Genomic DNA, 72,089 nt, shown 5'->3' with positions numbered 1-72,089 from the left:
TTCCTGCCTAACATACTCAGTACTTTATTCGTACTGACGTCCCTTTTATTTGTGGACGCTGCATGTCATGCTGCAGGTCCTGATAGACGGGTAGACGCAGCTCCCCCACCACAGTAGGCTGTCCAGTTTAGCGGTTATTGGCAAGATTCTTTCTCCGGACTTGCCGTGGTCTTGGTATGCATTTTTGTTATAGACATTATGGGTATGTCGGGGCCCTGTTCCGGCAATGTTGTAGAACTTATGTTCCTTTAGAGGCTCATAGACAGGTGTCGACTCGTGGTAGCTCGTACCTTATATATAGTTTCTTGACGATCTTGTCGTCCCATACTTGCCGAGCACCAACGTACATTTTATCTAACCTTCCTTATTATCTTTAAGGGCCGACAAGATCAATATAAATGGTAGACATGGATCAACTGCCCATTATAGGTGTTTAAGTATGCAGCAACACTATATTGTTTATCAACGTAGTTGGTTGTCCCTAAACCAACATGTTGAAAACACCTGATGGCATGTGAGCATGGCATGTGGTAGATGGACCATTTCCCACAAGAGCATAACCTTGTAGATTCATTTATGGTATGTACATTATACCCCCGATTTTGATGGATAGCGGTGCAAACTTTAAAAATATTTCTATCCTGATCATACTGTAAAAATGAATCCCAATGTGCTCGCCACCTGGTGGCATAAATTCAACACCCCTTTCCATTAATGGCGTTGCAGTTGTAGCCCTTTCAACAAACCTCCCCGCCATCTGCTTGAATGACATGCACACCATGGATGTGACAGGCAATCTTCTTGCCGACTTCAATAACCCGTTGAAAGACTCTGACACATTTGTAGTCATAATTCCCCATCTTTTTCCACCATCCGCATGCAAAGTCCACTTGTCGAGCTCATATCGCATCAACCAACGATAGGCTCTATCGTCTTCCTGCCTAATAGATTCCATGTGCCTCCGGAATTTATGCTCTTGGTGGTTTGTTGCTGACATCCACATCAAATCATGCAGATACTTGTTGGGATGTGCCTTCTGGAAATTGGCCTTTTGGTGCCTCACACAGTAACGGTGGTAGGCATAAGGTTCTTGCCATGCAGGCAAATTCTCTACAGAACCTAAGATACCACCATGCCGATCAGATATTAGACAAATACCGGAACATTGTTTGACAACGTGCTCTTTCAAATGGTTCAAAAACAGCGTCCACGTCTCTTGGCTTTTATTGTCACAAATAGCAAAAGCTAGAGGAAATATTTGTCTATTAGCATCTACTGCAACGTCGATCAATAGCTTGATATCATACTTTCCATAGACATGAGTGTCGTCTATGGATATTACCGGTCGGCAATGCGAAAACCATCAATTACTGGTTTAAATTCCTAGAACACGTAATTGAATATATATTCTGGTGTTCCTGGACTCCGCTCAAGCTTCCATTCAACAACCGTCCCGGGGTTAAAGTGTTCAGTGCGGCCATGTACCTAGGTAGAGCTGCAAATGACTTACCCCAGTTACCATAAAAAATTTCAAACGCACGTTTGCGCCCGAGAAATGCCTTTCTTTTGGTAATGGTATGGCCATATTCCTTGTGGACTGATGCATTGCACTCTTTGATTTTATACCTTATGGACGCTTCAAGGTGTGGAATAAGGACAAGAGAAGTCACGTCGATATCCAAGTTGTAGTGATTCCCATTGAATGTGTCCATTTCACATCTGTGGGTGGGAATATATTTACCCACTTTCCACAGACCTGTGTTCTTCTTGCTCACACACAGCATCCAATGACAACCCGTAAACCATCTGTGGAAAACAACCTTGTATACATCCAGACTTGACTCCCATACCATCATCTAACGACACTCTTTTACGCTGAACATTTTTGCCACCCTGCTTAGGTGCGCTTTATCAATAAAACACATGCCCTTTGTCAGCACCGTTGGTCTAGAATCATCCCACATTGCTGTACGAACTTCATCAAAATCCCTTGTGAGAGGATCCACATCCGGTATACTTGGAAAATGATCAAGGTAAGGAATCTTCCTTAAATGAAATGGCATTTTGGACTCGTACACTCTTGGTCTAACGGGGGTGGAGCATACTCCCTCATCAAATCAGGTCCTTCATTCTCTTCCTCCTCATCACTATCCTCACGAGGGAAGGGTGCGTCATCTCCGGAATCATCGGCATTGTTGCCATAATCATTGTTCTCTTCCTCACTCTGTGCATCTGCCATATCCCGATTTAATATGTCATCTTTGGGCAATTGAGTCAGGACAGGTGATTCAACTGGCTCGTTTTCACTGTACAAACAACAAAATAATAAGCTACTCAAATTAATAAATATTTTCCATATAGCTGTATCACTTCACTTACAAGTCATAATGTGTTGACATTCCTTAATGGACATTATCATATTAGTGATGACTCCCGGATGGACCACCGTGATCCAACACACCAAAACTACGCATATTCCAACTGGGCATGGGTTCATAACTTGTAAAAGTCATATCTGGTCGGTACCCCCTGTGGAATATATGAGTGCTAATACAAATTCAACACAATAAAAATATACATCATAACACTAAGTAAAATTGAAGTTTACCACTCGTCTTGTGGATTATGTAAAGCGGGAGAGAAATTATTTGCTCGCTCCTCATTCGCCCGTGGTGATAAGTTTAAATCAGTCCAAACTCTTTCAACCGGAACCTGTCCGGTAAAAACTGCTCCAGAATAACCACCCAACGATTGAGGGTTATCCCTACTATGCTCAACCTCATTATTGCGAACGTCTTCAACCTTGACGTACATTTCCAATATTTTTATCACTAGAAATTCCCGGTATTCATCCGGAGTCCTCAAAAAATCCCTCAAAGTTTCATCATCGTCGATGTTAAACTCAGCGTAACAAGCAACCCCTTGCGGAGTGACGGAATACAGATATCTTCCGGTTACTTTAAGGTTCACCGAACGTTTCCTCACACTCATTGTTTTCCATAACAACGATACCAATGTATCGTACTCCATTGTAAGTGGCAACTTAACATGACACTGTGGAGATAAACTATAGCTCACAGTGTTATTCGCCACCACAACCTCAACCCTCACCCCCCAATATAATGAAACCCTTACTTTTAGCTCTTCAGACATTATGAAAAAATGCTTGAGAATTTAACAAGAAAAAAAAATTTAACAGGAGTTACGAATATTTTTGAATGGATTTTTGTAAAATCCTAACGCCTTTAAATAAGGCAATTTCTAGCTCGGGGGGCTGAATTTGTTTAGGTATAGTACTCTTTTAAAAGGTGTTATACCCATTTGAATTATTGTTATGTCAGTTAAATGCAGGAGACTTATTGGTGGGCTCACAAAACAGGTATAGCGCTCTTTAAAAAAGCGCTATATATATAACGCCTTTAATAACAACGTTATAGATGTATAGTGCTTTTTTAAAGAGCGTTATACCTTAATGTCCAAAATGTCCATTAATGTACATCGCTCTTTAAAAGAGCGTTATACATAGATAAGTCACTATTTTATTTTTACACTTATTTCCGTCCTACATGGCAAAAAGAACCACATTTAGGTTCTAGACTCCTAATTATCGCCCAATAGGTAAAAAGGAAAAGACAGTAGTCGAACTTTTAGAAAAAAGCAAATATCATATAAAGAATGAGTCTAGAACCCATTTGTGGTTGTTTTTACCAAGTAGGACGGAAATACGTGTAAAAAAAAGAGTTACCTAACTATATATAATTCTCTTTTGAAGAGCGCTATACTTTAATGGACGTTTTGGATGTTAAGGTATAACACTCTTTAAAAGAGCATTATATATATATATATAACGCCCTTATAAACCGCGCTATATATGTATAGCGCAGTTATAAAGAGCGCTATACATGTTTTGTGGGCCCACCAATAAGTCTCATGCGTTTAACTAACATAACAATAATTCAAATGTGTATAGCGCCCTTTAAAAGAGCGCTATACCTAAAAACATTCAGCCCCCCGAGCTACGCATTGCCTTATTTAAAGGCGTTAGGATTTTACAAAAATCCATTCAAAAATATTCCTAACTCCCGCTGAAATTTTTCTTCTTGTTAAATTCTCAAGCATTTTTTCATAATGTCTGAAGAGCGAAAAGTAAGGGTTTCATTATATTGGGGTGGGGGGTGAGGTTGTGGTGGCAAATAACTCTGTGAGTTATAGTTTATCTCCACAATGTCATATTAAGTTGCCACTTACAATGGAGTATGATAGATTGGTATCGTTGTTATGTAATAAAATGAGTGTGAGGAAACGTTCGGTGAACCTTAAAGTAACCAGAAGATATCAGTATTATGTCACTCCGCAAGGGATTTCTTGTTACGCTGAGTTTAACATCAATGATGATGAAACTTTGAGGGATTTTTTGAGGACTCTGGATGAATACCGGAAATTTTTTGTGATAAAAATGTTGGAAATGTACGTCTAGGTCGAAGACGTTCGCAATAATGAGGTTGCGCATAGTAGGGATAACCCTCAGTCATCAGGTGGTTATTCTGGAGCAGTTTTTGCCGGACAGGTTCCGGATGAAAGAGTTTGCCCTGATTTAAACTTATCACCACTGGCGAATGAGGAGCAAAGAAATAATTTTTCTCCTGCTTTACATAATCCACAAGATGAGTGGTAAACTTCAATTTTCCTTTATGTTACGATGTATATTTTTGTTGTATTGAATTTGTATTAACGCTCACATATTCCACATGGGGTACCAACCAGATATACCTTTTACAAGTTATGAACCCACGGCCAGTTGGAATATGCGTAGTTCTGGTATGTTGGATCAGGGTGGTCCATCCGGGAGTCATCACCAACAGGATAATGTCCATCAAGGAATGTCAACACATTGCGACTTGTAAGTGAAGTGATACAGCTATATGGAAAGTATTTATTAATTTCAGTAATGATGTTTATTTTGTTGTTTGTGCAGTGAAAACGAGCAAGTTGAACCACCTATCTTGACTCAATTGCCCGAAGACGGCATATTTAATTGGGATCTGGTAGATACACAGAGTGAGGAAGAGAACAGTGGTTATGACAACAATGTCGATGATTCCGGAGACGACACACCCCTTCCCTCGTGAGAATGGTGATGAGGAGGAAGAGAATGAAGGACCTGATTTGACGAGGGAGTATGCTCCACCCTCCGTTAAACCAAGAGTGTACGAGTCCTAAGTGTCGTTTCATTCAAGGAAGATTCCCTACCTTGATCATTTGCCAAGTATGCCGGATGTGGATGCTCTGACAAGGGATTTTGATGAAATTCGGACAGCAATGTGGGATGATTCTAGACCAACGGTGCTGGCAAAGGGCATGTTTTTTCCTGATAAAGTGTGCCTAAGCAGGACGGAGAAAATGTACAGCGTAAAAGAGTGTCGTGAGATGACGGTATGGGAGTCATGTCCGGATGTATACAAGGTTGTTTGCCGCAGATGGCTTACGGTTTGTCATTGGATTTTACGTGCGAGCATGAAAAACATAGGTTTGTGGAAAGTGGGTAAATATATTCCCACCCACATATGTAAAATGGACACATTCAATGGGAATCACTACAACTTGGATATTGACTTGATTTCTCTTGTCCTTATTCCACACCTTGAAGCGTCCATAAGGTATAAAATCAAAGAGTGCATTACATCAGTCCACCAGGAATATGGCCATACCATTACCATAAGAAAGGCATTTCTCGGGCACAAACGTGCGTTTGAAATTGTTTATGGTAACTGGGATAAGTCATTTGCAGCTCTATCCAGGTACATGGCCGCGCTGCAGCACTTTAACCCCGGGACGGTTGTTGAATGGAAGCTTGAGCGGAGTCCGGGAAGACCAGAATATATATTTAAGATTAATTTTTACTAACATTAAGTTTTACTAACTTTTAAGCTTGAGCGGAGTCCGCTCCCAGGCCTAAACCTAACATACAAAGTTGATGTAAAATTTAAGATTAATTTTTACTAGATATGTTATAGTGAATAGAGTATTCGAATATATTGTCACATGTAGCAGCGGCAAAAATCCACATACGTTATGTTGGGTGCCCATGTTCGCCCGGCACATCTGCCTGTACAAATAAGCGAGAACAGCAGCACCCCAGTTGTACTGGGATAAATCATCCAGCCGCTCAAGATGATGAAGAAATATCAAGCTAACTAGATTCCCCGAAGTGTTCGAGAATAAGACCCCTCCAAACATAAGGAGCAGCAGCAACCTCGTATACCGGTGAATATGCAGATCATCTATCTCGCCACTGATGTCGGGGTGCAATATCTCCAAATGTTGTCGAATAGCTGTCAAACTCATGCGACCGGCCCCTGAGTGTGCTGTCTCATCCTGTGGCCTGAAACTAGTGAGTTGCAGCATGTCCAAATACTGCCCACGCGTTATCTCTCTCATGGCCTGAGGCAATGCAACGGGCAGTCCATCAACGGGTAGCCCATATAAAACCTTCACGTCCTGCAACGTGATGGTGGCATCGCCAATGGGCAGGTGGAATGTGTGCGTCTCTGGTCGCCACCGCTCTATCAGGGCAGTGACCAAAGACCAGTCGAGCTGCAGCCGCCCGATCTCCAAAATCCTGTAGAAGCCCGTAACCCGCAGGCGCTGGACTACACGGGATGGAGATCTCTGTCCTTCATAAAATCCCACATGTCGTCCACTTCCTGGCACAGAGAGTCTGAGCCAGTAACTCTCCCTCCCATACGTGGGCGGACCTATGATCTTCCTGTAACACTAATAGCTCATCGGAGAAAGGTCTGGGATGCATAGGCGGCATGTCCATGTCATCTACTCTAAATTAAACAACATTAATTGTATGTTTTATCTGTAAATTAAATAATTAATTTTTAAAGTTATACAATATTTAATTGGACAAAGTATATATCTATGGGTTTCAGGCTCGATATTTGAGACTTAGTAGCACCAAGCTATATTGAATTCTTGTATGTGTCAATTTTATTATTTTCATAATTTTGTATGTTTTGTTCTGTAAATTAAATAATTATTTTTTAAAGTTCTACAATATTTAATTGGACAGAGTATATATCTATGGGTTCTAGGCTCGATATTTGAGGCCTGGTAGCACCAAGCTATCCTGAATTCTTGTATGTGTCAATTTTATTATTTTCATAATTTTGTATGTTTGATCTGTAAATTAAATAATTAATTTTTAAAGTTATACAATATTTAATTGGACAGAGTATATATATATATGGGTTCCAAGCTCGATATTTGAGGCCCAGTAGCACCAAGCTATCCTGAATTCTTGTATGTGTCAATTTTATTATTTTCATAATTTTGTATGTTTGATCTGTAAATTAAATAATTAATATTTAAAGTTATATAATATTTAATTAGACAGAGTATATATTTATGGGTTCCAGGCTCGATATTTGAGTCCCAGTAGCACCAAGCTATCCTGAATTCTTGTATGTGTCAATTTTATTATTTTTATAATTTTGTATATTTTGTTCTGTAAACTAAATAATTATTTTTAAAGTTATTTAATATTTAATTGGACAGGGTATATATCTATGGGTTCCATGCTCGATATTCGAGGCCCAGTAGCACCAAGTTATCCTGAATTCTTGTATGTGTCAATTTTATTATTTTACATGTTAGTTTCATAATTTTATATGTTTGTGTTGTAAATTAAATAATTAAGTTTTATAAATTGGACAGAGTTTGTGTTTGATCTATCAATATAAGAGATACTTAAACTACAGGGATACTACGCTAAAAGGCTCTACATTTTACTACGCTTAAAAGGGCACTATATTACTAGTCTTTAAGGAAATAAATAATCTAAACTAGATAAAAACAACAATAAATTTAATCACTAAACATTCACGAAAATACATATAAAACAGTAAAAGAAATTTATTAACAAATAATAATAATTTCTCAATTTTACAAATTTTTTAGAACACTAATATCTTAGTCCAAATAAAAATAACATACTAGTTTAATCGCAAAAAAAATACAAAATAACATGGAAACACATTCAAAACAACTAATATGCATTATTTATACGAGTTTCGACATAAACTAAATCGGAACCACAACAATAGAAGGCTTGGCTACAATGTGGGACCTACAATCTTATCGTTTTGTGTGACGAGTGGGGTCCACTCGGATTTTTTTTGGAGAAATATTTTTTTTTGGAGGGGGGGGGGTGCTTCAGATTCTTTTAAAAAAGGGGGAAGGGGACTGGTGGGGAAGAAGGGAAGGGGACTATCTTTTATATACCGCGCTATGCATAACTGTCTTATCAGCCCAGGTATAACGCGGTTTATAAGGGCGTTATATATGTATAACGCTCTTTTAAAGAGCGTTATACCTTAACATCCAAAACGTCCGTTAAGATATAGCGCTCTTTAAAAGAGCGTTATATATAGTTAGGTAATTTATTTTTTTTACACGCATTTCCGTCCTGCTTGACAAAAATAACCAAAAATGGGTTCTGAACTCTATAAATAATCACCTTAAATGGAGAAGTGGAAAGATTTTCAAACGGTTCCATTAAGGTGAGTTAACCCCAGCTGTCCCTAGTTATAATCATCCAATGAAAAATTTATGTACTTCATCACTTAAAAGCAACACAAATTTAATTTGTTCATCCGAAAAGCTACTGATTAATTGTCAATTTATGTATAAGGTTTTAATTTTAACTTGAAAGTTTGCTCTCGGAAAAATCAATTAACAAGGTACTTGCTTGGCATAGAATTTCTTTTAAACTTTCGCGTGTTTGGTTTGACTTTCTGAACATGTGCTCACGATTTTTTTGTTTGAGAAGTGCTTTGGGTTCTTTTTTCTTATAAGAGGAAATGATCATTTTTTCTATATGGAATATCTTGAATTTAACTTCAGTCACGCTATAAGGTTATTCATAATTTTGATATTAGCAAATCGTCTCATGTTTTAATACTAATTTAGTATAAACTGAGTGAATTCCGCATGTCAAATTGATTTAAAGAAAAAAAATTCAAATTGACCCAAAGTAATTTTCTTCAACAAATCAATGTTTCAAAAATATTGTATAGAACCAACTCAATGCCCTCTGGGTTGAACTTGTCGCATGATGTTTGCCTAGTGCGATTTACATTCCATGTGTGGTTTGCAGGTTACAACATAATGGGAATTTATCTAGTGCGCACGTAGTACTCACCACAGAGTGCTCACCCGAAAGACAAAGACTATGACAGAGAATATAGCGGCTTCGAGTTATTTCGGGATTCCAAAAAAAAAAAATATTGTATAGAGGGACTTGTCTCAAAATTGACATGTAAAGATGGACATAGGGTTATGTTGTAGACTGCTGTGAATGGGGGGATGTATTGGAAATTAATAATGAAGGGAAGTAAAAGGGCAGTAAAGTGAGTCGTGACATTTAGAAAAGTAGTTAAAGGGGAGGTCCATAGCACTGTGTTTCTGAGCGGGCTATTGCGTGTATGTGCAATGTGTGTAATAGTATGAAGCAGTATTCCCTCTTTTTCTCATCCGTCTTTCAGCCTTGCGACTTTCAAGACTGAAAAGCAACAGAGGCTGGCACTCTGTAACTTGAATTAAAGCAGTGTGACTGTGGACCCTCTTCGTTTCTCTCCTTTGGATAATAGAGTAGTGTAAATTACGCTTTTACTGTTTAGCCGATTGGCTAAAAATAATTATATCTGCTAGCCAAAAAATATATACACTAATTATATTTAAAAAAATATTATTTATATATTATACATTAATATATAAAAATTATATATTTTATCGACTATTATATTTTAGAGCAGCTATATTACGTAATTTTTCCAATAAAGTACTCCCTCAATTAGAGGCGGATTTAAGATTTAAACTATATGGGTTCAATCTTTAATATTTTTAGCATTGAACCCATAGTATATTTAAAGTTATGTGTTCATATCTACTATTTTTTGCAATTTTGATAGAGTTTATACATAAATTTATACTATGCGTCAAAAGTACTGGATTCAGTTGAGCCCGACCCTCGTTTGATGCATCTGCCCTTACCTTCTAGTTCATTTTAGTTGTCTTGTTCAGTGTTTTAAAAGACTTTCATGGGACTCGCTTCGGGGCTCGCTCCGGGGAGGGGCACTATCAAAATGCCCCGAGACTCACGTGTGGGGCTTAGTTCTGTGAGGCTTATGTCCCAAGCGCTCGGTTGTGCGCCCGAAATATGTTTGACGCACAGGGCTCGCCTAACAGTTCCTAACGCAAATTATGTGTCTAATGACCTAATTGGCATCGTTGACAATCAGAATTCTCTAACAAATGAATGATTAAAGTTCTATTCATCTATAAAATTGAAGATCAAGAGTAATTCTACATAATGAGTCGTAGTATTACATATTTGCTAATTGAGAATAGCGTGAGGGTGAATATCACTTGAAGAGTCAAAATTTACATCATCACTTGTTATAGGCGTGATAACCCAAAATGTCATCTTTAAATTTAATAAGTAATTATATGTTCTAAGACCTCAAAAGAACCATTTATCATTCCTCGACTTGCGTGCGCAGTCCGTAAATTTTTTCAAAAAGTTTTCATGTGAAAATGGATTAAAATGTGAAATAGAGCTTTAAAACTCAACCAAGTTGACTTTAGTCAACATTTTGAACAAACGGACCTGGATCAGTATTTTGACAATTCCGGTAGGTCCGTATAGTGATTTGGGACTTGGGCGTATGCCCGGAATCGAATTCCGAGGTCCCTAGCCCGAGAAATAAAATTTTGATGAAAAATTAAAAGCTTGAAAGAAATTTATTGACCTCGGGTCCGTATTTTAGTTCCGAAGCCCGGTATAAGTCCACTATAATATTTATGACTTGTCTACCAAAATGGGTGAGAATCGGAGTTGATTTGACGTGATTCGGACGTCCGGTTGTAAAAAAATAAGTTTTAAAGTTTTCTTGAAAACTTCATTTGATTTGGTGTCCGATTCGTAGTTCTAGGTGTTATTTTGGTGATTTGATCGCGCGAGCAAGTTCGTATGATGTTTTAGAACTTGTGTGCATGTTTGGTTTGGAGCCCCGAGGGCTCGGGTGAGTTTCGGATAGGCTACGGGATGATTTCGGACTTAGGAAATCTGGTTTTCTGTAGACTTTGGCTTATGGTATTTCCTTCATCGCGTTCGCGAATGTACTCTCGCGAACGCAAAGAGCAAACTGAGCTGGCTGAATTTTCCTTCGTCGCGAATGCGAAGATTAGACCGCGAACGCGAAGCTATGGGGACTTTACCCTTCGCGAACGCGAAGCTTTAGAGGCTTGAGGGAGGGATAAGTTGTCCTTATACGCGAACGCGAGCACTGGCACACGAACGCGAAGGCCAGGGGGGGAAAGCCTTCGCGAACGCTAAGGAGGACTCGCGAAAGCCACGGGCTGCTACTCATCGCGAACGCGATAGGCCCTTCGCGAACATGAAGAAGGCCTGACCCATGTGACTTAAAACAGAACCAAAACGGGATTTTTTTTCCATTTTTCACAAACCCTCAATTATAACTCGGCTTAGGGGTGATTTCAAAGGATTGTTTCACGATTTTGAATTGGATAAGTGTTCTTTATCATATAGTGATTGTATTTCATAAATCTAAGCCTATATTCATCATTTATTTCGGATTTAGATGAAAGAAATTAGAATTTTTGTAAAACTTTTCAAAAACGAAAAATTTAGTTTTGAAGGTCCATTTGACATCGGAATTGGATAATTTCTGTATGGTTGGACTCGTCTCGGAATGGGTGTTCGGATTTTACCCTTCGGAATGTGATGACCCAAAATGTTATCTTTAAATTTAATAAGTAATTATGTGTTCTAAGACCTCGAAAAGCACCATTTATCATTCCTCGACTTGCGTGCGCAGTCCGTAAAATTTTTCGGAAAGTTTTCATGTGAAAAATGGATTAAAATATGAAATAGAGCTTTAAAATTCAACTAAGTTGACTTTTAGTCAACATTTTGAAAAAAGGACCCGGATCAGTATATTGAAAATTTCTGTAGGTCCGTATCGTGATTTGGGACTTGGGCTTATACCCGGAATCGAATTCCGAGCTCCCTAGCCCGAGATATGGAATTTTGATGAAAAATTAAAAGCTTGAAAGCTTAATAATTTTTAAAAAATTACTGATGTTGGATTTATTGACCTCGGGTCCGTATTTTAGTTCCGGAGCTCGGTATAGGTCCACTATAATATTTATGACTTGTCTGCCGAATTTGGTGAGAATCAAAGTTGATTTTACGTGATTCGGACGTCCGGTTGTAAAAATATATGTTTTAAAGTTTTCTTGAAAACTTTCTTTGATTTGGTGTCTGATTCGTATTTCTAGGTGTTATTTTGGCGATTTGATCGTGCGAGCAAGCTCGTATGATGTTTTAGAACTTGTGTGCATGTTTGGTTTGGAGCCCCATGGGCTCGGGTGAGTTTCGGATAGTCTACAGGATGATTTCGGACTTAGGAAACCTGGTTTTCTGCAGACTTTGGGCTTCTGGTATTTCCTTCATCGCGTTCGCGAATGTACTCTCGTGAACGCGAAGAGCAAACTGAGCTGGCTGAATTTTCCTTCTTCGTGAACGCGAAGATTGGACCGCGAACGCGAAGCTATGGGGACTTTACCCTTCACGAACGCGACCAGCTCAACGCGAATGCGAAGCTTTAGAGGCCTGTGGGAGGGGTAAGTTGTCCTTATACGCGAACACGAGCACTGGCACGCGATGGCCAAGGAGGAAAAAGCCTTCGCGAACGCGAAAGCCATGGGCTGCTACTCATTGCGAACGCGAAGAAGACCTGACCCCTATGACTTAAAACATAATCAAAACGGGATTTTTCCCATTTTTCACAAACCCTCAATTATAACTCGGCTTAGGGGCGATTTCAAAGTAGTTTTTCACGATTTCAAACTGGGTAAGTGTTCTTTATTATATAGTGATGTATTTCATAAATCTAAGCCTATATTCATCATTTATTTCAGATTTAGATGGAAGAAATTAGAATTTTTGTAAAACTTTCCAAAAACGAAAAATTTAGATTATAAGGTCCATTTGACATCGGAATTGGATAATTTCTGTATAGTTGGGCTCGTCTCAGAATGGGTGTTCGGATTTCGTAAGTTTTTTCGAGTTTTGAGACGTGGGTCCCACTGTCGAATATTTAAATAAATTTTGGATTTTTATCCGAAACATTTATAAATTCATATGGAATTAATTCCTATGATTCATATTGAGTATATCGAATTGTTTGTGAATAGATTTGAAGCTTTTGGAGTCCAATTTAAAAGAAAAAGTTGTGGTTTTGCAAAGCGAGGTAAGTGTCGTGGTTAACCTTGACTTGAGGGAATAGAACCCTTAAATTATTTGTTATGTGAAATGCATGTGAACGACGTATAGGCGAGGTGACGAGTGTCTATACGTCGTCAAATTAATTATTTGCATAATTATTTGAAAATCATAAATTGTTCCAAGACATGAATTAATTGTTATAATAATTATTTCTCTCTTATTCTTTGTCAAATATAAATTCTTGAATTCCTGCATTAATTGTTACATGCTATTTGAATTATTTATTTTAATTGTTATTTGGCATTTAACATATTAAATATTAAACTACCTATTTTCTCCCTGATTTCCATAATAATTTATTATTTGCCATTGTTTGTTTCATAATTAAATCATAATTATTGTATGCTTGTTGTCTTTTAATTTTATATTAATTGTCGCATTTATTGGAGAAATTTCTTCTATAAGAATTTATTGAAATGGATATATTGGAGGATCGGGTTGCACGCCGCAACAGACTTATTAAAAAGTTCATATTGGAGGATCGGATTGCACGCGGCAACAGACTTATTAAAAGTCAATATTGGGGGATCGGATTGCACGCCGCAACAGATTATTAAAAGTCAATATTGGGGGATCGGATTGCACTCCGCAACAGACTTATTAAAAAGTCTATATATACTTGATTGAAATAAATATACGACATACTTGATTAAAAGGAATATATTGGGAGAGCGGGTTGCACGCTGCAACAGAATTGAATGTGAATATATTGTGAGAGCGGGTTACACGCTGCAACATAATTGGTTGAAATAATAATAGATTATAACTGATGAGTTGGCTTCAATTATTATAAATGAGCTACCTGATTTATTTTTATTATTTGTTGTTGTTATTAATATTACGTACAAGTTAATGTAAGTGAACCGCCTTAGCCTCGTCACTACTTCGTCGAGGTTAGGCTCAGCACTTACCAGTACCTGGGGTCGGTTGTATTGATACTACACTCTGCGCTTCTTGTGCATATTTCGAAGTTGGTCCCAACGGCGTACCATAGACTTGCTCGGATTTCAGCTACCAGAGGAGACTTGAGGTATAACTGCATGGCATCTGCAGTTCTGAAGTCCCCGTCTATTTTACTTTAGTTGTGTGTTTATTTCCAGATAGCTTTATTTTATTCAGATATTTATTTGTATTTATTCTAGAAGTTTGTGCACTTGTGACACCAATTATGGGATGGTATTTAGACACCGTTGTATTTATGGATTATTCACTATATTTCAAACTTTGCTTCCGCATTTGTTTCTTTGATTATTAATAATTTATAATTGGTTAATATTATTCTAACGTTGGCTTGCCTAGCAAGTGAAATGTTAGGCGCCATCACGGTCCGAAGGTGGGAATTTCGGGTCGTGACAGTTGGTATTAGAGCACTAGGTTACATAGGTCTCACGAGTCACGAGCAAGCTTAGTAGAGTCTGAAGGATCGGTACAGAGACGCATGTACTTATCTCTCAGAGGCTATGAAGTTTAGGAACAATATCACTTCTTTCTTATTCTGTCGTGCGAATTTATTCTATCATCGATGATTGAACCATTCTACTCTTATTCTCTTACAGATGGTGAGAACACGTAATACCTCTACCGATGGACAGGGACCAGAACCCTCGGTGAAAACTATGGCCAGGGGTAGAGGTCGAGGCTGAGGTCGTGCTAGAGGCCGAGGAAGAGGAAGAGGTAGAGCTCAGTCCAGAGCTCGAGCAGCCTCACCTGTTGAAGAACCTCAGGTGGACCTTCAGGAGGAGGTTCCAGTTCAGAATGTACCAGTTAGACCAGTTCAGGTCCCGGAAGGATTCATAGCCACTCCAGTGCTTCAGGACGCTCTAGTCCGATTGGTGAGTCTTATGGAGGGCGTGGACCAAAATGGTACATTTCCAGTGGTACCATTCGTCTCACAAGCTGGGGGAGGAGCACAAACTCCCACTACTCCCGCTCCAGAGCAGATGGCTCCCCAGAATCAGGCTCCAGCATCCCCGCCAGTTGGGTAGTTCAGCCAGTTATTGCGGCATAGATCGGTGATAGGCCTGCCATGTCTTTTGAGGCCTTATTGAGACTGGATAAGTTTACTAAGCTCTTTCCAATTCACTTCAGTGGTACACTTTCAAAGGACCCACGGGATTATCTTGAACACTGCCACCAGATGCTGCGGAACATGGGTATATCTGAGACCAATGGGGTTGATTTTGTTGTATTTCAGATGACGGGTTTCGTCAAGAGATGGTGGAGAGATTATACATTGACCAAGCAACTTGGATCGCCTGCGCTTACCTAGGAGCAGTTTTCTCAGCTACTTTTGGAGAAGTTCCTCCCTATCACACTAAGAGAGGAATTCCACAAGCAATTTGAGCGTCTACAGCAAGGCAGTATGACTGTGACTCAGTATGAGCCCCGTTTTATGGATTTGGCCCGTCATGCTCTCCTTTTACTACCTACGGAGGGAGAGAGAGTGAGGAGGTTTATTGAGGGACTCTCTCACCCTATCAGACTTCAGATAGCCAAGGAGACCGAAAGTGAGATTTCTTTTCAGGCGGCTGCTAATGTCGCAAGTAGGATCGAGATGGTTCTTGCACATGAGAGAGAGCAGAGGTCCGATAAGAGGCCTCGTCAGTTCAGTGGTTTCAGTGGTGCCCGTCTGGAGGCAGGGGTAATTTTAGTATGGGTCATCCTCCCAGACCATTTCATTCAGCACTTCATGCATCTCCCGGTGCTTCAAGGAGTCACAATCCTATTATGCCTTACTGTGGGCAGCCATCATTCAGTGCACATACATCTCCTATCAGTACATCACCACTCCAGAGTTACTACAACGGTTATCCGACCTATTTGGGTCAGCTTCAACTTCAGCAGCCACGGCACCAGGATGGTTGTTATGAGTGTGGGAACATTGGTCACATCATGAGGTATTGACCTAGATTGGCGAGTAACAGATCTCGGCAAGATTCTCGTGCCATCATACTGGCACCGGTTGCTTCACCGCCTACTCAGTCAGCTATAGGTAGGGTTCAGGCAGCTAGAGGTGGAGGTCGGGCCATTAGAGGTGGAGGTTAGGCCATTAGAGGTGAAGGCCAGCCAGTTAAAGGCCGTCCCAGAGACGCAGTTTAGAGTGGTGGGGCCCACCCCTGATTTTATGCTTTTCCAGCTAGGCCTGAGGCCGAGTCAGCTGATGTTGTGATCACAGGTATTATTCCAGTTTTCCATAGAGATGCTTCAGTTCTATTTGATCCAGGATCTACTTATTCCTATGTGTCCTCCTATTTTGCTTCATATTTGGTTGTGCCTTGTGATTCTCTGAGTGCTTCTGTATGTGTATCTACACCGGTGGGAGACTCTGTTATAGTAGATCATATCTATTATTCGTGTGTGGTTACTATTGGTAATCTTGAGACTAGTGTGGATCTTCTACTTCTTGATATGGTAGATTTTGATGTCATCTTGGGTATGGATTGGCTATCCCCTTTGTCATGCTATATTGGATTTTCATGCCAAGACAATGACCCTAGCTATGCCAGGGTTACCTCGGTTAGAGTGAAAAGGAACTCCTGATCATTCTTCCAGCAGGGTTATTTCTTATATGAAAGCTCGGTGTATGGTAGAGAAAGGGTGTCTAGCCTATTTGGCTTATATTCGCGATCCTAGTGCGGATGCTCCTTCTATGGACTCAGTACCAGTTGTTCGTGAATTTTCAGAAGTATTTCCTGCAGATTTGCCGGGGATGCCACCCGACAGAGATATTGACTTCTGTATTGATTTGGCTCCGGGCACTCAGCCCATTTATATTCCACCATACCGTATGGCCCCGCCAGAGTTGAAAGAATTGAAAGAGCAATTACAAGACTTGCTTGATCAGGGATTCATTAGACCTAGTGTCTCGCTCTGGGGTGCACCAGTATTATTTGTAAAGAAGAAAGATGGATCTATGCGGATGTGTATAGATTATCGGCAATTGAACAAGGCCACTATCAAAAACAAATATCCGCTGCCAAGAATTGATAACTTATTTGATCAGCTTCAGGGTGCCAAGGTATTTTCGAAGATCGATTTGAGGTCTGGTTACCATCAGTTGAAGATTAGGGCATCTGATGTCCCTAAAACAGCTTTTCGAACTCGGTATGGGCATTACGAATTCCTAGTGATGTCATTTGGGTTGACAAATGTCCCAGCAACATTTATGGATTTGATGAATCGGGTGTTCAAGCCTTATTTGGATTCTTTTGTGGTTGTATTCATTGATGATATCTTGATTTACTCCAGCAGTCGAGAGGAACATGAGCAGCATCTTCGAAGTGTGCTTCACACCTTGAAGAATAATCAGTTATATGCCACGTTTTCAAAATGTGAGTTTTGGTTAGACTCAGTTGCCTTTTTGGGGCATGTTGTATCGGCAAAAGGCATAAAGGTGGATCCTAAAAAGATTGAGGTTGTTTAGAATTGGCCTAGACCTACTTCAGTTACAGAGATCCGGAGTTTCCTGGGTTTAGCAGGTTATTATCGTCGGTTCGTGGAAGGGTTTTCATCTATAGCAAGCCCATTGACCCAGAAAGGTGTCACATTCAGATGTTCAGACGAGTGTGAGATGAGCTTTCAGAAGCTCAAGACCGCTTTGACTACAGCGCTAGTGTTGGTATTACCCACAGGTTCAGGATCGTATACGGTATATTGTGACGCATCTCACATTGGTCTTGGTGCAGTATTAATGCAAGATGGCAAGGTAATTGCATATGTGTCGCGGCAGTTGAAAGTTCACGAGAAGAATTATCATGTTCATGACTTAGAATTGGCAGCCATTGTTCATGCGCTGAAGATTTGGAGGCATTACCTCTATAGTGTCTCGTGTGAGGTATTTACTGATCATCGCAGCCTTCAGTATCTGTTCAAACAAAAGGATTTTAATTTGAGGCAGAGAAGATGGTTGGAGTTGTTGAAAGACTATGATATCACCATTTTGTATCACCTCGAAAAGGCCAATGTGGTGGCCGATGCTTTGAGTAAAAAGGTTGTGAGTATGGTCAGTCTTGCGTATATTCCGGTTGGTGAGAGTCCATTAGCTACAGATGTTCAGACTTTGGCTAATCAGTTCATGATGTTAGATGTTTCGGAACCCAGTCGGGTTCTAGCTTGCATAGTCGCTCGGTCTTCTTTATATAAGCGCATCAGAGAGAGGCAGTATGATGATCCTCATTTACTTGTCCTTAAGAACACGGTGTGGCACGGTGATGCCAAACAGGTTGTTGTAGGGGAGGATGGGGTTTTGCGAATGCAGGGTCGTATTTATGTGCCTAATGTGGATGGGCTTCGTGAATTAATTCTTGAAGAAGCACACAGTTCCAGGTATTCTATTCATCCAGGTACCGCCAAAATGTATCAAGATTTGCGGCAACATTATTGGTGGAGGAGAATAAAAAATAATATAGTTACATATGTAGCTCGGTGTCTGAATTGTCAGCAAGTTAAATACGAGCATCAGAGACCTGGTGGTTTGCTTCAGAAGTTAGAAATTCCTGAGTGGAAGTGGGAGCGTATCACTATGGATTTTGTTGTTGGGCTCCCATGGACTCAGAGAAAATTTGACGCAGTTTGGGTCATTGTGGACAGGTTGACCAAGTCAGCATATTTCATTCCAGTGGCAGTTACCTATTCTTCAGAGATGTTAGCTGAAATTTACATTCGTGAGATTGTCCGCCTTCACGGTGTGCCCGTGTCTGTTATTTCAGATTGAGGTACGCAATTTACTTCACATTTCTGGAGGGCTGTACAACGTGAGTTAGGAACGCGGGTGGAGTTGAGTACAACATTTCATCCACAGACAGACGGACAGTCAGAGCGCATTGTTCAGATATTGAAAGATATGCTCCGCGCTTGTGTTATAGACTTTGGAGGTTCTTGGGATCATTTTTTGCCACTTGCGGAGTTTGCTTATAATAATAGCTACCGGTCGAGCATTCAGATGGCTCCATATGAGACATTATACGGAAGACGATGCCGATCGCCAGTTGGTTGGTTTGAACCGGGAGAGGCTCGGTTGTTGGATACCTAGATTTGGGCATGTTAAATTCCTTCTCTAACTCCAAATAGTCTTTCTTGAATAAGTTCGTTATCTAATATAACTATTCATCCTATTGACAGTCGTCTTCTCTAATTTCATATTGATATTCCAAGTAAAATTTTCTTATAAAAAAGCGTAATACTCAAAACAATGGTTCCCCAAAACAAATAACACCATATTAAAAATGATAAATAGTACTACTAAAGTAAGCTTCTATCACATGGTCGATTGCATTCCTTCCCTTGTTTAGAGCTTCTATCATTGTCTAATTTTAAGAGAATTTATGCGATGTAGAAAATCAAATTACCCGTAGAAACACTGAATTTACACGATAGGTATAACTTTGTTCAAAGTAAAAGTGACCTTTATATATATAAAGAACGAGAGTCGGTTCATCGTATTCTTGTTTATGTAGGATTAGTATAACTTTGGAACAAAAACAATACAGTTTTAGATTTCCGTTCAAATTCATGTTAGGAATAGTGTCCTAACAGGTAATTGTTTTTTTGGACAAATAATGTATCTTCTAAATGGTATAAAAGTCTATTAACATTTTAAGGATATTTTGGTCGTCCAACATTTAGCATGGAATATTCGTGTTTTTATAATAATATTAGGTTCTATGTTCGTGCGATGCACGAAATATCTTGTATCAGCTTTCGATCTTGTATCTAATCAAAGCAGCTTTGCTCCATTACAACTTGCTCCAGTAATTATCAATATAGGTCTGAATTATCCATATGTGTTTTCGTAAATTCGAAAGGCTGAAACTTGATTTGGTTATTTTCTATTATTATGCGTAAATCTCTTTTAATATAGATTAAAAACAAAGGTTAAGATATGTGCTATAAGATACCTGTCAGCCTCATGTCTTCTCTTCCCATGGAAGCAGAAAACATTCCATTGATCTTTATCAATTATTTATCTTTATACAGTTACATGTTTATTTTTTAATTTTAGTCAATAAAATTTTATCGAACATAAATTACTTGAGAAATATGAAATAAGTTAATAACAATAAAAAAGAAAATGACAACAAAAAAGATTAATACTTCGTATGTTGGATAAAGTCCAATTAAAAGAATTTTAACCAAAATCAACTTCGTAGGGTCGGCGTATGTGTAGTTTAAATCAGAAAAGAATTGTAGAGTTAAGTGATTTATAATTATATCCTTAAATTATACAAATATTTAAGGTCATAAAAATCGATAATATTTCGAGGACATATTTAGACAATAAAATTTTATCGAACATAAACTATTTGAGAAAAAAGTCAGTAACAAAGAAGAAGAAAAAAGATCAATACTTCGTATGTAGTGATAACAATTGATATGATCCAAAACTTAAGGTCTAATTAAAGGAAATAATCTAAAACGATATAGTCTCAAAAGAATTTTACCTAAAATCAACTTTGTAGGGTCGGCGTATATGTAGTTTAAATCGAAAAAGAATTCCAACCTTAGGTGATTTACAATTATATCCTTAAATTGTACAAATATTTAAGATCATAAAAGTCAATTAATATTTTGAGGATATTTTAGTCGTTCAACATTTAGCATAAATTATTCGTGCTTTTATAATAACAAGGAATTAAATTTATTAAAAGTTACATACAAGAAGGAAAAATCATTGAAAAGCAATTGTCTTAGTAAAACTACAACAATCTTTTAAATTGAAAATCAATCATATTATCAACATAATAGTTGAATTCAAAACGAATGAACATCGTATTAAAAGCATGCTTTTAAAAACTTTTTTTGTCTTTTCTGTAAAGTCTTTCGAAACTTATTCCTGAATTTTATTTATAATTTTTCTACATTAAACAATTAAGTCATTTGAAGAGGATGCTCATTCAGTAGTCGAGTGTTAGTGAGTCATATTGCTTTAAAAAAATTATGAGTAAGTTTTGTTACACATGCCAAATAATAGATTAAGAAGGAAATGTATTTATGTTAGTTTCTTCGCAGTTCTTTCATAATATTTCTTTTTTGAGTCACTCGAGTTTTAATTTATTTGCTCTTTATGTTTGCGACCGAAATAAATATTTGAATCTAACCTTGTTTGTCCGGTTATAGTCCAAGTAGGATTGGTATGACGACATTGGAATTTTGTGTTGTCTGAGAAGAAGTAGGCTACTATCACAAAGACACAAAACGATAAAGACCCAAACAAATTTGACCCAAATTCAACTTAGTAGGCTTGACATATGTAATTTAAATCGAATTTTTTTTTTAGCCTTAGGTGATTTACAATTATATCCTTAAATTATATAAATATTTAAGGTTATAAAAGTCGATCAATATCTCAGGGATATTTTAGTCGTTCAATATTTAGTACAAATTATTCGTGCTTTTATAATAATATAGAAGATATAGATAGATAGATAGATATATGCTCTCCTGTTTCTAAATGAATTTAGATAATATAGTACGTTTTAAAATTAAATTAGTAATAGATTTTTTTTTAAAATTATATCCTAAAATTAATCGGATTCCGTTAGAAAGAGAAGTTCCAAATCTATCTCGGAGTTCTCCACATTCATGTTCGTTTGTTCGAAAATTCCTTTTGTATGTGAATTCTTACGGGAAGGATTTATAGGTATTAATATAGTGGATTGTATTAAAGTTATATTCCTTGTTTGACTCCAATTTGGAAATCTAGAATTCGGGTTATGTCCTTTTATTATGAGTTATTATGCTTAATATTATAAGGTTACTTTTGTAAATCGATATTATATTCATACTTTTATAATAATATAGATAGATATAGATAGATATAGATTATTTTGTAATAATTAAATAATAAATCAAGGTGATAAATGATAATGTATATTATTCCATTCGTCTCGATTTCTGCGACAATATTCGTATTTTAAAAGTTAATCGTTTTTTTTACCATGATTTTGTCTATATATTTTAAATATTTTAAATTGGTAATTATTGTGACTAATAATATATTTTTACATCATTTTCAAATATGTAAATTTTATCTCAAAAATCTTAAAGATTCTTTGTTTGAATTCATGGCCAAAATTAATTTGTTTGGCTCTTGAAATTCTAACACCATCACATAAATTGAGACAAGTATATATAATTATTATTAGTGACAATTACATGTATAAAAGATATATGTTAGCTTCTAAGGCTGTATTCTAATGATTAATAAAATAAAAAATTACGAGATCTCAAATTTAAATTCTCTAACATAAACAAAAATATTACGCCATCATTCGAAAAAGGGACTTTTCGTATCTATACAAATTTTTAAACTTATTTATCCGGTTTTGTGTAAGTTTTCATATTTACAGGAAGTAACAAAAGTTTTTTACAAAATATATACAAATCTGGTTGAAATCTACAATTTATCTACAACATAAGTACACATTTTTTGTACAGAATCCGGTCAAAAACTACAATTTACATACAATTTATATACAACTTATTTACAACTTACATGCAAAATATATATAATTTGTTCATGTCTCTTTTTCGAGTTTCAATCTGAAATTTCAACCAAAACCACCTCGAATTTTCACCAAATTGTCTCAAATTTGAGATATAAACTCCAACGGATATTCCCAATCATTTGCAACAACACCCAATCCAAACAAAACATAATTTCATAAAATTTTATTTTTGAATTCAAAGCTTTGAAGCTTTTTAATGTCTGTCAATGAAGTTTTTAATGGATTAACATAGTTTCCAATTCAATCTACTCGCTTTTAATTAATACTATTTTATTTATTGATTCCAAAAAGCTAAAAGAATGATAACTAAAATGATTCTCTTCATCGGAGCTAATTTTTTTTCTTATTTACTTCCTCATTTTCATAGGATCTAAAGCAAGAACTTTGTTAGGTACTAATCTTCTCTTTTTTTCACTTAACATTAGTATCATTTCTTCAGTTAATCCACATGAAGATATTAATATAAGAATAATGATAGAAAATGAGAGAGATCGAAGAGAGAGAGCGAACAAGTAATTACCTATTAAATTTTTAATATAATGGGATACTTATTAATACTAATTTATATATAATTGATAAATTATATATTAACTTGTAATTAATTAAGTTAAAACCTAAACAGCGAGGGTAAATAAGTAATACCTTCGAAAAAGATACAATACGTATAGTAGGTGATAAAATTTGTCTTATATTTAAATTTAGAATTAGAATAAATTTAGTGGAGATTTTGAAGAATTAAGATAACTCTGCAACAAAAAGCTGACTAGTGAAAGAGTCCAAAAAGAGAGTACACATACATACACACTCTCTCTCCTTCCCTTTAATCTTCGCACAGTACTCTAGAGAAACACAAGTTAGTACAAGCTAACACTCACTGGCGCCAGTGTCGAACCGAGCTTTGTTCTGTCGGAAAGTTAGCCGCCGTTGATTATCTCCGTTTCCGGTACTCCTAACTTCTTTCTCCCCATTATTTTTTTCTTGAACCATTTTTTTTCTTTTCTGTTTGAAAGAATGCTTTCTGTGTATTTTCAGTATAGAGTACTCACTATCCTTTGAATTTCCCCCCCTCTTATTTTTGTATTTAAGAGGCAAAATTCCATATTCATGAGTTTATATTTTCAAGTGTCTGCTGCCTCGGTCGGAAGTACCTAACTCCCTTTTTTTTTTGGTTTAATTCATTCTTTTGAGAAGAATCTGGGACTACTTGCAAGTTGGGTACTTGAAATTTCTTGGTCTTTTCAGTTGGTATGTTGGGTCTAAGCTGATTTTGCCTTTCATGCCTTTTTGTGTGTGTGTGTTATTTTTAAAGGTTTTGGTCAAGGAGATAATAAATGCTATTAGTAACAGATAAGCTTGTTTAGATTGTTCGGACTCTGCTGAGTATAATGAATGTTATTGCTTGATATGTTCTGCTTTGCTGCTGGTTATTCAGGCCTATAACCATTATGTTGAATTGGAAAAGATAATGTTGCATATATTAGCCCAGAATATATGATTAATGGCATGCTTTGTAGGTTGAAGAGTAAGCTGTGTTTGGTTCTAGCAACAAAACACAAAAATATTTTCCTTGAAAAATCAGGGGTAAAACATCTTTCTTCGTTTATGTTTTTTTTTTTGTAGTCCATTTGAAATAGTTTCTAAATTTAGAGAGTGTTGGATAGTGAGACAAAGTTTCTTCTAAAACATTTTCTAGAAATCATACCAAACACATCCTAAACGTTGCTTATGATTTTCCTCCCTTGTTATTTACCTAAATTGTAAGGAGAGACATAGTTAAAATTCAATAATGCGTTCATGTGATGTTGAGCACATGTGATGTTATTTTGATGTAGTTTCTTTTTTATGGTTTTTGCAGCATATATATCGTGTGGCTTTAGCTTCAAGTCGACGACTTTACAATTCGTGTTGTCTTAAGTTTGCTGCTGAATCTGGATAACCTTTACAAAGCTTAATGATTCGGAGAAAAGTGTTCTTGACTTACAAGCGAAAGAGGCAACCAAGTTCCGATCCTTATCTGGAAAATGGGATTCCTAATACACCTTCTGGGTGTCGAAAATCAAACGGCCTAGCCCCTTTGCTGAAGGAGGAGGAGAAGTATGAGAACCATACCATTAAGGATGAAAACAAAGACTTTGAGGTAATATATTTGGTATACAGTACTTTCCATTTAGGCCTAGCCCCCTTTGCTGTGCTTGTGATTGAGGTGTAGTTGTAGTAGTTGTTGTATGAGGTCTTTGTTGTGGCTTGATTTTATTTGGGGATACTCATGTTTAAAGTTATGTCGTCACATTTATAAATGAAACCGTGGCAATGATTCTGAATCAAAACTTAATCTACATTTGGACCCTCTCCTAGTTTTTGACTTACTAGTGATTCTTGGCAATCAATAAAAACAGATGTGCAGTGTGGTGCATGATCCAACACTTGTATCTCTTGCTTTCAGAAGTACATTTTACAAACTGTAAACTATCTGATTCTTAGCTGCCATTCTACAGTGTCCTTGTTTTTGGCCTGTCAAATGTGATAGCTTATTTGACAGCTCAAATACCATCCAATCTCTCTCTCTCCGCTTTATGGAAATCTTTTACTTGTTATTACAAACACAACTGGGATGAGGATTATATGAGGGTAAATTCAAGAATTCATACTAAAATGTATCTGCTTGTGCTGACGTGATAGACATGTATGGGTGAGTACGAGCTGAACTCAAACCCACTGAAACAAAAGTCAAAAAAGAACTCCATATGACAAGGTGTAAGCTTAGACGTTAGTCTGAAAAGTGTGACAGCTTAGACTCTTGCAGAATATTTATAAATAGAATTTGATTTTTCATTTTTGTCAAAAGACTGAGTTTTTCATAGTTCTAAACTCTAAAGGTTATTGCTATATTATACATGCCCCCCAAGGGGATGAAGTAGTGGTTGAAGCATGGGAGTGACAAGTTGCTGGTCCCAGGTTCATATCCTAGCTAAAACACTCGTGTGAGCTCATTAGCTCCAACATTGGTGAGGGGGATTTCTTTGGCAATCTTGTGCTTGTGGGTTGGACAGGTTTCTGGTGAATAGTCGAGGAGCGTACAAGTTGGTCTCTATTGTGCGTGAGTAAGCAATCACTTGTTGAGTTTGTATCCAACGAAATATGCTACTAGCATTATACAGGCTGTCATATACTGACGTTACTTGAGCTTTGTTGAATAGGGTAAATGCATTCTTCTCCCTCTTTTGTCCTATTATCAAATTAGTTATGAAGATCCAGTCATCCCCTTTATTTTCTGAACTTCTAGTATTTAACTTGCAAAGCTCTTGTGAGAAATTCGTTGTTCCATCATGATCATATCTGTGAACAGGAGACAACCTTGTTAATCTAAAGGGAGAGCAATTCATAAACAAAAGCTTGTCGATAGGACTCATAATTTTTTTTTTCCGGGCCTTTGTTGATATTGTGATCCATGTCGATTAGTCTTTTACTCTATCTTCTCATGTCAGCCTGGCTGGAGGAAATTCCGTGGTTTTTGAATTGCTCCTCCTCAGACCTCCTTCCTTTACTCTCACTTCTACCTCTGTCGATCCTGCAGCATCAACTTCATATGATCGTGCTTCTTTCTTTCCCTTCCCTGCTGCCCAGTTGTAGCATAACTCGACCGCCATAATCCCTTTAAAGCCCTTCAAGTTTGATGAGCACCATGAATCCCTATGCACATTTCCAAGCATAACATAGTTAATAATTACGACTGGATTCTTTCCAAGCAAACAGTGTTGCCATAAAAATCCTTCTGATCAACATGACATTTCATGATGGAATTGTGTTGATTAGCATGATTTTAGGAGATTTGATTATATTTAGGAGATTGTTGATTAGCATGATATCACGAGATTTGATTATATTTAGAAGATTTGATATTTTTTGATTTGATTTGATAGCTGTACTGATTGTATAGATTTATTTTATTTCCTTAATTAGCATTAAAAGCTTTGTATAAATTTCCTTGCTCATGGGATGTAAATGCACATATAAATACAAGACGCCTTTTCTTCTTCTCAAAATCTACATGGCATCAGCTCCATTGCTGCCTTTTTGAGGTGAGTTATCTTCTTCACAACACTAGGTTTCCGTTTTTATCAAAGAGGCCGAGTTTTCTCTTTCTTGGTGGTTGTCCGCAACACAAGCTCTGAATTTTCTTTTCTGTTGAGATTGTTGGAACATTTCGAGCCTATCCTTACCAGTTTTGATTTTTTCGGTCATCGGAGTTAAGGTTCCGTCAAGGCTGATGTGGTTTCCGACAAGGCAGATTATTTTCAACAATTTTCTTCAGATTTCTTTTTGATTGGGAATATGGAGACATTCAAGGACACAGTTTCTGGAGCAATCTTGTCTTTGGATGAAATTCAGCTTCTCTGTTACCTCCTAGCCAAACTTGACTCTGCTAATGTTGCCACATCCAACTATGTGCAATTAGGTACTGTCTTTGCTGCTCACCTTAATTCTTGATTTGATTCTGGTGCACACACACATGACATGCTCTTCTAAAGGCATTTAAAACTATTTTTTGTGTCTCAAAGGAGATAATGTCAAAATAGCTAAGCAGTGTTGTCAAAGGTGCGCTTGAAGCGCGCTTAAGCCCTTAAGCGAGGCTCAAAACATGTTTAGCGCTTCACCTCGCTTTGTGGGCGCTTTAGTGTCGCATCAAAACTCTAAGGCATGCTTTTCCTTACCAATGAGTGTAATCCTGAAAAGGCGACCTTAAACAATTGATATTTCACTTTATCGTGAATTACTTTTCAATTTCTTTGTCCATATAATTGTTATTCGTGCTTATAAGGATTAGTCTTGTACTACATGCATATTTTACCTTTTCTCCCGTTGCGCCTTTTTTTATTAAAGCCCACGCTTTATTTGCGCTTTGCTCTTAAATCTCCAACGGACCTTAGAGCTTTTTTGCGCTTTTCGCCTTTGATAATATTGGCTAATGGTTCTTTAACACATATCTCTGGAACATATTCTGTCGTTTGTACTCCTAATATTAAACTATCATCCTTGCTCCATGTCCCTAAGTTCCCTATCAATCTTTTATCTATTACTGCCATCACCGAAGCTTTAAACTGTAAAATCGAGTTCTTTTCTGATAATTGTATTTTTCAGGATCTTTAAACAGGGAAAAAGATTGGCGGTGGTAGATTGCGTGATGACTTGTATATATTAGATGGAGTTTAAAACTCTGGTCAAGCCTTTTTTTGGGGGGGGGGGGGGAGTAAGGTGTCAATCAAGAAATAATACATCAGCATCGACAGTTAGGACACCCATCATTCTTTGTTTTGAAGAGGTTATATCCTGATTTTTTTTCAAGGACTTAATTTGAATCTTTGTTCTGTGATGCGTGTGAACATGCCAAGCATACTAGAAACTCCTATTTTGTGAGTGATAATAGAAGCACAATTCCGTTTATGATTATTCATTCTGATATATGGGGTCCTGCCCAAATTGTATTTTTTGCCTGGTAGTCGATAGTTTGTTATTTTCGTTGATTGCTACACTAGGATGACTTGGGTATATTTGTTAAAGTCAAAAGTGAAGTATTATCTTGTTTTCAGTCATTTTATAAGATGATTTGTACTCAGTTTGATGCTAAAATAAAAATTTTGAGAGCTGACAATGGCAGGGAATACATGGATAAAAGATTTGGTGCTTATTTGGAGTCCAATGAGATAGTCCATCAGACTAGTTGTCCTTACACTAGTGCACAAAATAGGGTCACTGAAAGAAAAAATAGGCATCTGGTAGAAGTAGCAAGATCTCTTATGTTCACCATGACTTTACTGGGGGATGCTATTCTAGTTGTTGCCTAGCTTATCCACGGAATGCCACTTAAAATCCTCAATTTTGAAAGTCTTCTGGAAGCTTTAAAGGGTAAGAATGAATATACTATTCCACCAATGATGTTTGGGTGTGTTTGCTTTGTCCACACTAGGAATTCTTTGAAACTTGATCCTAGAGCTATAAATTGTGTTTTCATTGGGTATTCTTCGACACAAAAATGTTACAAATGTTATTATCCTCCCTCTAGGAGATATTTTGTTAGCATGGATGTTACCTTTCGAGAATCTGAGCCCTATTTCAGTGTGTTTTCATTGGGTATTCTTCGACACAAAAAGGTTACAAATGTTATTATCCTCCCTCCAGGAGATCTTTTGTTAGCATGGATGCTACCTTTCGAGAATCTGAGCCCTTAGTATTGACTCATCACCTCTTCAATGGGAGAACATTAAGGAGGAAGAGGTGATTCTACTTAGTTCCATTACTGGACCTTTTGATGACATTGTCACGGGGAAAATGAAATTGGAGAAAGAATTCAGTGGGAGACTATGGAGCCTTTGCCTTGTCTATTTCTTCTGTATCAATTCTCCAAAATTAGAGGGAACTTTTGCAGATCCTAAATAGAAGCAAGCTATGATTGAAGAAATGAAGGCATTGTCAAAAAATAGAACTTGGGAACTTGTCACTTCACCACCAGACAAGAAGTTGGTTGGCTGCAAATGAGGTCTTCACTTTGAAGCGCAAAACTGGTGACTCGATTGAAAGATTCAAAGCAAGATTGGTTGTTAAGGGATTCACTCAGACTTATGGAGTGGATTATCAAGAGACATTTGCCTTTGTTGCGAAGGTGAACACTATTAGAATTCTTTTGTCGTGTGCAACTAATCTTGATTGGGAATTGCAACAGTTTAATGTGAAGAATGCATTTTTTTTTTGATAACCGTGGTGTCCGGGCCAACTTGCGCACACCTCGACTAATTCCACGGGATACCTGCCACCTCCCACCAGCAACATGTACCAAGTAACTCTATCCACCAAGGCTTGGATAGATGGGAAGAAAACACCTAGTATTTGCCTCCGCTGGGATTTGAACCTGAGACCTCATGGTTCTCACCCACTTCATTGACCACTAGGCCACACCCTTGGGTGCAAGAATGCATTTCTTCATAGAGACTTAGAAGAAGAGGCGTATATGGATTTTTCTCCTAGATTTGATATTGCACAGAGTCAAGGAAAGGTATGCAGATTGAAGAAAGCCTTGTACGAATTGAAGCAATCCCCCAAAGCTTGGTTTGACAGATTCTGCAAAACAATGGTCTGTTGCGGTTACCAACAAAACAATGTTGATCACATCCTTTTCATAAGACATCAAACGGGTAAACTCACTCTTCTCATAGTTTATGTTGATGACATAGTAATGATATGTGATGACGAAGAGAAGATGGCCCGAATTAACAAGTGGTTGACGTATGAATTTGAGATCAATGGTCTAGGAAAATTGCAGTACTTCTTGGGAATTGAGGTTGCTAGATCAAAAAAGAGGAATCGTTATTTCTCAAAGGAAATATATTGTGGATCTCTTGAAAGAAACTGGTATGACAGGTTGCGGACCCGTAGAATCACCCATTGAAAGCAATCACAAGTTACAGAGCGGTGTTGGAGAGTCAGTTGATAAGAAGAGATATGGCCAGGGTGTTTGCGAATTGCTTTGGCTACAAAAGTTACTACAAACATTGAGACTGTCCGGAAAAAAAACACTTTCCTTGTACTGTGACAACACGATTGCTATCAGTATAGCTGAAAAGCGTTAGAAATTATGGTCAACATTCAGTGGGCTTTGGCTTTTTTTTGTTATAGGTATTTAACCGGTTCGAAAGATAAACCCGGTTCTTGGGTCCGGTCGAGCCTCTTTGAAATTACATCCCTGCCTCTCGTCTAACTTGAGTTGCCCTGCTTCGATAATCTAGTCCAACTAGAGATGGCAATGGGGAAGGGCAGAAGTAGGGCAGGGTAGGGCCTTAACATGACAGGGCAGGGGATTACTTAAACGGGGCGGGGCGGGGCAGGGCGGGTCAAAGTATGATTTTAGAAAATTATAAATAGGGCAAGGTAGATGGCAGGGCAAGAGTTTTGGCTGCAAAATTGATAAAAAATAAACTGAAACTTTTTCATTTTTCAATACAGTGTGCTGCTTATAGATTTTGTATACCTCCTTAGTTATGAATTTAATGTATAATAATTTATAGCATGAATTATGAGTTACTCCTATAATTCATAGTTTACACTGTCGTTAGAATGTAGTGTTTTCACTGGGAACATGCAAATGGATTGCGTATTGGTGGAAGTATCACTAACTTGTTAATTTGTTATTTTCTATTTTTCTTTTTTACTTTGTTATTTGCATTTAGTTTAATAAGCTAAGTGTTTTACTGATACATCAAATAAAGTCCCTAGAGCAGACAATCTGATTTCTCTTTAGTAAGATATTTGGTCCTTTCTTCTCCTTGCAAATCTGTGAAACGATAATATTGCAACATAAAAAAAATTCCAATTCCAACTCCAAACTTTCATGAACATTTACCGAGTCAAACATGATATTATGTTGGTTTGGTTATTATTATTTATTTTTACAGACACTCTAATTTCTTTTTCAAGTACTTGTAAAATATTCCCAAACAAATATACATCTTATGAAGTACAAGCTAAGTTTCCTTGCATATTATAATTTGTTTGTTTATTAGAGTTTCCTTTCTTTTAACAAGTTTTAGATTTTACAGGTTATTAAATTTCATTGACTTAGTTTGCTTTTACTTTTGCTCAAATCGAAATTAGAATCAGTCCCGTTCAAATAAGTAAGAACATGAAAACTTAAAAAATGAAGGAAAAAATATAAGCTAAACAGGGCCGGGGGGGGGGCAGGCTAAGAGGGGCAGGTTTAAAAAAAGAAAAGTTGTTAAACGGGGCAGGGCAAAGCTTCACCCGCCTCGCCCCACCCCGTCTTATTTGCCATCCCTAAGTCCAGCATGACCGAACAAAGTATGTGAAAATTTATCGACACTTCATCAAAGAAAAAATTACAACCGGTATCTTGAGTTTGTTTCATGTGCCATCGGAAAAACAACTAGCTGATGTGCTTACCAAAGATCTCAGCGAGCGAACTTTCCAAACAATGCAGGTTGGGCATGTGCGACATCTTTGCACCACAACTTGAGGGGGAGTGTTGATTAGCATGATTTCAGGAGATTTTATTATATTTAGGGGATTGTTGATTAGCAATTTCAGGAGATTTGATTATATTTAGGAGATTTGATTTGATTTGATTTGGTAGTTGTATTGATTGTATAGATTTATTTTATTTCCTTAATTAGCATTAGAGCTTTGTATAAATTCCCTTGCTCATGGGATGTAAAACACACATACAAGAAGCCTTTTCTTTCTCTCAAAATCTACAAATTGTTAGTTGTTTCATGGATTTCAGCAACTTCTATTCCATTGAGTGATGGCAAGAACAAGACTTCTTGCTCCAATAGTGATCACCTTAGCAGCATCTGGTAGCTTGTAGCTTTTCTCAATAGAGAGCTACTCTTTGTAGTCTCCGACTCTTGCTCAAAATCAAGAGCAGCATATGCTAGTTTCTCTTTTACATTGTACACAATTTCCTGCTCAACGCTAGTAGTGAATGAATCCCCTCTCTTTGTCAGGATCATCTAATAATTAGTAAGATCACGATCAACAAGATTCGGTAGCTTGCATGGGAAGGGCATAACCTTCATAAATTGACACAGTATTTGTTTTTAAAAAAATAGTAACATGGTGACTCGAACCTCCAAAAGGGGCTTTCCTCTTGAGCTACTCTTTCTTGTAACTGGTGCTGTGTGTTTCATACCATCACTTGAATGAAGAACAATACCTGATGTATTACTGCTGGCATAAAGAGACAACACTACCCGAATGACGTGCAGGTTAGGTAGATTGAAAGTTTCAAACATGATTTGGATCATTTTCTCTCTATTAGCCTTGGGATTCAGAGGTGATTCAGTAAGTAGAAAAGGGTAGTATAGGGAGCACCCAAGGGTGTGGCATAATGGTCAATAAACTTGGAGGATAGCCATTAGAGGTTCAAATCCTAGCAGAGGCAAAAAATATTACTCTCTCCATCCCATTTTATGTGACAATGTTTGACTAGGTACCGAGTCTAAGAAAGAAAGATTTGTGAAACTTGCCTTGAATAAGCTATAAACATTTATGTGGTTATAATTCATCTCATCAAGGGTAACATGGGAAGTATAAAGTTATTTATTTCTAAATATGAAAAGATGATATTCTTTTTGGGACAGACTAGAAAGGAAAGTAGAGAAAAGATCCAAAATAGTCCAGTATCTTTGAACTTTAACTCAAAATAATCCTATTTCTTTCACATGGAGCACTAATAGTCCACATTCTTTAATAAAATGGTGCACTTTTAGTCTCCATCAAAACTTCTATTAGTTTTTTAACGGAAAGAACCTCACATGCCAACATATGAGATTTATTTCCTTAGAAAACAAATACTACTACACTATTAATCTTGTCGAGTTACTCTTTAGTTTGAAAAAGTGTACAGTAGTAGCAGATCGAAGACGTTTCAAGTGATCATTCAGTAGGTGTTGCATTCTTGAGTTTCGTGCTCTTCCTCTTATTTTGCTCGTTAATAATTATGAGATGCCATGTTATTGAACTAGCATTTAACTGAAAAATTCCTAAATTGTTTTATCAAGAATTTCATTGATGTGTATAGCCTTTTAACAACCTTAATTTCTTATCATGGTTATGTACACTGTGGTAAATCTTGGAGATGGTAATCAGAAGCTACCTTGAATGCACTATCATACCCCTTCCCCTTCTCGTGAGAGCTTTGCAACTTGCAAGCTGGGAACTGCTATTTGTCCAGTTTAGATTTTATGTTTATTATAGGTACTGTGTGTAAAATCCTCGTTATTCTTTTTATTTATTGGGATTTTTTTTTCTTAATTATCAACTTCAAAAGATAACAAGAATCATATAAGATGCAATTCCATACAGCCCACCGGAAGTTCCCTACCTTTATTTAATTTAATATCAAGAAAAAGTGCACAACTTCAACTACACACATTACCAAATTGCATTAGACAAATTGATTGAGCATGACTTATGCAGCAGGGTTTTGGCTATTTGGAGAAGAATGTGTTTGATCGGGTTCTTGCTCAACAAAAAGAATAATTTTTCTTTTCTAAGAAATTAAATCTCATATGATATGGCATGTGAGGTTCTTTCCGTTAAAAACCTAACAGAAGCTTGGATGGAGACTAAAAGTGTACCACTTTATTAAAGAATGTGGACTATTAGTGCTCCATGTGAAAAAAATAGGATTATTTTGAGTTAAAGTCCAAAGATACTGGACTATTTTGGGCCTTTTCTCAAGGAAAGTATGCCACACAAATTGGGATGGAGGAGTAGGTGATTTCTTCCCATCTGTCTAAGCCTTGGTAGCTAGAGTTACCTGGTAAGTGTGCTATTGGAAGGTAGCAAGTACTCGATAGAATAGTCAGGGTATGCGTATACTGGCCCGGACACTAACGTCACAAAAGAAAAAGTGTAGGGTTGTATAGTGTGATGCCAAATTTTCTTCATGGCATCCAATTTGTTACTATGTCCAACAAAACACAAGCAGATATCCTTCTCCATGCGTTCCTAACGTTTTCCTCAATATCCATAGCTTCCAGCTTGCAAAAGCACCCTTTAGTTAAAAGCATTTCTAATGAACAATGGAAGGGGACATTATTCGCACATTGTTGTCTACATTTGTTGGAAGGTGTTGTGAGAAGCTAAGATTGATCCTCTTATCCACACACTATACTTCCTTTCATGAGGTGTCACCGCCTTGATCTTCATGCTGCGAAGCAAGGGCAGTGATGTAAACAACAAAAAAGGTTAAAAAGCGCTCCAGGTCTATCAGGGCATTAAGCACAAAGCGCAATAAAGTGTGGGCTTTAGTTTAGAAATTCGCAACGAAGAAAAAAATAAAAATGTATATGTAATGCAAAAGAAAAAAAGAAAAAAAAAGAAGAGTAACAATTTCATTCATAATGATTTCCTTAACAATTAATATATCTTTTTGCCAATTAGATTTGTTGTTTTGTACCGCTCTATTCAAAATAGAACTTATGGGCAATGAGACATGTACCTTAGTGCGTTGCCTACACCAAACCGCAGTCTAAGTCGAAGAAGCGCATACCCTGAGCTTTTTTGAGCTTCATGGTTAAAGCGCGCCTCAAATGAGCCTTTGACAACACTGAGCAAGGGTAGTTATTTCTTTGCTCGTACGATCAGCAATACTAGGAAACAACGTGGTTCCATCCCTGAGAACGATTTTTCCTTAAGGATCCTTTCTGATATCAACATCACACTTCATGATGGAATTGTGAGTTGTATCACAGATTCCAGTAGCTTCTATTCCAATTGACTGATGGCTGGAACAAGATTTCTGGGAATCTAAACCTCTGTGCTCCAATTGTAATCACCTGGTTACCTGGCCATCTGGTAACTTGTAGCTTTTCTCAACAACAGATATGCTAGTTTATATTTCACATCGGTGACAATTTCCTGCTCAGCACTATTGGTGAATAAGTATCGTCTCGTCATTAGGATCTTCATCAAGATCACGACCAGCAAGATCCAGTTAAAGGATTGCTATGGGAAGGGCATACATAAATTGGCACTGTGTGTGTTATACCATCACCATTCACCAGTACCTGTTGTACGGCCACTGGCATAAAGAGACAAGACTGCCTGAATAGAAATATATGTGGCATTTCAAACATGATTTAGGTCGTTTTCGCTCCATTTACCTTGAAGTTCAGAGGTGCTTCACTAAGTAGCATAGGGTGTTCTTCAGGAGCAACAGGTGCTGCATCTGCAATCTATTTTGCAGCATCTCAGATTTGTTGCTTCACTTCAATACTGTACATCTATACCTAGTTGTAGTGTTTTTTCCTTTTTTTTAATTTAAAATCTATACCTAATTGTAGTGTTGGAGGTTTTTAACTAAGTCTATGCACCCTCCATACTAGGTGACTTGACTTTCCATTTTAGATTCACTGCCATTTAAAATCTTTCCTAAAATACTACTATAAACATTCCACATTTTATCCTAATATTTTTAGTACTTCTCTATCCAATTCTAGTGTACTATTATTGTAACATCTCTAGATCTACAGCTCTCCCGATGTAAAATAGGTCACCGTTTGTGGATTGGAGGTAGTAAAGCATAATTAGTCCCATGATACAGGAAGTTAGTGGTTCAAATTGATTTCCAGAGTGATTGGCGCACACTTCTTGTTTCCAGCTTTCGTCCTTTTATATCTTCAGATTTACTCGAACGATCCTTTTTGTAAACCTATTTAGAGTTCATCTTTGTTATGCCATTCACAGTGAAGGATCTTTTGACAAGCTGGGGGGTGGAAGGATTGAAGAAACCGGTGAGAAAAGCATGGAAGACAGTGTCAAGCTGCGTGTGTTGGGTTATATGGAAGGAAAAAATGCTAGATGCTTCGAAGGGAAAACCGGTTCCGAAGATTAAATTCAAGTGCTTAACTGCTTATGGCTTTTGGCTTTTGGTGCAACTTACAAGATGATAAAGATGAACACAGTATGTATAGTCTATAGACTCACTACAGGAATAGGAGCTTATTCTGCTGGAAACCTTCCTTTTGTTTTTACTACAGAAGGGTTTTGAATTTTGTAATTATCCAGGCACTAGCTTTGTGCCGGGTTTCTATTTTTGTGCTATAATACACCACTTTACCTGTTCCAAAAGAAAAGGACACCTTGTGCTCCTCAGTATTCTTCTTCTTCTACATTTTTTCCCCATCAAGTGCCCAGTGCCAGCTGAAGGGCCAAGCAGCTGAAGCAACTGCTTTAGGCCCCGATTTATTGAGGCCCCATTAACTATTTATTATTAATAGCTACTGCCATCATCATTTTTTTTCATTGTTGTTTCGTTCCTTCCATACTGGTAAACAGAGGAGAAATATAGAAAAGAAAGCCAACAGTATTTGTAGATTTAGAAAAGATGATTAAACCATCTCCGGGAAGCAAACAAAAAAAATAGAGGGATGACAAAGGAAAAGCCTTCGCTATCGAAAAGCTTAGATTTTGCATCTCATAAAGCTAGAAAAATAGACTTCAAATAGAAATACATAATTTTTTTTAAAACCTTTTCTTAACATTGGGCCTCTTATTTGTTTGGTTTTGGGCCACCAATTTTATTAAGCCGTCCCTGTGACAAGTAGAAGTTGTTTTCGAATATGAATTTGAATAGATTCTCTTTATTATTATAAATATAGCTTTTTTATCTTCCATCTCCACAGCTTTGGGCGACCCCTTCCCCTTCCTCTTTTTTTTCCGTTGTGGTTACTGACAGAAGGTCAACACAGAGACAACTGATTGAACATGGTTGCATCTCGATGATCTTTTGCTATTGAAATTAGTTTGTACTTATATAATATTTTTTTTTGGGGGACTTTAGTACAACCTTTTAGGGACTTTGACTGTTAGTCAAACTGAGCACGAGATTTTGAGCTTTAATGTGGCTTTTGGTGGCGTTGTGGTTTTCATAGAAAGAATTTTCTTCTTGCGTCTACATGATTATGATTCCGGATGTTAACAAAGGTGTCTTAGTTATAAACTTCCTAAGTTGCTTCATTGCTGTTATCTTTGCAGGATAATTCTGAAGAAGCTCACTCTTCAAAGGGTTCCAGAGGGCCTCCCTCTGAAGGAGAACCTAGGAGTTCAGACAGGGGATTATGTTCTTGCAGTACCTCAGGTTGTGGATGTGAGAGTAAATGCACCCAGAAGTTTTCAGTTTCCCCGTTGACAGGATTGAATACTTCTAAAGAACAGGATTTGGTCACTCCAAATTCTGGTGACGGGAAGAGATGCAATCTTCAGTATTGTGATACCTCTGATTTGGGAAAACTGAATCTGGAAGAAGCTGACACAGTAAAAGACATCTCTCAGAGCCTCTCTGTAAATGCAGTAAGAAAAAGCAAGTTGGCCTCCGGTCTGATTACTTTTCAGCGGAGAGCCAAGCGGGACAAGGATGCAGGTCGAGCAGAGGCAAAGTTCGAGCTCAAAGTTGAAGAAGCTGCTTGTTTATCAGTTGTAAATACTGCATGTCCTGTTGCTCCTCATGGCTCTGAAGGATCAGTTGCTAAGAGCTGCTCTTTGGATCGTTCAGCAGATTCTAAGCATTCGGAGGTTAATCCTTATCCCAGGACATGATACTTATTGCTAGGAATGAAGGAAACTTTTGTCAGTTGACGTTTAAATTATATTTGAAAGGGAGCCATGTTAACCTTTTGAGAGTAATTCAGAGACCATGTGAAACCTATTTTACCAGTTTTTGGAGATCAATGCTGATGATTCATATTTTTCCTAATCAACTTTATAGTGATTTGTATTCTTTAATTAAAAGAGCAAAAATGGCAGAAAAAACTAACAAATATATTATGCATTTATAGGACAGTCATAGTATTTCTCAAGGCTCTTACTTTGAATACATGACACAAATATTTCTACTCCCCATTCCATTTTTCCTTCAAATGTTACAAACTTTATATTCTATGTTTCTTTGTGCGAGTTCTTAGCTCTTTAGTTGATGAAGTCATATGTTTAACCATGATCATGCAGATTAAAGCTAAAACTTTTATCTAGTCTCTGCTGAACTTTGCAGTATTGGGTATTAAATTGGTGTCTGGATTTTATTTTATACGAGGGCACTTAGACTTGTAGCTAATATTGTTTTGTTGTCTAATTTGTTTTTGTTTTCTTTCTATGAATGTTTGGATTTGGTTTTGGGAGATGATTTTTGAATAATTTCGAGATTTTTTTTGTGTTTGTTTTGTTTCCAGAACCATAAAAGCAAGAATATTTGGATAAGAAAACAAAACCACTGTGTGCAAAAACAAAAAGTTCTGTTTCTATGTCCAGACAAGCTCAAGTAAAATTAGTTTCAGAAGGATTATGTACCCATAATTGCTTTTCTATAACTGCAAATATCTGGCCTACATGTTCTGTATTTTGAGAGACAATTTCACTTTGTGTGACAATAAACTTTCTGCGTCTTGTTCAAACTGGATACATTGTTTCTCCTTTTGACATGTTAAGCTATGTGAAGGCATTGATAACTCATTTGGAACCTGCTTGCTGCTCAGTTCATCTTTGCTGTCCAACCAAGACCTGATGAACCCGGACTTGTTGATTATTTCTATTGGAAAATCATGTAATTTACAATGTTAACAAAGTCTCTTATTTTGTTATAGACAACCAGCGGAGGTGACCATTATCAATGTTCTTGTGCTGGATCAACTTCGCGGATGAAGATGTAAGCTTAACTATCTTCTACTCCTGCCTTATGGTGAAGCGAGGAGACAGGTTTAATGAAAGATTCTTGTTTGGAAATGTTCATTCTTATTTCCTGGATTTTGCTTTTACAGATTGATAGATGTTAATGAACAGCCTATCTCAGTCAAGGAAGCCTCACCAATCGGTAAAGAAGCTCTTCCAAATTCTGGAATAGGTTTCTCTGGTTTTGACAACCGTTTTGCTTCAGATGCTGTCAAGGATTCATCATTTCATACCACTCAGGATCCATCTTTTGATGCTTTATCCGGAACAGAAGTACCAATATCGTCTCCCTTAGAGTTTGCGAGTGACAGAGGTTCCCGAGCTATAGATTTGTCCATTCCTTGTGACAGTATGTATTTTTATTTGGTTTTGTCCTTGTCGAATGTAAGATGTATGTTTTTGTAGGAGCTTGTGGTCATGAATTCTGTGTCTCAGTATGCTTTTGTTTTAAATCACCTTGTGCAGATAGTGATGACAAAATCGATTGCAGTACTATGTCAGAACAGGCATCCGATGAACACCTTATTCCAATGGCAGAAGAAGTTCAGCAGAACCCTCCTTGCTCCTTGAATGAAAATGTTTCTACGTTTTTACAGAAGGTGCCTTCTGACAAAAGTTTGGAATTACTTGACAACAAACCGGAGAAGATATCTCCAATTCAAGCAGAGGTACCTGAAGCTGGTTGCTTACCTGGAAAAGCAACGGCTGATTGTAGTGAGGGCATTGCTTCAATAAATAATTTACCGCAGGTAGATATAAGAGTGCAGTTGTATAGAAACTGCTCCTCATTAAAAGTCTATACCAGTTTTCAGTAAATCTGTGCTACTTCCGATGAAGTGTCTTTGATGTTTGATTGAGATGCATTGTTTGCTTTCAGCTTTTTCGGGAAGATGGAACCTACAACTTTTTCCCATTAGCAAGCACGCAGGAAAATGAGAGTGCTCCTGTGAATTCTAAAGGAGGAGGAAAAGTTTCCTTGTCAGAAGACAAGAAGCATAGTGGGTCTACTGTAGCGGAATCCTCAGATTTTCTTGATTTGTCATTGCCAACTGAATCCATGGTCAGTGGTCCAGCTTTAATTTCAAGCTCGTCACAGTTGGCTGATATGTGGTATCAACCAAGGGAAATTATTCAAGGAGTTCCTCAGTTTCCTTTTGATGCGTCATTACTTCATCGACATCAAATGATCCTGGACAACATTCTTAATAGAGCAAAATCACAGAAGAGAAATAGGAGGAGATTTGCAGAAATATTTGAGTCTCCAACAATGTGGTCAGAAGAGGAGCTAGACTCGCTTTGGATTGGTGTGAGGAGGCATGGAAGAGGTAACTGGGATGTAATGTTGAGGGATCCAAGGCTGCACTTCTTTTCCTGGAGGACACCAAGGGATTTGGCAGAACAGTGGGTGCAGGAACAATCGAAACTTTTACATGGAAAATCCATTTCCCCTGTGGGACAGTTACGAAAAGCTGATCTTTTGTCCCATGGTACGGATGATGTTCGACTTTCACTTGGGCATGCATATTTGCAGTCAGAGGACATCCAGAGCCAAATACCTTTTCATTTTGGAAATGTTCAAAATACTTCGTCCAAACTACTTCACCTGGCTACAACAAACGTAGGGACCTTAGACTCACTCTGTCATAGGGGAAAACGCGGAAGAGCTAGGTTTAATCAATCCGAAAACTTTGCAGGTTCGGGTGTTGACTGTTCATTCAGTTCTGGTATTATGAACAGAGTGTCTGAAGAGGGTAATTTGCCTCACTGGCTTAAAGAAGTGGTTGCTATCCCATCGAGGCCTCCTGGATTTCCCCCAGATTCTTCATGGATTTTCCATCTACCCTTTCCCGAACCTAACAAAGCTAATTGTGAATCAAGGAACAGATTAAGCGACTTGTACACTTCACCAAGAACTGAGCTGAATAATGGCAGTGCTGATCATGCTCATCTACCAGCAGTGCCTATGAGAGAGGGGAAGCAACATTGTAAGTCAGAGGCCAATAAAAGAGTTGAGCTAGTTGTCATCAATAGTGACGCCTCATCAGAGGAGACAATATCGGATGATTGTAATGTAAGATGTTTAGCTTAAGTTGGGATTTCATAGTTTAACAATGGTTTAGCTTGTAGAAAAGGTTGGTATTCGGCTATTTCTTGAGAGCAAGGTTAACTGAAATCAAGTAGTAGTTTTTTTGCCAATTGTTGCAATCAGTTGATTTACATATTCTTATTTTAACTATTTGCAGTAGCTGTATGTTGTGAACTTATTCGTTCCTACTCGAGTTTTTAAATTAGGATTTGGATCAAAACCAAATGTCATCAACAACTCAAGGCTGGTAAAAGCTATTTATTCCCTTGCAAAATGTGATACAAATTCTTGATAATATGAGCTTATGAGGTGAATTGTTTATTGATATGGGGAGCTTTCTGAAACATCACTTAGCTGGAGCTTACCATGTGTGATGTGACCTATTTCGTTTGTATGTTAAAGCAAACTTGTGTTTTTCTTTAATTAACTTGAAAATATGTACTGGTGCATATTTCTTTCCAATTGAAAAAGTAAATTGAGCGTTACTTAAGGCGATAGAACCGAATTCCTAAAAATAAAAATGTTTTTAAAGCTTCAAACTGCTAGTCATTAAGACTACTTCATAATTATGATTTTTTAAGTTCCTAATATTCCACAAATGAGTGATCACAAACTACAACGTACCTCAACATTAACATCACTTTGTAACATGTATGTTCAGTGATGTAACGTCTATACTGAGGGGTGGATGCACCTTTAACGACACCGCTTCGTCGGAAAATTTTACTAAATATATGTATTAATACTGTGAGGAAACGAATAAGTAGAAACAAAATGACACCACTTCACACAAATTGTCACTTGGCGTGTTGGTTATGTGTTTGATTTTGCCCCTAATAGGTCAGACCTTTTCTTACGTAGGACTCAATAAAATCAATGGTCTAGGGTTATTTTTTATTTAGAAATATGATAACTAAAGTTATTTATTTCTGTTCTTTTAAAACTTTCGACACCACTTAATAATTTTTTTGCGTACGCCTATACTCATAGCCGCTGCACGTGACTAATGGTAAACAAAAAGGAAAGAAAGAAGAGCATAAAGAAGAATTCAATCTTTCAATTTCAGCGACTCATGCTTTGTTACATATCTTAATTATCCAAATCTTAAAAATTAAGATTTGAAAAATTAAAAGGCTTATAAAACAAACATACTTATTGGTTGACCTCCGAATGATTAAGATTCAGAACAAAGTATTTCTTAATATGATGCGTGGCTACTTTTGTTCCCTTGAAAATAAAGTTCTATTCATTTTAGTTTGATACAAAATAATGTTTCCATAAATGACAAATCTGCTTTTTTTTAAATTTGTTTTGTTTACCCTTCTGGTATGTGAAGTTTAATAGTCTCACTACTCTAAATACGTGGCGTGTAGACACACCAAGGAATTAAAACATTCCATACCAATAGGTACACTTCTTCTATTCATTATAATTTCATTGACAGATTTTTATTTTTATTTTTTATCATTGACAGATTATTCAAGTCCTATAATCACACTATTGCACCGTGATTTATTTTAAATCATACTATTATTGAAGTATTAAATTTTACATGAGGCTCCTAATTTTCTTGGAGTCGAATTAAGAGAACTCAAAAAAGACAAAATATTATGCAATTTCAAAAATATGTGAGATCGAATAATATGGGTAGCAGTGTTTGAATTCTGAAAACACAGTTTTGTGCTAGATATTTTATCAAAATTAATGTGAAATAGATGCAAATAAAAATGCATGAGAGATGAAAAAGGTGCAAGGGTTGTTTGTTTCATATTGGGGTTTGATTACCTAGGAAAAATCCTATCCTATCCTAAATAGGTTGTTTTATTTTGTATTTCTCTCATGTATGCTATTGGTGACTCTACTCAAGTGCCTATGATAAAAAACTAAACAACTTTTCCTTAAGAAATGTCCCATAGTTTCTGCTGTGATTATGCACGAAAGATAATTTTATGCTTGTTTTTACGAAAATCATACAAATCGAATAGTTTTGATGAAATTTTCAAGTATTAAAGATTGATAATGATGTCTGAGTATTAGTTGGAGTAATAAGATGAAGTCTACAATTGAATTCTATACATCTATGCCCGACAATGAGTTTGTGAATTCAACAAAATACGATTTTTTGAGATCAAACCTTATATAGTTATATATATATTTCAAAAATAAGTAACCGTTATCCTTTCAGAACTCATAACTTCTAAATTTGGGATATGCCACTAATCCTAAAGCCTAAATCCTAGCTATAAGTAACACATGAAGATATATGGCCCTATGATCGATTCTCTTAACTAGATATATATTGCTCATCTTTTGCTTATTTACTTTAAGGAAAAGTAGTAAATAACACACATTTGGAATGTTTTATTGGTACTACAATTTGTGCTAGAATTTTGCTTATGGTATAAAGAAGCTTAAATTCAAAACATATAGAATGTCTCCTGATTTTGTAAATACCAATTTTAAGAGGCATAAATTTGTACATCTTTCCCTTTTCCTTAAAAACTTTATCCTTTTTGCCCGGACCTGGATAAAAACGTTTCACTTGTAATAAGTTCGTTCCTATTATTTGCAGCAATTCCTTCTCTTCGGGCTCGAAACTGCTCAAAGAATGAAAAAGAAGAGTTGAATTATCTGTTTCTCTTCATCGCTCTGCTAAATATTACAGTTGCCATTCTTCTGGAAATTGTTTGCGATTGTCTGGTCGGTGGATACGATAATACTTCTTGGGATGTATGCTTGGAAGGTATAATTAGTTTTTCAATATGCAAATTGAGTTATATTCTCCTATATACGATAATACTTCTTGATACATAGTCTTGGTAACATTTCTAATACTCCCCAATTTACAACTTCTGAGAATTTCACTTTGAACGTAATAGCTGTTCATTTTTCTCTTCTGGCCCCAAAAACTTCAATCCAGTAATTTTCATTTCCTTACTTTTTAAGTTTTTATTGATGTAGAATTTATATGGCACCACCCCCTTCCCTTTGCCTTGATTGAAAGCACTAGATGCTGGCTAAAAATATTTGACTAGAAAATAGTTGATCGATGAAACTGGCTCATCTGAAGCTTTAATATTCCCCATAAATGACTTTTAAGGTTTTTGGGATGAACGACAAGTCTAATGCTAGCTACAGAAAAGTAACCCCCTTTTAGGACTTGTATTGAATGAAAATGCCAGATATCCATAAACTTATAGTAATACCAAAAATATAAATATGATACCTGCTTCGCATACAAATTTGTCCATAATTATAATTTAAAAGAGCTCACTGTGTGATTGTGTACTCTTATTCTGAAACCTCAGATGAAGAAAGGTGCCATGGTAACATAAGTCCATGTACTTTGATGATAAAGAGATATCAGGATTTTAATTTCTGAGGCATGGTTTCATGTTTTAATTGCACATGGTGTTGGTGATTTAAACCATTACTTTCGCTTTCTGATTCCTCATTGCTGCTATGACTTGAATATGCTCCAAAACTTACATCCTTGGACTTTACGCTGCTTTGTTGCCTTAAACTGAAATGGATTTTGTCATCTCTTAAATTGAATGAATCGTTCGTTTGAGGGTCTTTTGTGGCATCTCTTAAAACCTTGCTTTTGCGTCTTGAACTTGAGCTGTTAGTTCGAGAGGAGGATTTTAACTTGCTTTTGCGTCTTGATTTGGAACCCCATTTTCCAGATTTTGTTGTCATCCCTCCACGTTCAAACGTGCTTCCTTCGTTCTCATTCTCTGAAGATCCTGATGTGCTTCCATATCCATAATCAGAACTTGCTCTATCATCCTCATCACTGTCAGCAACTTTTTGATGATCTTTATTATAATGAACATTTTCATCATTTTGTTGATCATTTTCGCAGCTTCGATCCTCATTATCTGAACTCTTTGGCTCGTAATCATCTGAAATCTCTGTATCTGAACTGTCTTTATCAGGAGACAAAGATTCAGGAATTGGTTCATCTGGTGGAGCCACTTCAAGGGAAGTAATAGCAGCTACAACATCACCGATCAAGGGGCGGACTGACGGCTCTTCTTGTAAACACATGGCTGCAACCCCAACTGCTTGATTCAAACTTCTCTCAGGAAACTTGTTTTTGAGAAGTGGATCTGCCATTTCTCTGAACCTTTTTGGATTCCTGAAAATGGGCTGTGCCTATTCAATCACACATTTCATAATCAGTTAGAATTTAGTCAAATTCAAACCACTTCTTTTTAGTTACACTAGCGAGAACATACAACAATGCTCACCCAAGCAACTAAGTTTTGCTCCTCTGCAGGCCTTGTAGTATCCACTGCACGACGCCCTGTAATAAGTTCAAGTAAAACAACTCCAAAACTATATATATCCGACTTGAAAGAGAGTTCACCAGATCTTTCATATTCTGGAGCACAGTAACCGTAGGTTCCCATTACCCTTGGTGATATGTGTGATGCATTCCCTCCACCTGCAAGCTTGGCAAGGCCGTAGTCTGAAAGTCTAGAATTAAAATCTCGATCTAATAGAATATTGGTGGTTCTCAGATCGCGATAAATGATTGGCGGGTTGGCCTTATCATGTAGATATTCAAGTCCTTGAGCTGCACCTGAGGCTATCTTCATTCTGTTTTGCCAATCTAATGGCTTTTGATCCTCCTTAATGTCTGGAGTGTAACATAATGCAATCAGTACAGAAGCAAGAACATTTGAGAAAGCATGAAGCAAGGTAAGGTGTTTACCCATTAGATGATCAGCAAGACAGCCCATTGGCATGTATTCATAGACTAAAATCCTCTGATCTCCATCAGCACAATATCCAATGAGATTGACCAGATTTGGATGGTTAAGGAGAGTTAGCATTAAGACTTCAACTTGAAACTCCTTGTTTCCTTGTGTTCCAGTTCTGTCTAGTTGCTTTACTGCCACAACCTATTTAGATATGAAAAGTGAAGTCTCGTCCTTGAAAAAAATATGTGGAGATGCATAAAAGTAGAATAACAGATGAGGAACAAACTCCAGGGTCATTTTACCTCTCCGCCTTGAAGCGTTCCCTTAAACACTCTTCCAAATCCACCTTCTCCTATTAGGCATTCTTGCCGAAAGTTCTTTGTTGCACTGGCTAGCTCACGGAATGTGAAAGTCTTAGCGTTGCTATCCCCATTTTCAACAGGGCTAGCTCGCTCAACCTTGTTAGCATTTTCACATGGTGGTTTGTAGTTGTTATTTTCTGTGAAATGCAAGGAAAAGGTAAACACAAGCCTGCAGGTCTATTACGAGAATTAAACATGACATGCAGGTATTCCAGCACCATCACGCCCCGTAAGAAAAGGAACAAAAGCAATCACAACTAGCCGACTAGGGGAAGCCAAAGGAGCTGCCTTAGCAGTATTCGCCATGTTTATGGAGGCCGATTCAAGTAAGTAGTGTGTGTGGCATACTTATTACCATTCATATGCTTATGTAGCAGTGGATGCAAACGTAGTACAAGTATAAATATATATTTTCTGTAAAGTTTCTTGTATATACATAGAGGCCGCTTTGAAGGCAGAGCTTCCACTTACTTGCATCTTCCCCTGATATCTATAGCCAGTGGCGGAAGCACCTTATGTTAAGGGGTGTCAACACCCCTTCACCGGAAAATTACACTGTTTAGCTAGCTTAAAATTTTATTTTTATGTATATAAATTATATGGTGGCTCCCTTTATTTTCTTTGTGTGTGTACTTTTTTTATATTTTGACACTCCTTACTAAAATTTCTGGCTCCGCCACAGTCTATAGCTTAAAAGGATGCAGTCTTTTAAAGTGTTTCTGAAACTGAGTAAGGAAAACAAACAAACATGGTGACTGATTCTTGCATTGGTGGCAATTTTCTTCTCTTGAATTCTAAGCCAGCTTATTCTTTTTACTGAATAAGGTATTAGTTTTTCATTTGGTGTCATTAGTTCTGAACACTATTAGCATCCACTGTTTCCATGCTAAGATTGTCTTAAAATACATAATGCATACTCTTTGCAAGGTCTTACATATATCTTAAAATAATTAGTTTGTCTTAACTAAGAAAAACCAGAAAGCTATAACTAAATTAGACTTCCTACTTCAGTGTCTCCTATTTGGCTACTTCTTTTTTGCTTTCTTTCTATGTTTTCTCTTGGACTAAAACCACAAGTTCTTTGCTTACTCATAACTGCTTTTTCATTCTTGTACCTGCTAACAAGATTCTTGACCTCTACAGATACATTCTTCTCGTAGAAATTAATTAGACAAATTCAGACAGGTAAAATAAAGAGAAACACCAATGTATGTGCTAATAGGTGGTGGCAAAGAAAATATAAATTGGTCTATTTTTAAATTTCAAGAAAAGAACATACCAAAATGTGGTGGAGGGGATGGAGCATTTAGGGGGCGAGCAACCGGGAGGTCCTCCGGTGGCTCGTTGGCTTTCTTAGACTGAAAACAAGGGAGGCAACTCATATCATTGATTCCTTATATAGAGCAGGGGAGGCCATATCTTCTTGACCTTCTCACAAGATTAAAGGGGGAAAAAAATCCACCTCTAGAATAAATTTAGCAAAATGTTAAAAGAAAATATATCAAAGCAAATATATTGATCCTTGTGTTTCACGAATGGAGCTCAAACGGTAAAATCTTGGAGAAAGAATATCAGAGTTTTTGCATATGTTGGCCTCAAGAAGTATAATTGAAAAATGTTGTGCATGAAGATAGTGAGGTTTCATGCATGAAATGGTCACATTGAGAAAAATTAACGTAAAAATGGGAGAAGGGAGGAGGGTTTTCCAGGTTGAAAGATATTGAAGGAAAACAAATTATTAGGAGTGGAGGAAAGGGACAAATCATTGGCTCAAGAATTTTCCTCAAGATTTCTCATCAGAGAAAAAAAGGGAGATTTGAATGGTTGTATATCCTGTAATCTCACACCTTTTTTCCTCTCTCTTTCCTTCTCTCCCCTTTCTATGGGACTTCTAAGACAAATACTTATAATGCACCATAACTTATATGCACTTCTATCTTTGTCCTGTTTCGTGTTTTTAGTTTTTATCTTTTGAGGCAATTCTTTGTGTGATTTACCGTATATATATTGACAATATAAATAATCCTACACTATCAATATATTTTAACTTGTTATAGTTGGTAATCGATCTTCTTTGTCAAGTTGTTTATTTCATTTTTTTTATAGTTACATGTATTTATCTTTTAGATAACCTAATAATGTAAAAATTCTTTTACATTATTAGAAGTTAATTTTTTCTTTTTGTTGCGTCCTCTTCGATCCCCTTCTACAAAAAGGTAAAAGAAAAGAAAAAAGAAGAAAGCTTTTTTTCCATTATTTACTATAATAATGACAATAGAGAGTTGCTCTCCCCTCCAACTTTTAGTTTGTGGGGTGAGTTATTTTTTTATACTAGCAGTCTAACTCTTAGATTTAATCCATCAAAGCTCATGTTGTCAAGTGGTTCCTTAAATTTTCTACGTGCTTTATACCTTTATATTACTTTTTGTAATATATATATAAAGGAACGGATTAGTTAGTTATAAATTATAAGTGGTCTATCCCAGAAAAGTAAGAAAAAACTAATACTAATGTATAGTTGGAATTGTAAGTCACGGTTTCAGGCAGACGGCAAGAATGAAATGGTGCTTCATTTTGATTTTGAATTCCATGACATGAAGGCAACCAAGTATACCAACTATTTGAAAAGCACCACCAAATCTTTATTACTACTACCTATTTTAGTGCTGAGACGTTACTAGCACTACGTCAATACAATACTAGAGATGAAGAACGCATGAAGATGTTCACAGATTTCCTTCGTTTGTTTTATTAATGGAAAAAAAAAAGGAAAAAAAAAAAGAGTTGGTTTAGATTAGGGCTGGCAAGTGGGCCGGTCCAAACGGTTCCGGGTTCGGTTCCGGGCTGGACCCAAATTAAACGGGCCAATCGGGCTTTTTCTAAGGACCGGCCCTGGACCGGGACCGTTTGGACCCGGGCTAAATGGGCCCAATATATATGTATATTTAAAAAAAAAAAATAGATATTAGAGACAAAAGGATGTTAAAAAAAATATCTAAGACAATGCTTTGTAAATTTTATTATAGAATTGTGACCTAAATTTTATTTAACATCCTAAATTTTAATATTCAATATTTAATATCGAATATATATAGTATATAAGATGTATATATAGTATATCGATATAAGATGTATATATATATATATAAGCTATATATACATCTTATATACTATATATAAGATGTATATATAGTATAATATATATATATTAAATGTATATATAATATATATATAGTATATATATATATATATATATATATATATATATATATATATATATATATATATATAGCTATATTCGATAAGCTGTATATACATCTTATATACAGTATATATATACTATACTATACTATACTATATATATATACATCTTATATATAGTATATAAGATGTATACATAGCTTATCGAATATAGCTTATATATATATACTATATATACATTTAATATATATACTATACTATATATACATTTAATATATATACTATACTATATATACATCTTATATATTATATATAAGATGTATATATAGTATAGTATATATATATATAAGCTATATTCGATAAGCTATATATATATTTTATATACTATATATAAGATGTATATATATATAGTATAGTATAGTATAGTATATTTATATATAAGCTATATTCGATATGCTATATATACATCTTATATACTATATATAAGATGTATATATAGTATAGTATAGTATATATATTAAATGTATAATATATATATATATATATATATATAAAGTTATATTCGATAAGCTATATATACAGCTTATATACTATATATAAGATGTATATATAGTATATATATTAAATATATATAAGCTATATATACATATGAGCTATATATATAGTGTATATATATATAAGCTATATATAGGATGTATATATAGTATATATATATAAGCTATATATACATCTTATATACTATATATAAGATGTATATATATATATATATATATATATATATATATATATATATATATATATATATATATATATATATATATATATATAGTTATATTCGATAAGCTATATATACAGCTTATATACTATATATATAAGATGTATATATAGTATAGTTTAGTATAGTATATATATTAGTCTAAAGATAAAAGGATGTTAAAAATAATATCTAAGTCTAAAGACAAAATATTGTAAAGAGATATGCTTTGTAATTTTATTATAGTATTAAAAAATATGGCAATATCTTTCTTAGTCTTCATCCCCCTATGGAATGAGCACAACAAGGTGCTAATACCACCATTGAGAAGAAAAAGAAACTAATTAAGATGTGCCAAAATATAAGTTATATAATACATACTAATTTTTGTTCATACAAGTTACATGGTATCTCTTACAAACTTCATAAATCTATCAAGGTCCGGAGGAATTTTCGTTGGTGGTGGCGGAAAAGTTGCTTGGTCATCGTCACTTCCAGGCGAAGCAACATCCTCCGCAAGTTCAGCTAGCATTTCTTCGTAAGCTTCGTCTTCATCTGGTTGTGATTCAGCAAGAATAGCAGGTGTAGGACGTATATGGAGTTTGGTTCGGGGAGCCCGGGGCAGTGGGGGAGGAACAAATTGAGCACTAGATTCGTCACTCTTGGATTTTTCCTTATTTTTACCAATTTTTTTTTTTAAGGAAGCCATCTTAATTAATAAAGTAATAAAAAATAAATAAAACAAACAAAATTATAATATTAAAACTTAAGAGTTGGAACGAGTTTACCGAATTGACGAACAACTTGTTGGAAATTGATTATCGTTGAAGATTTCAATTCACCAACTTCATAATTGTTTCACAAATTATAACAATAAAGTAAGCAATAGTAGCAATTATAGAAGAAAATTAGAGAGAGATTGTGATAGATTGATGATTTTGTAAGAAAAAATGAAAGAATGATGGGGTATTTATAGTTGAAAATAGGGAAAAAGTGTAATTATAAAAAGTTTGGGATTAAAACAAAGTTGAGGGAGTTAAATGGCTATTTTATAAATAGCCAACGACTATTTTTGACAGCCCAACGGCTGTATTTTATTTTATTTTTTTTATTTTTTATTTTTAAAATAGCCGTTGGGACCGTTTGGCCCGCTAAAGAACCGGGCCGGTCCCGGACCCTGGCGGCCTAAACGGTCCCGGGTCTGACGGGCCCAAATCATAGGACCGGCCCACAAGACCGGCCCAGGCCCACTAAAACCGAGCCAAACGGTCCTAGCCTGTTTAGCCTGTTTGGCCCGCGATTCCGGACTGATTCCGGGCCTGGACCGGCCCACTTGCCACCCTTAGTTTAGATACTTCTTGTTGCTATGTAAGATCCTCTGTTTCGATTGGACTTTCATGTTAATTTAAGCTTTCATAGAGAAGAAGTGTTCCTCGTTATTACTTAATTTTTTCTTTCATTTTTGTTCTTTTTTTTTAATTGGTCTTCTGTTTGGTGTAAAATTCCCTCACAATTTCTTGGCCATCTACAAAAATTTGACAACCTACGTGTAGGAAATATACTTATAGCGCAGTCTATTGTTTACTTTAGGAACATTTTTTATGTCATCGTCTTATGAAAGTCACCTTATGTCACGATCCAAAATCAGCATGTCGTGATGGCGCCTATCTCAATACTAGGCAAGCCGGCAACCTCAACAAAACACAATATCTTTTAAGTTTAAAAACATAATGTTTGAATGCGATAGAAAACCTCACAAATATGGATATAAAACACTCCCAAAATCCGGTGTCACTGAGTACATGAGCATCTAAATGATAAGAGTAATAAAGTTTGACTGATAACAATACTGTCTGAAAATATTGAACAGTACAATAACTGAAAGGAAGAGAGTCAAGGTCAGCGGACGCCAAGCAGCTACCTTGATAATCTCCAACTGATAACCCTCTTAGATCTAATAGTCGCCGTATCCGGAAGCACCTGGATCTGCACACGAGGTGCATGGTTTAGTATGAGTACAACCAACTCAATAAGTAACAAGACTAACTTTTGGGCTGAAAGTAGTGACGAGCTCCGCAGGTTAGTCCAGTATATAAATAACGGTACAAAAATGTAAGCATGCTTTCATGTTCAACAGTTAAATTCAGTACTGTATGTGACCAATCCAGCCCAGGGAAGATCCATCCCACACACACATATATATATACACACACACACACACACACACACACACACACACACATCAACCGTCAGTTAGTGACTCAGTACCGTATAAGGCCAAGCCAACCTAGGGGTAAATTTATCCCCAAATGTAAATGACTCGGACAAGATCCATGTCCAGGGAAAATTTATCACAATTATAATTCAATAAGGCAAGTCCATGCCCTGGAAAGTCCATTCCGAACATATATAAATAAGGCAAGTCCATGCCCTGGGAAGTCCATCCCGAATATAATTCATCTACGCTCACTGTGGGGGGTGTAGACTCCGGAGGGGCTCCTTCAAACCAAGCGTGATATAAAGCCGATATGGCCTGCTGCAGGGGGGTAGCCCCGATCCATATAATGATAAAGCCGATATGGCCTGCTGCAGGCGGGCAGCCCCGATCCATATAATAATAATATATATAAAGTCGATATGGACTGCTGCAGGCGGGCAACCCCGATCCCATAAATATCCTCACAATTTATGAACATGACTGAGTATGAAATGTACATTTTAAAATAATTAAATTCAACGGTAACACGACCCTATGAGTCCCAAAATATAGACACGTAGCCTAAACATGATCTTTAATACGAGTCTCAGCTCAATTTCTCTAACACGTGGAGAATATTTGGATAATAATATGATTCTTTAATTTTTATAACTCCACATAATTTATTTAAGTCACAATTTATATGGTGCACGCCCACACGTTCGTCACCTAGCATGTGCGTTACCTCCAATAATTGATATAACACAAAATTCAGGGATTCATACCCTCAAAACCAAGTTTAGAAATGCTACTTACCTTAAATCGTGTAATTCTTTACTCCGCTATGCCTTTGCCTCGCGAATTGGTCTCCGAAAGCCTCTTATCTAGTCACAAAAATTCGATTCAGTCAATACAAATTATAGAAATTTATTCCATATGAAAATACTAATTTTCCAACAAAATTTGAAATTTAACTCAAAAATCGCCCGTGGGGCCCACATCTCGGAACTCGACAAAAGTTTCAAAATATGAACGCCCATTCAACCACGAGTCCAACCATACAAATTTTACCAAATTCCGACATCAACTCGACCCTCAAATCTTCAAATTAAAATAAGAGGGTTTTCTAAATTTTTCAACTCAATTCACCAGTTAAATGTTAAAAACAACCATGGATTCGGGTAATTTAACCAATATTGAGTTAAGAGCACTTACCCCATTGTTTTCCTTGAAAATCTCCCGAAAATCGCCTCGTCGTCCTATTTTCAAAACTTAAAGTTTCTGTCCAGGCACTTCTTCTTTGCGAACGCGACAGCTCCCTCGCGTTTGCGAAGCACATTTATTTGCTGTCCAGATTTTTTCCTTCGCGAACGCGAGCCCGGTCTCCCGAGCGCGAAGACCACTTTTTCCCCAGGTCGGCTTTCCCTTTTGCAAACGCAAGGCCTCGATCGCGAACGCGTAGCCTTTCCCCTCGACCCTTCGCGAACGCGTGCCTGTGGTCGCGAATGCGAAGAACAAAATGTCCAATCCACATTTCCTCTCCACGAACGCGATGAAGGAAACCAGATACAGGCATCAGAAAATTCCAGCAACTGTTTAAGTGCAAATTTCGATCCGTTAACCATTTGAAACTCACCCGAGGCCCCCGGGACCTCAACCAAATACACCAACAAGTCCTAAAGCATCATACGAACTTAGTCGAAACCTCAAATCACATCAAATAACGCTAAAATCACAAATCACACCCCAATTCAAGTTTAACGAAACTAACGAATTTCAACTTCTACATTCGATGACGAAACCTATAAATTTAATTCCGATTGACCTAAAATTTTGTACACAAGTCATAAATGACATAACAGAAATTTTCAGAATTGGATTCCGACTACGATATCAAAAAGTCAACTACCCGGTCAAACTTCCAAACTTTAATTTCTATTTTAGCCATTTCAAGCCTAATTTAGCTATGAGCTTCCAAATAAATTTTCTGACACACTCCTAAGTCCAAAATCACTATACAGAGCTATTGGAATCATCAAAACTTTATTCCGGGGTCGTTTACACATAGGTCGACATCCAACAAACTTTTTCAACTTAAGTTTTAAACTTTGGAACTAAGTGTTCCCATTCATTCCAAGACCTCACCGGACCTGAACCAATTACCCCGGCAAGTCATATAACAACTGTAAAGCAAAAAATAAGCAGTAAATGGGGGGACATGGCTGTAATACTCAAAACGACCGGCCATGTCGTTACATCTTATCAGACGAGTCAAAGATTGAAAATAGTACTCCATAAAATATGGATAAAATGTTGAAAAATCTCGCTACTCGTGTGCACGATTACAACAACATACCCATTATATTCCCATAAGTGAGATCTAGGGAGGGTAGTGTGTACGCAAACCTTACCCATATATTGTACAACTCATATCCACAATTGAGCACTAAAATTTCAAGAGGAATTTTTAGAAACCACTATTATTTAGTGGATATTAACTTCCTATAGCTATTATTAAGTTGTTACGGTAGTATATTTGCTGTATTCACGCTAGTGTATTCATGAATACAGTAGCAAAAGTCGCCTAAAAATAGAGGTTACATCTGTACGCAACTGTATTCACATGCATTTTTGCCATGCATTCATGAATACAGTAACAACAATCACCTTAAAAATAGGTCTGTCCAGATGTCTAATAACAGAAATATGATCAATTAGCGTGATACACTCCTAATATAACTCAACAAATCAATTCTAACATGCCTCATTATCAACTCAATTAATTAGTTTTTTCAGTTGTATATAATTGTTGTATTTAACTTTTGTATTTAGTGTGTTTTAATATTTATTTTTTACTGTTGCATCCATTAGATTCAATGTTTATATTTACTGTATTCGCTATTTTGCATTCAGTGTATTCAAATATATTTGTATTAATAGTATTTTAGTTATTCCTAATACATGTTATTACTGTTGTATTCAGTATATTTCATTGGTTGTATTCACTATACTTTAATTTGTATTCATTATATTTTACTGTATATCACTGTATTTTAAAATTAAATGTATTCACTGTTTATATTATGTTCTATTTCAATGTTTGTATTCAGTGTACTTCAATGTTTATATCCTATATTCATGCATATTGTATGTACAGTATGCATGAATATATGTGTATTCAGTTGTATTAAAAAAATACAAACCTTCGAAATACATAAATACAGACAAAGAAATATATCTATATTATATTAAAAGTGGGAAGCCCTTAAGTCAAAAAGTTAAATTGCCAAAATATCCTTTTAAATAATTTAAATATTTTACATATAAAAAATTGCGCAAAAATGCTAAATTTACTTGAAAAGGTGTGATCTTTCGTATTAGTATCTAATGTTCAAACTGATTTCTACCTTACATATGCCTATTATTTACTTTGTTTTCAAACGCGTTGCCTTTTCGTAAAAGAATAGAAAACGTTGGGTGACTTTTCAAAATTAGAGCTCATAAATTATACCTTCCAAATTCTTACAAACACCATTTTATTTATACTCAAACCATCCAACGTCTTCCTATTAACATAAATAAAGAATAAAGTAATAGTTTGTGAGTGAAGGGATGCAATTCTTCACAAAAGCTACTAATAATGTTCAGAATATGGTATCTTTTCAAAATTTTGTTACTAACTGTTGTTGTCTTCTATTACGGTGTTTGATCTTTTATTTCACTAAAGTTTGATGAAATAAAAGTTATAGCCCTCCTTGGAAGTGTCCGTACATTTGTTATCTTATTATCAAATATTATTCTTCCATGGCCACGATATCAAATTCTCAAACATTAATATCCAGTGTGACTCTGTATTTCCATGGTGTAACGACCTGGCCGGTCATTTCGAGTATTACAGTCCCGTTCCCCCATTCACTGCTCACATTATGCTTTATAGTTGTTGTATGACTTGCCGGTGTAATAGGTTCGGGCCCAGAAGGATTTCGGAGTGAAATGAGACACTTAGTCTCCCAATTGAAAATTTTAAGTTGAAAAAGTTGACCGGATGTTGACTTATATGTAAACGACCTCAGATTTGAATTCTGATGATTCCAATAGCTCTATATGATGATTTTGGACTTAGGAGCGTGTCCGAAAAATTATTTGGAGGTCCGTAGTGGAATTAGGCTTGAAATGGCGAAAGTTGAATTTTTGCGAAGTTTGACCGGGGGGTTGACTTTTTGATATCTGGGTCGGAATCTGATTCTGGAAATTTGAATAGCTCTGTTAGTCATTTAGGACTTGTGTGCAAAATTTGAAGTCATTCCGGATTGGTTTGCTATGTTTCGGCACGAGTTATTGAATTTGAAAGTTCAAAATTCATAGATTTCGATTTGAGGTATAATTCATTGTTTTGATGTTTTTATGTGTGTTTTGAGGCCTCGAGTAGGTCCGTATTGTGTTATAAAACTTGTTTGCATGTTCGGATGGGGTCCTGAGGGGCTCGGATGAGTTCCGGATGAGGTTCAGATCATTTCATTATATTTTTGGATTTTTTGCTAAGCTGTTGGTTCTGGTGTGATCGCATTGCGGCTGGTTTGCGCAGGTGCGATGGTCGCAGAAGCGACAGAGGAGTTGCAGAAGCGTGAAAAGGAGCTGGGCATGAGGATCGCAGGTGCTGATGCTTGGACGCACCTGCGCAACCGCAGATGTGGTTCAAGTGCGCAGAAGCACGATCGCAGAAGCGACTTAAAGACCGCAAGTGCGTGGGGTGCTGGGCAAGGCTAATTTCTACAGGAGCGGAGTTTTTTCGCAAAAGCGGTGGTCGCAGATGCGACGAATTGTCCACAAATGCGGAATCGCTGGGCAGAAGCTATATTATCGAGGGTTTATGGTTCTTTCTTCATTTTGGGAGCTATGAAGCTCGGATTGAGGCGATTCTTGAAGCAATTTGCATCTTGTGGACTGGGGTAAATATCCTACACTGATTTTTGACTTTATATCACGAATATACCTTCATTTTTGGTAATTGGATTGTGAATTTTAAAGAGGAAATTGGGCATTTTGATCTAAAGTTTCATAATATGAATTTTAGAGTTTTGAACATTAAATTGGAGTCGGATTTGAGTGAAACTAGTATGGTTGGACTCGTAATTGAATGGGATTTGTAAATTTTATTGGGTTCCGAAGTGCGGGTCCAGGTTGGGCTTTTGGCCAATTTTGGGCTTTTGATTCAAGATTTGATCTTTTTCGATCGGGATTGGTTCCTTTAGCATTATTTGATGTACTTGAGTTTATTTTTGGTTAGTTTCGAGCCGTTCGGAGGTCAGAACGCGCGGGGTGGCATCTTTAGAGCATCGCTTGGCTTGCTCGACATTGGTATTGGCTTGTTCGAGGTAAGTAACTCTTCTAATCTTGGAGCTGAACGTATGAACATACGTGTTATGTGTTTGGTTTGTTTGAATATATGTGTTATGTGTTTGGTTTTGAGGTGATGCGCATGCTAGGTGACAGGCGTGTTGGAGTGTACCGTGTGAACTATGATTTCCATTATTTCTGTGGTACTTTTAGTTACCTGAACTTGTCTGAAATCATGAAATCTCTACGTACTAGAGTTATTGAGCTGTGATTATGTTAGAAGCCATGTCTAGGCTACATGCTTATCCTGTTGGGACCCACTGAGGTCATTTCTGTTGTTGAGTAATCTGCTTTCATTGCATTACATACTCAGTCATACGCATTCACATGCATATCATATCTCAGTCGTTGTTGTTATTTATTGATGCATCATATCATTATTTTCGGGCTAGTATCATGACATTGTGAGCCCGAGAGACTGGAGAGATTGATGACTGAGTGAGGCCGAGGGCCTGATTGTGAGGATGATTATCGGATCGGGCTGCATGCTGCAGCGGGTCAGATTGGCTTACTATAGCACGTGAGTTGTCCGTGCGATTCCAGATATTGATATTATGGTAAGTGAGTTGTCCGTCAGCACATGAGTTGTCCTTGCGGATTATAGCGCTTGGGTTGTAGGAGCCCTTCCGGAGTCTGCATAACCCAGTGAGCGCAGGTACCTACTGAGTACGTATGCCGAGTACCGAGTACCGAGTGCCGAGTGACTGGGAGGAATGAGTGAATTGATACTCTGAGATTATGCATATGATCTTTATCACCGATTTACATCGCATTTGGCATGCACACTTGACATACAGGCATAGAGATGCATTTTTCCTCATCCTGTATGGTATCACGTCATTTATGACTTCTCATACATTTTGACATATGGGCATAGAGAGACATCTTACACTTGCTATCTGAAAGGAAAATGGAACATCTTATTTATTGTTGAAAGAATTTTTGGGAAAAATCACAATTTTCAAACTTACTCGTATATTATTATTATTTTTTTTGGCAAAAGATTTGTGTTTTCACTGAGATACTTGAAAAGAAATGCCTATTTTCTGGAATTATGAACGAACTGAGCCTTTTATTTCTGAGATACTTCTTTTGTTACTTGTACTGTGCTGTTATGAACTATTGTGAAATATTAGTGTTGGACATGACCTTTTTGTTAGCTTGTCACTACTTTCAACCTAAGGTTAGGTTTGTTACTTATTGAATACATAGGGTCGATTGTACTCATATTATACTTCTGCACCTTGCGTGCAGATGTTGGCTACTGATGTTGCTGTGTTCGATGGGAGCTGGATTTGAAGATGTACCTGTATTCTGGTTGTAGCTGCCTCTTGTTCATGGTAGCCTTAGAGCTATAAAACTCTGTTAATGTACTTTTCAAATAGATGATGTATTTACTTCATTTCAGCTTTGTAAACTCTATTCTTAGAAACTCATGATTTGTACTACCAGTCCTTGGGAAATGTATAAGATTCAGATAATTTCTTTACTTAACTGTCTTATTAAATATCATTGGGATAGAATAGTTGTTAATTGGCTTACCTAGCGGGTTGGGTTAGGTGCCATCATGACTAGTTGGATTTTGGGTCGTGACAAGTTGGTATCAAAGCTCTAGGTTCATAGGTTCTACAAGTCATGAGCAAGTGTCTAGTAGAGTCTTGGGGATTGGTATGATGACGTCCATACCTATCTTCGAGAGGCTACAAGACATTTAGGATATATTTCCCATCTTTTTTTCCTTATCGTGCGACATTGATTCAGCTTGAAGCGTAACTCTTTGAATTCCTTCCACGCATTCGTATACGCATGTGAGCGCTCGGTATCAGCTGTGCATAGCCGTCTTGTGATTCTACAAACGAGGTTCGAGATGTGTATTCTCTGTTTTGGTGATGGGCCAGTCTGGAGGACTTGAGGCCATGGTTAGACCGCAGCTTAAGCTCGATAGCTTCAGTTGTTACTTGTATATTTTGACTCATATGTCCGGTAATGTCCCTACGAATGGAATTTGTGGCTCGATGAGCGGTGGAATGGCTTTGTGATAAGTATGGTGTAATTACGGGATGTGTTAAGACGATTTGAATGTGACGAGAAGTGTTTCCTTGGAATGTAAAGGAAAGGCCATTGGGTGCTCGATTTTTGTTTCGATGTGACGTACAATCTCGAGTATGAATGTTTTGAAGTATCTTTCACGTTGTTAAATTTTGGGACAAATTAAATTCTTATGTCTGGTTAATGAGTTTCGACTCAGAAAGATTAAGTGATCTCATAGTAATTGTAACAGCGAAAGGGCAAGATACCAATTTGAGGCTAAGCAGGTGGGTTATCCTTTGCAGAGTAATCTACTTAGGTCTATTCCTTATGATGTGAGTAGGGAGTTTCTTTTCTACCGATGAGGCGTATGTGTTGGGATTTGAATTTGAATCTGGTTTAGAAAGTTGACCTGAGTGTTAAGAGAATGAATGTGAGTCTAGCGGACAATTGAGGTATTTTTATGGTTGGCGTTGTATGAGCTTGAGAAGAATTTTCGTTGTACTGGCTATGTATTATGATAGTAATAGAGTATGGGTATTGTGAATTATGGAGTGTTTTAATTTATGGCTCTAAGCCAAGTGGGGGAGTCTACCATTGACAATTCAATTCATAGTTATGTGTCAAATTTTTGTTTTGGTCTGAGGTATACTTGGGAATCAGTGATGACTTGCAAAGGTGGAGCTCGAAAATGACTCGAGTAAGGAAATTTCTAGATACGGGTTATGGCACTTTAGGAGTATAGGAAAATCATGGGGTGAGTAAGCTGTTATTTTTGAAGGATGTAGTGCGCACAGAGTATGAATTTTATCGGTGGTATTAAGGGAGGGTTACTTCTTTGGGTGTTGTTGTACTAGTGGGGCATGTGTATTTCAGCCCATTTGGGTGGTGCAATTTAGATTTGAGCAAAGTGGGTGACTCTTGAGAAGGTGCTAATGGATTCAAAAAAATGTATAAGTGGCAATTTAAAATGTTTCGGATTCGTATATCGCTAGAATCAGTTGTTTACATTGGATGGTCTCGGGACTTGCGGTAATTCTGTATGACTATGGATTCTACATTTCAGTATAAGAAAAGGGAAGAGGAACAATTTTAAATTCACATAAGGTCTTTTCAGAGTGGATGTCTCGGTTGTGGTGCTTTGGGTGTACTTAAGAGGGAATTCAGCGACTTATGGGCCTTAGGGCGTTGTGGTTTTATACTAGGGCCTCCTGTGTGGTGAATTTTAGTTAAGGATCGTGGTGTTCCAGCAAGGAGAAATATCAATTTGAAGATAATCTGGAAGGGACTTGGAGAAACAGGACAATGTCGTAGTAGGTTGGATCAGCCCAGTAATGGATATAATCGTTTCTTTGGGTACTTATGATGTGGCTAGCCTCCACAGGTGTTTCGTGGCAATGCTCTTGGGTTTTGGCGACCTGCGTGGCTGGGTTGAGTTAGAGAGATTCGGTTCTGATAGCTTGGTTGTGTGCAAATTGGTTCGAAGAGTTCTCGATGATTTCTATCACGGTTCGAGGTAGATATTTTCTACTGGCGTGAGGAACATGTTGTGTATTGAGATTTTCTCCTAGATGAGATTGAATGGAAGGTTTTTGACTGATCTAGTATGTATTTTTCTTGTGACTCAGAGTTGATTATGAGATTCTCGTACTTTTCATATGATGGCATACTCGATGTAGTGTGTTGTGTGGGATCGAGATTTGTATGTGCAAGGTCTCGGGTCAGTTTTGAAGGGAAGGACATAAATTCTTAGGCAGCATGGACGTTTTTAGATGACTAGGTGAATGATATTACTACTTGGTATTGTCTGAAAAGGGTGCGCATTTTAGAAGGCGCCTTGTGTTTTGACTTATGCATGCTTCATTGGTATTGCGATGCTCGCAGGGTTAATCTATTATTGATATTCAAAATTTTATATGTGGCACATAAGTATTATAGAGGTATTCCTCATGGGGTTATCATGTGTGAGAGATATGTTAGACATTCGGGCAGTGGAGTTGGGATCAAATATGGTGATTCGTGTGTTCTATGGATTTGGAGACCGTGAATCTTTAGAAGCAGATTGTTTTGTGGTTGTGGACTGTGAAGATGTCGCCAAAGCTAGCCAGATGATAGTATATGTTATGATTTAGTCATTGGGGACCTTCAGAGGGTTATTTATTTATTTTTGGATGACCAGAGATGATTCGGGACTCATTGATATGCCTAATGAGGATGTGTGTTCTACACCGGGTCGGATTGGTTGACTCTGTGCTGCTACTGTTGAGGGATGTGTTATTCAGTTAGAGTTGAGCTCGTTCATGTTCTGATACATTCTATGAGTTGCTCCTCTATGCCACGAGGGGTTGTGATCTGTTGGTCATATGCACACATGGTGCGGTTCCATTAGGGCTTTATAGCGAAAGTTGCGCGAGATGGATATTTGGGTTATGCATGATTGATTGCACATTGGTTATGTTCTTTCGGGTTTGTATGGCATTGTGTCATTTGATTCTCCGTGGTTATGGTCATGCACTTTGGGTACTTGATGTCGAATTGTGCGTAGTTATTGATTTGGAGCATGGTGGCTCGAGGTATCTCATATGGTCCAGTGTTTGGATGGGGTCGCGCGTTGCGGCAGAGTTATGTTGAGATATGATCCTTTGTGTTAGATTCATGTGTTATGGTTCTACGGCATGTGATGGGTTCTTAGCATTGCGTTAGGGTGGTGCCTGTCGAGCTTGCTGGACGGTTCTCTTTTTTGAGTCATTTTCGTGATTGTGTACATTTGGAATATTGCTTATTGGTGCACGGATTGCACGGGTAGTGGCTATAGATAGTATTGGTGTGGCATGTCAGTATAGTAAGTGATATTTGATAAGATGAGTTTCTCGAATCTAGGATGGCTGCTATCAGATTTGATTGTGGTATATTTGGAAGGGTAATATCGGAAGTCAGCTTAGGAAATGGTTATAGTTCTTGTTGAAGTAGAGGGAGCTCCATGACTGGTGGATCTGATGAATGATTACGAGTTTATGCGTGTTTCTTTCATCATCGGTAATGTACGAAGGTTTTAGAATGGAGTCTTGTTTGATATGAGGTTTATTACCGACATTGAGTTGTTTTTAGCAGCTAGTGTGATTAGAAATCATTGCTTCAAGCATTTGAGCTATGTGGTATTTGAGTTATGGTGATGGATTTTGGTACAACTTGTTTAGACTTATACAGTGTGTAGGTTGCGAGATTCAGATCTTATAAGAAATTCTGGATGTTGGAAATTGGATTCTAAGGCTTGTGGGCTAGGTTGAATTAAGAAATTTCAGTTATGTGGTGTTATCAGACATATATGGGATAGGGTGACGTGGGGTCACCCCTGGGTACGTGCGTGGTAAGATGGAATAGTGATTTAGTGGCTTGGAAACAACTCTTGGCACGTTCGAGGACGAACGTACGTTTAAGTGGGGGAGGATTTAACGACCCGCCCGGTCGTTTCGAGTATTACAGGCCTGTTCCCCCATTTGCTGCTCACTTTATGCTTTACAATTGTTGTATGACTTGCCAGGGTAATTGGTTTGGGCCCGGAAGGATTTCGGAGTGAAATGAGACACTTAATCTCATAATTGAAAAACTTAAGTTGAAAGAGTTGACCGGATATTGACTTATGTGTAAACGACCTCGTATTTTAATTCTGATGATTCCAATAGCTCCATATAGTTATTTTGGACTTAGGAGCGTGTCCGGAAAATAATTTGGAGGTCCGTAGTGGAATTAGGCTTGAAATGCCGAAAGTTAAATTTTTGGGAAGTTTGACCGGGGGGTTGACTTTTTGATATCGGGGTCGGAATCCAATTTTTGAAATTAGAATAGCTCCGTTATGTCATTTAGGATTTGTGTGCAAAATTTGAAGTCATTGCGGATTGGTTTGCTATGTTTCGACACGAGGTATTGAATTTTAAAAGTTCAAAGTTCATAGATTTCGATTTGAGGTGTGATTCATCGTTTTGTTGTTGTTATTTGTAATTTGAGGCCTTGAGTAGGTCCGTATTGAGTGTATGGAACTTGTTGTCATTCTCGGACGGGGTCCTGAGGGGTGCGGGTGAGTTTCAGACGAGGTTCAGATCATTTCATTGCATTTTTGGATTTTTTGCTAAGTTGCTGGTTCTGGTGTGATCGCACCTGCGGCTAGTTTGTGCAGGTGCATTGGTCACAGAAGTGACAGAGAAGTCGTAGAGGCGTGAAGAGGAGCTGGGCATGAGGATCACATGTGCGGGTGCTTGGACGTACCTGCGCAACTGTAAATGCGGTTCAAGTGCGCAGAAGCGCGATCGCAGAAGCGGCTTAAAGACCGCAGGTGCGGGGGATGCTGGGCAAGGCTAATTTCTGCAGGAGCGAAGTTTTTCCGCAAAAGCGATGGTCGCAGATGCGACGAATTGTCCGCAAATGCGGAATCGCTGGGCAGAAGCTATATTATCGAGGGTTTATGGTTCTTTCTTCATTTTTGGGAGCTATGGAGCTCGGATTAAGGCGATGCTTGAAGCAATCTTCACCTTGTGGACTGGGGTAAGTGTCCTCTACTGATTTTTGACTTTATATCACGAATCTATCTTCATTTTTTGGTAATTGGATTGTGAATTCTAAAGAGGTAATTGGGGGTTTTGGCCTAAAATTTCATAATATGAATTTTAGAGTTTTGAACATCGAATTGGAGTCGGATTTGAGTGAAACTAGTATGGTTGGACTCGTAATTGAATGTGTTGTTGGATTTTGTAAATTTTGTCGGGTTCCGAGGTACGGATCCAGGTTTGGCTTTTGTCCGATTTTGGACTTTTGATTCAAGATTTGATCTTTTTAGATCGGGATTGGTTACTTTAGCATTGTTTGATGTACTTGAGTTATTTTTGGTTAGTTTCGAGTCATTCGGAGGTCGGAACGCGCGAGATGGCATCTTTGGAGCATCGCTCGGCATTGGTATTGGCCTTTTCGGGGTAAGTAACTCTTCTAATCTTGGAGGTGAGGGTATGAACCTTGAATATACGTGTTATGTGTTTGGTTTTGAGGTGACGCACATGCTAGGTGACGAGCGTGTGGGCGTGCACCATGTGAACTGTGATTTCTGTTATTTCTGTGGTACTGTGTAGTTACCTGAACTTGTCTGAAATCATGAAATCTCTACGTACTAGAGTTATCGAGCTGTGATTATGTTAGAAGCCATGTCTAGGATACATGCTTATCCTGTTGGGACCCACTGAGGTCATTTCTATTGTTGAGTAATCTGCTTTCATTGCATTACATACTCAGTCATACACATTCACATGAATATCATATCTCAGTCTCTGTTGTTATTTATTGATGCATCATATCATTATTTTCGGGCTAGTATCATGACATTGTGAGCCCGAGAGACTGGAGAGATTGATGACTGAGTGACGCCGAGGCCCTAATTGTGAGGATGATTATGGGATTGGGCTGCACGCCGCAGCGGGTCAGATTGGCTTACTATAGCACGTGAGTTGTCAATGCGATTCCAGATATTGATATTATGGCACGTGAGTTGTCCGTGCAGCACGTGAGTTGTCCGTGCGGATTATAGCGCTTGGGCTGTAGGAGCCCCTCCGCAGTCTGCACACCCAAGTGAGTGCAGGTACCTACTGAGTGCGAGTGCCGAGTGTTGAGTACCAAGTGCCAAGTGACTGGGATGACTGAGTGAATTGATACTCTGAGAGTATGCATATGATCTTTATCACCGATTTGCATCGCATTTGGCATGCACACTTGACATACATGCATAAAGATGCATTTTTACTCATCCTGTATGGTATCATGTCATTTATGACTTCTCATACATTTTGACATATGGGCATAGAGAGACATCTTACACTTGCTATCTGAAAGGAAAATGAAACATCTTATTTATTGTTGAAAGTATTTTTGGGAAAAATCACAGTTTTCAAACTTACTCGTATATTGTTTTTTTTTTTTTTGTAAAAGATTTGGGTTTTCACTGAGATACTTGAAAAGAAATGCCTATTTTCTGGAACTGTGAACGAACTGAGCCATTTATTTCTGAGATACTTCTTTTGTTATTTTTACTGTACTGTTATGAACTGTTGTGAAATATTGGTGTTGGACCCGACCTTTTTGTTAGCTCGTCACTACTTTCAACCTAAGGTTAGGTTTGTTACTTATTGAGTACATAAGGTCGGTTCTACTTATACTACACTTCTGCACCTTACATGCAGATGTTGGCTGTTGATGTTGCTGTGTTAGATGGGAGCTGGATTTGAAGATGTACCTACGTCCCGGTTGTAGCTGCCTCTTGTTCATGGTAACCTTAGAGCTATAAAACCCTGTTAATGTACTTTTCAAATAAATGATGTATTTACTTCATTTTAGCTTTGTAAACTCTATTCTTAGAAGCTCATGATTTGTACTACCAGTCCTTGGGAAATGTATAAGATTTAGATAATTTCTTTACTTAACCGTCTTATTAAATATCATTGGGATTGGATAGTTGTTAATTGGCTTACCTACCGGGTTGGGTTAGGTTCCATCACGAGTAGTTGGATTTTGGGTCGTGACAAGTTGATATCAGAGCTCTAAGTTCATAGGTTTTACAAGTCATGAGCAAGTGTCTAGTAGAGTCTTGCGGATCGGTATGATGACGTCCATACCTATCTTCGAGAGGCTACAGGACATTTAGGATATACTTCCCATCTTTCTTTCCTTATTGTGCGACATTGATTCAGCTTGAAGCGTAACTCCTTGATTTCCTTCCACGCTTTCGTATGCGCATGTGAGCGCTCGGGTATCAGATGTGCATCGCCGTCTTGTGATTCTATGAACGAGGTTCGAGATGTGTATTCTCTGTTTTGGTGATGGGCCAGTCTGGAGGACTTGAGGCCATGGTTAGACCATAGCTTAAGCTCGGTAGCTTCAGTTGTTACTTGTATATTTTGACTCATATGTCTGGTAATGTCCCTACGAGTGGAATTTGTGGCTCGATGAGCGGTGGAATGGATTTACGATGAGTATGGTCTAACTACGGGATGTGTTAAGATGATTTGAATGTGACGAGAAGTGTTTCCTTGGAATGTAAAGGAGAGGCCATTGGGTGCTCGATTTTTGTTTCGATGTGATGTACAGTCTCGAGTATGAATGTTTCGAAGGATCTTTCATGTTGTTAAATTTTGGGATAAATTAAATTCTCACGTCTGGTTTATGAGTTTGGACTCAAAAAGATTAAGTGATCTCATATTAATTGTAACTATGAAAGGGTATAACAAGATACCAATTTGAGGCTAAGCAGGTGGGTTATCCTATGCAGAGTAATCTACATAGGTGTATTCATTGTGATGTGAGTAGGGAGTTTCTTTTCTGCCAATGGGCCGTATGTGTTAGGATTTGAATTTGAATCTGGTTGAGAAAGTTGACCTGAGTGTTAAGAGAATGAATGCGAGTCTAGCGGACGATTGAGGTATTTTTATGTTTGGCATTGTATGAGCTTGAGAAAATTTTTTGTTATACTGACTACGGTATTATGACAGTAATAGAGTATGGGTATTGTGAATTATGGAGTGTTTTAATTAATGGCTCTGAGCCAAGTGGGGGAGTCTCCCCATAACAATTCAATTCATGGTTATGTGTCAAATTTTTGTTTTGGTCTGAGGTATACTTGGGAATCAGTGATGACATGCAGAGGTGGAGCTCGAGAATGGCTTGAGTAAGGAAATTTCTGGATACGGGTTATGGCATTTTAGGAGTATAGGAAAATCATGGGGTGAGTGAGCTGTTATTTTTGAAGGATGTAGTGCGCACAGAGTATGAATTTTATCGGTGGTATTAAGGCAAGGTTACTTCTTTGGGTGTTGTTGTATTAGTGGGGCACGTGTCTTTCAGCCCATTTGGGCAGTGCAATTTAGATTTGAGCAAAGTGGGTGACTCTCGAGAAGGTGCTAATGGATTCAAAAAAAATGTATAAGTGGTAATTTAAATTTTTTCGGATTCGTATATCGCTAGAGTCAGTTATTTACATTGGATGGTCTCGGGTCTTGCGGTAATTCTGTATGACTATGGATCCTACATTTCAGTATAAGAAAAGGGAAGAGGAACAATTTTAAATTGACATAAGGTCTTTCTGAGTGGATGTATCGGTTATGGTGCTTTGGGGGCACTTAAGAGGGAATTCAACGACTTATGGGCCTTAGGGCGTTGTGGTTTTATACTAGGGTCACTTGTGTGGTGAATTTTGGTTGAGAATCGTGGTGTTCCAGCAAGGTGAAGTATCAATTTGAAGGCAATTTGGAAGGGACTTGAAGAAATAGAAGAGCATGATAGTAGGTTGGATCAGCACAATAATGGATATAATCGTTTCTTTGGGTGCTTATGATATGGCTAGCCTCCATAGGTATTTCATGGCAATGCTCTTGGTTTTGGCGACCTGCGTGGCTGGACTGAGTTTGAAAGATTCAGTTTTAATAGCTTGGTTGTGTGCAAATGTGTTCGAAAAGTTCTCGATGATTTCTATCACGGTTTGAGGTGGATATTTCCTACTGGCGTGAGAAACATGTTGCGTATTGGGATTTTCTCCTAGATGAGATCGAATGGAAGGTTTCTGACTGATCGAGTCTGTATTCTACTTGTGACTCAGAGTTGATTATGAGATTTTCGTACTTTTTATATGATGGCATAATGGATGTAGTGTGTTGTGTGGGATCGAGATTTTTATGTGCAAGGTCTTGGGTCAGTTTTGAAGGGAAGGGCATAAATTTTTAGGCAGCATGGACGGTTTTAGATGACTAGGTGAATGATATTACTACTTGGTATTGTCTAAGAAGGGCGCGCATTTTAGAAGGCGCCTTGTGTTTTGACTTACGAATGCTTCATTGGTATTGCGATGCTCGCAGGGTTGATCTATTGTTGATATTCAGAATTTTCTATATGGCACGTAAGTATTATAGAGGTATTCCTCCTGGGGTGATCGTGTGTGAGATATGTGTTAGACATTCGGGCAATAGAGTTGGGATAAAATATGGTGATTCGTATGTTCTATGGATTTAGAGACTGTGAATCTTTAGAAGCAGATTGTTTCATGGTTGTGGACTGTGAAGATGTCTCCAAAGCTAGCCAAATGATAGTATATGTTATGATTCAGTCATTGTGGACCTTCAGAGGGTTATTTATCTATTTGTGGATGACCAGAGATGATTCCGGACTCATTGATACACCCAATGAGGATGTGTGTTCTACACCGGGTCGGATTGGTTGACTTCGTACTGCTACTGTTGAGGGATGTGTTATTCAGTTAGAGTTGAGCTCATTCGTGTTTTGATATGTTCTATGAGTTGCTCCTCTATGCCACGGGGGTTTGTGATCTGTTGGTCATATGCACACATGGTGCGGTTCCATTAGGGCTTTATAGCGGAATTTGCGCGAGATGGATATTTGGGTGATGCACGATTGATTGCGCATTGGTTATGTTCTTTCAAGTTTGTATGACATTGTGTCATTTGCTTCTTCGTGGTTATGATCATGCACTTTGGGTACTTGATGTAGAATTGTGCGTAGTTATTGATTTGGAGCATGGTGGCTCTACATATCTCATATGGGCTAGTGTTTGGATGGGCTCGCGCATTGCGACAGAGTTATGTTGAGATATGATCCTTTGTGTTAGATTCATGTGTTATGGTTCTACGGTGTGTGATGGGTTCTAACCATTGCGTTGGGGTGGTACCCGTCGAGCTTGCGAGACAGTTTTCTTGTTTGAGTCATTTTCGTGATTGAGTACATTTGGAATGTTGCTTATTGGTGCACGGATTTCACGGGTTGTGGCTTTAGATAGTATTGGTGTGTCATGTCAGTAGAGTAACTTGTATTTGATAAGATGAGGTCGTCGGATCTAGGATGGGTGCTATCAGATTTGATTGTGGTATATTTGGAAGGGTAATATTGGAAGTCGGCTTAGGAATTGGCTATAGTTCTTGTTGAAGTAGAGGAAGCTCCATGACTGGTGGATCTGATGAATGGTTACGAGTTTCTGCGTGTTTCTTTCATCATCGGTTGTGTACGAAGGTTTTAGAATGGAGTCTTGTTTGATATGAGGTTTATTACCGACATTGGGTTGGTTTGAGCAACTACTGTGATTAGAAATCATTGCTTTGAGCATTTGAGCTATGTGGTATTTGAATTATGGTTATGGATTTTGGTACAGCTTGTTCAGACTTATACAACGTGTAGGTTGCGAGATTCAGATCTTATAAGAAATTTTGGATGTTGGAAATTAGATTCTAAGGCTTGTGGGCTAGGTTGAATTAAGAAATTTCAGTTATGTGGTGTTATCAGACCTATATGGGATAGGGTGACGTGGGGTCACCCCCGGGTACGTGCGTGGTAAGATGGAATAGTAATTTGGTGGCTTAGAAACAACTCTTGGTACGTTCGAGGACGAACGTATGTTTGAGTGGGGGAGGATGTAATGACTCGCCCGGTCGTTTCGAGTATTACAGCCCTGTTCCCCCATTTACTGCTCACTTTATGCTTTACAGTTATTGTATGACTTGCCAGGGTAATTTGTTTGGGCCCGGAAGGATTTCAGAGTGAAATGAGACACTTAGTCTCACAATTGAAAAACTTAAGTTGAAAAAGTTGACCGGATATTGACTTATGTGTAAACGACCTCGGATTTGAATTCTGATGAATCTAATAGCTCCGTATGGTGATTTTGGACTTAGGAGCGTGTCCGGAAAATTATTTGGAGGGCCATAGTGGAATTAGGCTTGAAATGACGAAAGTTAAATTTTTGGGAAGTTTGACTGGGGGGTTTACTTTTTGATATCGGGGCCGGAATCTGATTTTGGAAATTTGAATAGCTCTGTTATGTCATTTAGGACTTGTGTGCAAAATTTGAAGTCATTCCGGATTGGTTTGCTATGTTTCGACACGAGTTATTGAATTTGAAAGTTCAAAGTTCATTGATTTCGATTTGAGGTGTGATTCGTCGTTTTGATGTTGTTATGTGTGTTTTGAGGCCTCGAGTAGGTTTGTATTGTGTTATGGAACTTATTGGCATGCTCGGACGGGGTCCCGAGGGGCTTGGGTGAGTTTCGGACATGGTTCAGATCATTTCGTTGCATTTTTGGATTTTTTGCTAAGCTGCTGGTTCTGGTGTGATCGCACCTGCGGCTGGTTTACACAGAGTCAATTTTCATGAATTTACTTAATGGGTATTCTTCTTTAGGTATGTATTGTGAAATTACAATCTTATGGGGAGATATTTAAAAGAACATGGAAAGTCATAATAAGCTGAATACCAAGGATTTATACGAGTTCTTGCTGTTGAATTTTCTTCGAGGTGGTTATTTTCATAGGGTGATGGAGGTTATTGATTTTAGGCTTGTTTGTTTATTGAATGTGAAATATTTTATATGACCGACATTAAACGAATTCCACGTAAAAGCTTGGCATCAAAGATCCTAAATAAAAGTCTCGGGTTAATCAGAAATTTATCTAAGAATTTTAGGGATAATTTTCACTAGAGTATTCATGGGATTTCTTGCATAAAAGTGTTCTTGTGGATGTAATTCTGGATTTTCATCGTGATATTCTTGTAAAATTATCCTATAAAATTCCCATGAAATCACATTTGTCCACAAGTTATGGCCTAAAGTTTCCTAGCACCCGTTTGGTCATAAAATTTGTGAGTTTCTTTTCAAATTTTATTTTCAAATATCTGTTTGTTTATAGATTTTAATCATTTTTTAGCAGATTTTAGAAACAAAATCTTCAAAACCCAAAAGCAGCTCTAAAGTAATTTTTGAAGCTTTTGAAATTTTCTACTCACAAAACTTTAAATTCTTTTCAAGTGAAATACATGTCCAAATACAATTTCAACTATCAAAAATTCTTTTTCATTTCATCTTCAAAAACTCATTTTTTCAAGTTTCAACCTAATCTATTTCCAACGCTAGCCTAGAGATTTGCATGTTTTTTATGGGGAATTATATGCGGACTCTTTTCCATGAAAATTTCCAAGTAAATTCCTTTTGTTCCCACTATTTAATAAAAAGTTCCTTGCGCCAATAATTTACATACAAATCGGCATTCTTCAGGTAATTTATGTAAGATGTTAAAATCCCTAGATAACTTATTTGGGGATCTACATATTTCCTTACATGTCCAATTTTATGTTGCACTGTCTAGAGGAATAATAATATTAACCAAGAACATTCTTAATCATTAAAAAAATCGAAATGGATGAAAG

The 72,089-nt window shown here is 37.3% G+C and overlaps 2 protein-coding genes, 1 long non-coding RNA gene and 1 pseudogene across 8 annotated transcripts; 2 read left to right on the top strand and 2 right to left on the bottom strand.

The window, feature by feature from the left end:
- Positions 1–23,654: 23,654 nt before the first annotated feature.
- On the top strand, positions 23,655–41,531 carry LOC104102749 (uncharacterized). Of its 5 annotated transcripts, none has more exons than XM_009610561.4 (8): positions 23,655–23,827; positions 24,740–25,021; positions 37,435–37,971; positions 39,036–39,097; positions 39,210–39,262; positions 39,326–39,469; positions 39,586–39,869; positions 39,998–41,531. In XM_009610561.4, exons 2-8 carry the CDS (start codon positions 24,836–24,838, stop codon positions 41,207–41,209), a joined length of 2,478 nt encoding a protein of 825 aa, XP_009608856.1. In that variant the 5' UTR covers positions 23,655–23,827; positions 24,740–24,835; the 3' UTR covers positions 41,210–41,531. The 5 variants fall into 5 exon arrangements, with proteins under 5 accessions (XP_009608856.1, XP_009608855.1, XP_009608857.1 ...); XM_018773021.3 differs by lacking the exons at positions 23,655–23,827; positions 24,740–25,021 and adding exons at positions 26,035–26,963; positions 27,137–27,340; positions 36,145–36,361 and having other exon boundaries at positions 39,210–39,469; XM_009610560.4 differs by having other exon boundaries at positions 39,210–39,469.
- On the bottom strand, positions 34,396–35,817 carry LOC117278368 (actin-97-like; annotated as a pseudogene).
- Positions 41,532–43,425: 1,894 nt separating the features above from the next.
- LOC117278367 (uncharacterized) lies at positions 43,426–47,705 on the top strand. The gene is made up of 2 exons (XR_004508747.2): positions 43,426–43,949; positions 45,145–47,705. It is a non-coding gene; the product is annotated as an uncharacterized lncRNA (long non-coding RNA).
- On the bottom strand, positions 44,392–47,695 carry LOC104102748 (probable serine/threonine-protein kinase PBL25). Of its 2 annotated transcripts, XM_009610559.4 has the most exons (5): positions 47,557–47,695; positions 46,218–46,414; positions 45,927–46,116; positions 45,460–45,851; positions 44,392–45,364 (listed from the first exon to the last, which is right to left on the bottom strand). In XM_009610559.4, exons 1-5 carry the CDS (start codon positions 47,657–47,659, stop codon positions 44,570–44,572), a joined length of 1,677 nt encoding a protein of 558 aa, XP_009608854.1. In that variant the 5' UTR covers positions 47,660–47,695; the 3' UTR covers positions 44,392–44,569. The 2 variants fall into 2 exon arrangements, with proteins under 2 accessions (XP_009608854.1, XP_070031251.1); XM_070175150.1 differs by having other exon boundaries at positions 45,460–46,116.
- Positions 47,706–72,089: the final 24,384 nt, after the last annotated feature.

This window comes from Nicotiana tomentosiformis, chromosome 5, assembly GCF_000390325.3.
Source record: "Nicotiana tomentosiformis chromosome 5, ASM39032v3, whole genome shotgun sequence".
Classification (NCBI taxonomy): Eukaryota; Viridiplantae; Streptophyta; class Magnoliopsida; order Solanales; family Solanaceae; genus Nicotiana; species Nicotiana tomentosiformis.
The sequence above is the reverse complement of the archived record's forward strand: the minus strand, read 5'-3'. Positions and strand labels throughout refer to the sequence as shown.

Coding starts and splice junctions, on each gene's coding strand:
- LOC104102748 (XM_070175150.1), bottom strand. CDS start 47,659: ATGAGTTGCCTCCCTTGTTTTCAGTCTAAGAAAGCCAACGAGCCACCG. Junction 46,415..47,556: donor ATCCCCTCCACCACATTTTG/GTATGTTCTTTT, acceptor TGCATTTCACAG/AAAATAACAACTACAAACCA. Junction 45,365..45,459: donor AGCAAAACTTAGTTGCTTGG/GTGAGCATTGTT, acceptor GTGATTGAATAG/GCACAGCCCATTTTCAGGAA.
- LOC104102749 (XM_009610560.4), top strand. CDS start 24,836: ATGATTCGGAGAAAAGTGTTCTTGACTTACAAGCGAAAGAGGCAACCA. Junction 25,022..37,434: donor ATGAAAACAAAGACTTTGAG/GTAATATATTTG, acceptor TTATCTTTGCAG/GATAATTCTGAAGAAGCTCA. Junction 39,870..39,997: donor CAATAAATAATTTACCGCAG/GTAGATATAAGA, acceptor GTTTGCTTTCAG/CTTTTTCGGGAAGATGGAAC.